The sequence below is a fragment of the Arachis hypogaea genome, chromosome 7 (genome assembly GCF_003086295.3).
Source record: "Arachis hypogaea cultivar Tifrunner chromosome 7, arahy.Tifrunner.gnm2.J5K5, whole genome shotgun sequence".
NCBI classification, from domain to species: Eukaryota; Viridiplantae; Streptophyta; class Magnoliopsida; order Fabales; family Fabaceae; genus Arachis; species Arachis hypogaea.
The window spans coordinates 71856361-71928449 of record NC_092042.1 but is presented as its reverse complement, the minus strand read 5'-3'; the positions used below and the strand labels follow the sequence as shown (position 1 = coordinate 71928449).

The following is a 72089-nucleotide window of genomic DNA, read 5'->3' as shown; positions in this document are numbered from 1 at the left end:
CCTGTTAAACAAGGTAGTAACCATTCTTCCAACACACATAGCATTCAACCTCCATCAACCAAGGTTGAGGATTATAAGGCTATGATGTCATTTCCTCAGAAACTCTATCAAGAGAAAAGGGATAAACAGTTTTCCCACTTTGCAGAGTATCTCAGAACATTGGAGATAAAGATTCCTTTTGCAGAAGCTCTTGAATAGATACCTTCTTATGCAAAGTTCATGAAGGGCACAAACAATCCTCCTCACTGAGGAATGCAGTGCAATCATTCAAACACCCTGGAAGCTTTATGATACCATGCACTCTAGGTGATGCTTGTACAAGGACAGCTCTATGTGACCTTGGAGTAAGTATCAACCTAATACATGCTTCACTAATAAAGAAGCTTAGCTTGACTAATGAAGTCAAACCAACACGCATGTGCCTTCAACTTGCTGATGGTTCTATTAAGATACCATCAAGAGTAGTTGAAGACATGATTGTCAGGGTTGTACCCTTTGCCTTTCTCACTGACTTTGTGATATTGGACATGGAGGGGTACAAGAGTGCATCCCTTATCCTAGGAAGACCTTTCCTAGTTACAGGACGGACGCTCATTGATGTTGAAAAAAGGGGAAGTAACCCTAAGAGTCAATGAGAAAAAGTTCGTAATGAATGCTGTTAAGGCTATGCAACATCTAGACATTCCAGAGGAATGGATGGGCATTGACCTCATTGATTCCCTAGTGGAAGAGGTCAACATGGCCGAAAGCCTCAAGGAAGGGCTAGATGATATCCTTAATGATACCCAGCCTGAGGAAAAGGAGAAGCCTTCAAAGCTTGATCTTAACCCATTACATTCCTCCCTAAAATATGCATTTCTGGGAGAGGGTGATACCTATCCTGTAATCATAAGCTCTACATTAGAGCCACAGGAAGAAGAAGTACTAATTCAGGTGCTTAAAACACATAGGACCACCCTTGGGTGGACTATAAGCAGGGATGGATTCATGTTGAAGGGAGTGGGGGCACCAGTGGAATTTAAAAATTTGTTAACTAATATACAGTAACAAAATTTATTTGCCCCCGCTATATAATTAAATTTGACCCCATTATAAGTGAACTTCACTTATTAACTTTAGTGATCAAAAAACAAATAGTAATTCAAAATTCAAATGAATTTGTTACAATAACCTTTAAAAAGAAAGAGTGAAATAATTATAGATTTGCTATTTTATAATTGTGACTAATAAATAAATTTAAAATTTGAAAAAATATGTTTATATACTTAGTGAATATCACTGTTGTGCCATGTATATATATTATATATATTTGATTATTTGTTCAAAATATAAGTAACTACCAATTTGATATCTAAAAGATTCAGACGCAGACAAAATAATTGTTAAATTATTTGAAAATTGTGATAAAAATAACTAATAAATATTATATTTATTAAAAATGACCAAAAATCTTTTAATATTTAACAAATGACATATCCATTTGATCTCAATATTTGATAATCAATAGAATTCAACCTAATATTTTATTAGATTTAATTATAAATATATAAAATTATTCTGTTAAATTAATTTCAAATTAAATAGACTATCTTATTAAACTAATTTTAATATTAAATTAAAAATGACTAATAAAAATATTAATCTTATATTGACTATTAAATAAAAAATGGTTAAATAATAATAATAATAATAATAATAATAATAATAATAATAATAATAATAATAATAATAATAATAAAATAAGAAATCAAAATAATACTGTTTATTCATTGGTGTTTTTTTTAAGTTAACTTTCTTTTTTTTGGATAACATCAGTTGAAAAAACTTTTTTAATATGAATAATATAAAGAATTGATTTCGTAATCGTATGAGAGATGAATTTTTAAATGATTATTTAACGACATATATAAAAAGAAAGACATTTGATTGTATTGAGAATGAAAATATTATTTAATATTTTTAAAATATAAAACCTAAAAAAATGAAATTTTAATTTATACATTATTATTTAAATTATTATTTTAGTATTTTAATTTGTTGATTAGATAATTTAAAGGCTAAATATATTTTATAATAACAAAGTATAATTATAAAAATTATTATAATATTATGTATATTTTGCCCCCACTCACAAAATTTTCTGGATCCATCACTGACTATAAGTGACCTTTAGGGCATTAACCCAGCCCGATGCATGCATAAAATCCTACTGGAGGACAATGCCAAACCAGTGGTACAACCACAGAGGCGATTGAATCCAACTATGAAGGAAGTAGTGCAGAAGGAAGTCACTAAGTTCTGGGAGGCTGGGATCATTTATCACATTTCTGACAGCCCCTGGGTGAGTCCTGTCCATGTTGTTCCTAAGAAGGGAGGAATGACAGTAGTTCACAATGACAAGAATGAGTTGATCCCAAAAAGAAAAGTTACAGGGTGGCGCATGTGCATTGATTACAAAAGACTCAATGACGCCACTAGAAAAGATTACTTTCCTCTACCCTTCATTGACCAAATGCTAGAAAGACTAGCAGGTCATGATTTTCATTGTTTCCTGAATGGATATTCCGGGTACAATCAAATAGTAGTGGATCCACAAGATCAAGAGAAGAAAACATTCACATGTCCATCTGGCGTATTCACCTATAGACGAATGCCATTTGGCCTGTGCAATGCGCCTGCCACCTTTCAGAGATGTATGTTATCCATCTTTTCTGATATAGTAAAGAAATTCCTTGAAGTATTCATAGATGACTTCTCTGTTTATGGAGACTCATTTGACTCCTGTCTTGATCATTTGACCCTGGTCCTGAAAAGATGCCAAGAAACAAACCTAGTTCTAACGTGGGAGAAATGCCACTTTGTAACTGAATGCATTGTTCTTGGGCATCGGATCTCAAATAAGGGGATAGAGGTGGATCAAGCTAAAGTGGAAGTGATAGAACGCTTGCCTCTGCCTACTAGCACCAAGGCAATCAAAAGCTTCCTAGGACATGCAGGATTTTACAAGCGGTTCATAAAGGATTTTTCTAAAATTGCTAAACCCCTGTGTAATCTCTTGGCCACTGATGTTCCATCCGTCTTTGACCGGAATTCCTGCAAGCCTTTGAAACTCTGAAAGGAAAGCTTGTCACTGCTCCTATCATCTTTGTACCCAACTGGGACTTGCCATTTGAGCTAATGTGTGATGCAAGTGATCATGCAATTGGCACAGTCCTAGGTCAGAGACATGACCAGCTTTTGCATGTCATTACATTTATTATGCTAGTCGCGTACTAAATGATGCAGAAAAACTATACTACTACAGAAAAGGAACTACTTGCAGTGGTTTATGCCATTCACAAGTTCAGATCCTACCTAGTAGGATTTAAGGTCATTATTTATACTGACCATGCTACTCTAAAGTATCTACTCACTAAGCAGGATTCTAAACCCAGACTCATAAGATGGGTATTACTCCTATAAGAGTTTGATATAGAAATTAGAGACAGAAAAGGGACAGAAAATCAGGTGGCTGATCACTTGTCCGGATTGAGCCAGTAGCAGGGACTTCTTCTCCCTCCACTGACATATCTGAATCCTTTCCAGATGAGCAACTTTATGCCATCCGGACAATACCTTGGTTTGTAAACATTACAAACTATAAGGCCATATGGTTCAATCCCAATAAGTTTACCAGGCAGCAAGCCTGGAAACTCATGCAGGATGCAAAATATTACCTATGGGATGAACCATATCTCTTTAAGAGATGCTCGGATGGAATAATCCGACGCTGTGTGTCTGAAGAAGAGGCACAGAGAATTCAATGGCATTGCCATGGTTCAGACTATGGAGGACACTTTGGAGGTGAGCGGACAGCCACTAAGGTACTCCAAAGTGGCTTTTACTGGCCTACTCTCTTTAAGGATTCTAGAGAGTTTGTTCGTAACTGTGATAGTTGCCAGAGGGCTGGCAATCTTCCTCATGGTCACAGCATGCCTCATCAAGGAATATTAGAAATTGAGTTGTTTGACGTGTGGGCATAGATTTCATGGGACCATTCCCGACTTCATACTCAAATATCTACATCCTTGTGGCAGTAGATTATGTGCCTAAATGGGTTGAAGCAATAGCAACACCCACCAATGACACCAAAGTAGTAATGAAGATCCTCCAGAAGAACATCTTCAGCAGATTTGGTGTTCCTAGAACACTAATTAATGATGGAGGAACTCATTTTTGTAACAGACAGCTGGATTCTGTCTTGAGCAGTTAGGAATTTGCCATAAAGTAGCAACACCGTATCATCCCCAAACAAATGGGCAAGCTGAAGTTTTAAATAGAGAACTAAAGCAAGTTCTAGAGAGGACAGTAAGTTCCTCTAGAAAGGATTGGGCTAGAAAGCTTGATGATGCTCTGTGGGCATACAGAACAGCTTTCAAAACCCCCATTGGAACTTCACCATATCAGTTAGTATATGGGAAGTCCTGTCATTTTCCAGTGGAACTAGAACACAAGGCCTATTGGGCTACTAGATTCCTCAACCTTGATGTTAAAGCAGCAAGGGAGAAATGGCTGCTCCAACTAAATGAGTTGGATGAATTCCACTTAGATGCATTTGAAAATGCAAAAATCTACAAGGAAAAGGCAAAAAGGTGGAATGATAGGAAGTTATCTTCTAGAGTCTTTGAACCATGACACAAAGTCCTGCTCTTCAACTCAAGACTCAAACTGTTTCCTGGAAAACTTAAAACCTGTTAGACAGGACCGTTTGTGATTACTAGTGTATCATCTTACGGGCACATAGAGCTTCAAGGTAAAGAAAGAAGGTTCACTGTCAATGGACAGAGGGTCAAACATTACCTTGAAGGAGATATAGAGCCAGGAGGCTCAACACTGCTACTAAGTTAAGTACAGTGAAGTCCAGCTAAAGACATTAATGAAACGCTTGTTGGGAGGCAACCCAACCTTACTCAACTTTATTTATTTTCTTTCATTTTGTTTTATTTCAGAGTCATGATCATATGCAATATTCAGTCAAGAGACAGAATTCATAGTAGTGAAAACAGAACACTCCAGATAGAGTGTCAAAGTTGAACGCCAGTAAGGAAGCCCTTACTAGGCATTCAACGCCCCAAGAGGGGAACATTGCTGACGTTGAACGCCAGCCAAGGAGCAACCCCTGGGCGTTCAAACAATAATGCAGAGAAGCAGGGAATCTAGATTCCCTAGCCTCTCACGATCAGTGGGTCCCACGAAAGCTCCACCTACCCCATCTTCTTCTTACCCATTGATCATATTTGCTCGAGGACGAGCAAAAATCTTAAGTTTGGTGTTGCAAAAACTTTGCTTTGTGACTTCTACCACTCTTAAGTATAGAAGAAGAGGATGGAGCAAACTAGAAAGCATGTACATGAGCCTGTGCAGCAGCCTTAACAAAGACAAGGGAGTGTCATAGAAGAGATTAAGTACTACATTAGATCCTCAAGGAGGAGCACTAGCCATCATCATTCAGGTGGATTCATTCTCTTTTACCTTTTTTCCTGTTTTATTTTTTTTGTTATGTTTATCTGTTCTCTTGTTCTAGTTGTATGATCATTTGCATTGATGTCTTAAAGTTGTAAAATGTTCCATATATCTCTCACCTTGCTTAAAAGAAAATTTTAATTGAAAATAATTGAGAGATGCATGAATTTCAAGTTTATTAATAAAAATAGTTTAATTATGTTGATGTGGTGGCATTACTTTTGTTTTCTGAATGTATGATTGAACAGTGCATATTTGAAGTTGAAATTTATGAATATTGGCTCTTGAAAGAATGATGATGAAAGTGAAGTATTATTGGTAATCTGAAAAATCTCAAAAATTAATTCTTGAAGTAAGAAAAAGCAGCAAAAAGAAAAAGAAAAAGCTTGCATGCGAAAAAAAAGGGCAAAAAAATAAATAAATAAAAGAGAAAGCAAGCAGAAAAAGCCAAAAACTCTTTAAACCAAAAGGCAAGAGAAAAAATCCAATAGCCCTTAAAACTAAAAGGCAAAGGTAAAAGGATCCAACGCTTTGAGTATCAGTGGTAAGGAGGGCCCAAAGGAATTAAATCCTGTCCTAAGCGGCTAAACCAACCTGTCCCTAACCATGTGCTTGTGGCGTGAGGCTGTCAAGTGAAAAGCTTGAGACTGAGCGGTTAAAGTCTTGGACCAAAGCAAAAAGAGTGTGCTTAAGAACTCTGGACACCTCTATTTGGGGACTCTAGCAAAGCTGAGTCACAATCTGAAAAGGTTCACCCAGTTAAAGTGTCTGTGGCATGAATATATCCGGTGGTAATACTGGAAAACAGAGTGCTTAGGATCACGGCCAAGACTCTAAAATCTGTGTTTAAGAATCAAAATAAGCTTAACTAGGAGATTCAATAATATCATCTAGATTCTATGTTCCTAAAGATGCCAACTATTCTAAGTTTCAATGGATAATGAGATGCCAAAACTATTCAGAAGCAAAAAGCTACTAAGTCCCGCTCACCTAATTGTAACTAAGCTTCATTTGAAACTCAGAAATTTATTGTATCTCAATTTATTTTCCATCCTACTGTGTTTTTATTTGCTTGGGAACAAGCAACGGTTTAAATTTGGTATTGTGATGAGCGAAAATTTTATATGCTTTTTGGCATCACTTTCATATAGTTTTTAGAGTGTTTTATTTAGTTTTTATTAAGTTTTTATAGGTTTTAGTGTTAAATTCACATTTTTGGATTCTACTATGAGTTTTTGGACAATTTCAGCTATTTTATGGCTGTAATTGAGGAGCTAGAGCAGAAGTCTGATTCAGAGACAGAGAAAGCACTGCAGATGATGTCCAAATTTGACCTACCTGCAATCGGAAGAGATTTTTTGGAGTTACAGAAGTCTAAATGGAGCGCTCTTAATGGCTATGGAAATCTGACTTTTAGAGCTTTCCAGCAATATATAATAGTCTATACTTTGCTTCGGATTAGAAGGCCCAAAACTGGAGTTCAACGCCAGCTACCTGCCCCCCTCCAAGTGTCTAGTGCCCAAAAAGCAGAGACCAATGTACAAACGCCCAGAGAGGACCCCCTAACTGGCATTCCATGCCAAGGAGCCTCATAGCACGTGGATCTCATCAAAACTCAGCCCAAACACTCACTAAGTGGGCTCCAGAAATGGATTTTAGCACTAAATAGACTGTTTTACCCTTACTAGTCATTGTTTAGTATTTAAGGGATTTTATTCATGTTATTCGGATACTTTTTACATCACTTTTACCATGATACACGTTTTACATTGTGTTTTACCTTAGTATGAGTTTCTAAACCTCCTAAGTTGAGGGGAGGAGCCCTGCTGAGTCCTATGAATTAATAAAAGTATTACTGTTTCTTCTCCAATTCGTGTTTGATCTGTTTCTAATATGTATATCCGATCTTCATTGTGGTGAATAGGATGATCTGACAAATTAGCTCTGTTCATCACATTCAGACGAACATGCCTGACAAACACCCGCATCTACTTGGGTTCGTGTGAATACGTGACTGGAAAGCACGAGCCAACAACTATGTTTATACATCTCTCAGACGGTTAATCCACGACTTCGTTAGGGACTTCTCGAGACACCAACTCAGCTGATTTCTAGGGAGATTAGGGTCCCCGTGGTATAAGCTAGAATCCAAAGAAGCAGCGTTCTCTGATCTGGAAGATTCGACCTTGTCTATGCCACTTTGAGTAGGATCACCAGGAGAATGACTTTCTAGTGCTTCACCCTTCGTCAAATTAGATGACCACGGCCATGGTGTTCATTCTGTAGCAGAGGAGATCAATGACCATGGCCCATGGTGTTGATCACATACAGCCTGCCATAGAAGAGATCACTCACAAGCAGAGAAGATAGTGCTACCAGCATTAATTCAGAAAGACTAAGCAACGCTAACCCTTAACTGTTCAATTTTCATAGTTTACACAATTTCTGAGTTCTAATTACCTTATTTATTTATTTCCTTTTCTCTTATGCAATTAAAAATAACATACCAACATCTCCTACTCTTTCATCTGCTTGACTAAGACCTGCAGGATAACATACCAACAATCCTCGTGGGATCGACTATGACTCGCTCAGATATTACTTCGAGACTCAGTGCACTTGTTGGTACAATAGTATAAAAGTGTGGGGATCCGTGCTACTAACTATACATTTCTTAGACGGCTAATCCATGACTTCGTTGGGGACTTCTCGAAACACCAGTTCAGCCGAGGTGTGTGGAGATTAGGGTCTTTGTGGTAGAGGCTAGAACTAAAGGCGCAGCATTCTCTGATCCAGAAGATTTGACCTTGTCTGTTGCTTCTTGATTAGGATCATCATGGGGATGAACTGCAGGAACTTCAACCTTGTTCAGATTGGGTGCACACTAAATCTGGCGTTCGGCCAGAAGGAGGAAGATTGGCAGCCATTGAACCAGTGTTGATCACTTACAACCTGCCATGAAAGGAATCACTCACAGTTGGAGAAGACAGTAGGAAAGGTTAATCCAGAAGAATGAAGCATCTCCGAAGCCTCAACCGTTCTCCTATCATTGGTTTTACTCAAATCAAGTAATTTCATTCCTATTCCTGTTTTATGCGTTTTTCACAATATAAATCTTTTCTAATCGCCTGACTAAGATCTACAAGGTCTCCATAGCTTGATTCAAACTAACAATCTCCGTGGGATCGACCCTGACTCACCTCAAGTATTACTTGGACGACCCAGTGCACTTGCTGGTTCAGTTGTGTGAGTTCTTATTTCGCGCACCAAGCAACTTAATTGAAACACTTTATCATTGCAATTGCTGCAGCTACACTGCTAAAGCTAAATACAAAAATACAAAAGTAACAGCATTAAGTACTAACAAATTTGTATTAAACAGCTATTTAGCCTTAATTAATTATCCCCATTTGGGATGATTTGGGATAATAATGCTCCTAACAAAAGTTTTGCATCATCTAATTTGGCAAGCTTACTTCATCAAGATCATCCAATGACAAGAAAACTTCATCTAAACAAGAGAGTCCTGTTCCATCATCATCACCATCATTTTCATCGCTTTCATAAACTATACATATCACCTATTTACTATGATCCTGAATACACCAAAACCAGGAAGGAAAAAAAATCAATAATAATAATAATAACAATAATCTAAGTGCATACATTATTAAACTTGAAATATGTTTTTTATGTGAAATTGTGGTACTAACTGTTTTTTGTTATGATTTTTTTGTTTATAATCTGCTAGAGGATGTTGTAGATTCTGGAAAACGATACTCTTGCATGATTCGATTGGTTCTGTTACCATCAGGGGCTTCTCTAACATAGAACACATAAAATTTCTTGATATCAACTCTCCTATTGCTTGAGTTTGAAACCGCTGCCTCTTTAATTCCCATTGGATTCCAATAATCATTGGCAGTGACTCTATTTTGTGTCCTTTTACTATAGTAGTACCATTGGTTCCCCTCTGCCAAAGCTCTACCTGCACGCACACACATGATAGTATTCATCATCAACTTCAGTTCTCTTGCAATGTGTCATGCAAGTATTGAAACATGGAGAAAGAATGAGACCGCCAAGTTTTCATGGATCAAAAGGGTAGAGATCAAGATCAGGAATGACATCAGGGTGGCAACGTAGAAGTGCTGCTCTTCTGTGAAGGAAATGGACTACAAGCTCTTCATTAGTGGGATAAAACCAAAACCCCAGTGGAAGATTGGCATTGCTATCCCCCATTGAAGCAAGAAAATCAAACCAGCTGCTACTATTATGAAAAGGGTATGTGAGAAAATCGAGAATGAACGTGTTGGTGTTGGTGGTCCAAGATATGTGTGTTATTTATAGTGCAAGAGAGAGAGAGAGAGAGAGAGAGAGAGAGAGAGAGAGAGAGAGAGAGAGAGAGAGAGAGAGAGAGATGACGTGAAACTGAAGCTGGAGTCTTATTTATCACGTACAAATACTACTGATAAATTTTCAATATTTCATCAAATAAAAATAGGTAAACCACAAAAAATGTACTTGAATAATTTTGTCGTCGGTAAAAATATACTCAAATTTTGTTATTGACAAAATACCTACAAATAATTAAAAATGCTATAAAAATGTCCAACAGTAAATATGTAATTTTAAAAAATACCGTAGAGATTGAATTTTGATGCTTGTAAGCATGATTAGAAAAAATGAAAAAATTTTATCTTTAAAGTTTGGTGATTTTTAGTTAAGTATATATTTTTTGTGATTTTTTTGTCAACAACCAATAATACTTTTAAAAAATCACAAAAAAATATATACTTAGCAAAAAATACTAAATTTTAAGAATAACAATATCTCATTTTTCTAACCATACTTGCAAGAAATCGCATCAAAATTCAATCTTTAAAGTATTTTTTGAGAAATACATATTTAATGTTAGATCATTTCGTCACGTTTTTAAATTATTTGAGAACATTTTGTCAATAATAAAATTTGAATACATTTTTGTTAGCAACAAAATTATGTGAGTACATTTTTAGTAGTTTACCCATTTGTTCATACTCTGACCCAATAAATAAAAGTCAGGCCCAATAAGAGATAAAAGCCCCATCAAGAGAGGTGGTCTTATCTATGTTCCCGATCTCTTTAAAGAGGCCGGACACCAATAAAAAGGGGACAAAGCTTTACCTGCTTAAAACAAGTAACTGCTAACGGGAATCTCGACTAGGATCTTTATCTTCTCTGATAAGATAAGGCCTAACAAACTCCCAAGATAAAGGGAACAGTTATTGATGACTTGCATCATCTACCTCTTTCTCTTATCTAAAAGGACCATAAAAAGATCATAATCTCATTAAATCAATGCAACTTCATGAAGTAAATGATAAGTATTATGGTACATTACTTTGAAATGAATTTGTGCTGAATTTCAGGTGAAAAGAGCAACAAAAAGGGGAAGGAAACAATAAAAAAAAGAGTTGGACATGTGAAGCTGGCCGTGCCACTTGGGACAAATGCCATCAAACAGTATGGGTGTGGCAAGCCAGCACCAAGGCGTGGCACGCCAGTTGACAACTCTAGAGAAGGATTCTTGAAGCTTTAACAAGGGCGTGGCATGCCAATTATATTTTCCAGGGAGCAAGTTTGAAGACCAAAAAGGGGCGTGGCACGCCAAGCTGGGCGTGGCACGCCAATCCCATCATACACTATGGGCATGCCACTTGAACATGAAGGTGTGGCACGCTAGTGTTATTTTCCAGAGAGGATGGATGAAGTGCACAATATGGGCGTGGCATGCTGAATGCTGGGCATGGCACGCTGAATGCTGGGCGTTCCATGCCAGTTCAAAATTCCAGGGAAGAGGAGTAAGAAGAGAGATCCTGGGCGTGCCACTTGAGCTCGAAGGAGTGGCACGCCAGGATGGTGAATGAAAGGGGCATGCCACTTGAAGAGCTTGGCCTGGCGCGCCAAGCCAAGCTGGGTGGCTAGGGGTGGCACGCCACTCAAACGCTAGTCACATGCCAGGCACATGCTTCATTTCATGAGTTTTTCTCTTTCCCTCCAGTTGTAATTTTCTTTTCTCTTTTGTATTTTCTTAATTTTAGTAATAGGAGTAGTATAAATAATCCCTAGAAGTACTAAAAAAGGAGGTTGGATTGGCAAGTCTAGTTTTAGTTTTACTTTACACTTCATCTCTTCCATCTCTTATACTTTTCTCTAAGCTATGAGTAGCTAAACTCCCTCTCATTGGGAGAGGGAGCTCTGTTGTACTTGATGGATTAATGATAGTGAATTTCTTCTTCTCTTCATCTTCTCTTTGATTTGTTAGAAGGAATTTCATTCTTCGTGCTAGTGTTCAATCATCTTGGGAAAGATGTTGAATGCAAAATGGGTTTCATGGGAACCTTGGAAAAGGAAACATGAAACCATGCTTGAAATCCCTTCTCACACTTGAGTAGATCTGGGTTTTGGGATTAGATATGGTGACATAAATCCACCCATTATTTGGATCTATGAGGATGTGTGGTATAATCAAGGACCAAGCATATCTCTCTTCATGAGCAATTAGACCAAGGAATTGGCTGATTATCAAGATTTGAGAGATTGAATCACCAAGGGATTGGGGTTCAATCAATCATGATTGTCAAGATGTCAATGAGTTGCATGATTGAAGATGAGATGAGCTGAATTTAATCCAAAGAGAGCAACATCTCCTAATCCCAATGAATTTTCACTATTCTTATCTTCCACATTTTTTATAGCTTTCTTTACATTTGTTATTCCCCATTCCCATTTACGATTCAGTCATTTATGATTCTGTACTTTACATTCTTGCTATTTACTTTTCTGTACTTTATTGCTTTCTTTTACATTTGAGTCATTTACAATTCAGTTATTTAATTTTCTGCATCCAATACTCCTTCTACATTGATTAGCTTAACTAATTCACTCATCAACAAAAATTTCTCAATCAATCAATCTCTGTGGATACGATCCCACTCCACTGTGGGTTATTACTTGACGATAATTTGGTGCGCTTGCCAAAGAACGGATTCATTTTATATGGGGAGTGAATTCCGGCCATCAGTTATCCATCAGAAAAGATGGAACTACTCCAACAAAGGTGGTTATCGAATGAATTATAAATACATTGACACTCCTTAGGTATATTCACATTCTAATCTATAAAAAATCTGCTTAAAGCACTTGCTAACTTAAATATCGAAATCTCTTGCAGCTACCATTCCCACCTCCTCACGAGAAACTCAAACAAATGGCACCTCAGCACCAAAGAGATCGAACACTGCCATATTAAGGGATCTGGACCTCACATTCAAGTTCAAATCAAAGTTTCAAGTAACCCTCGAAATACCATCAAAATATTTTTGGATAAATTTTGAGACACTTGAAGCACTGAACACCAATCATAGAAGGCGGCGGCGGAAGTGTAACCAAATCTTACTGGAGGATTGGCCTAAATATTTAATCATAATGTGTGTCTAGCAGAAGAAACCTTTTAATAGCTTTATTGATTCATTTCTTATAGAAACAGATACAATATAGCTTTTTAGAGAAAATGTGAGAAATTTTTTATAAGTGTGGTGTAAAAAACTATATTCAAAAGACAAAAATGTTTGACAGATAATAACATAAATGTATTATGTATGTACTGCTATAGTGTGGGACATTATGACACGTCATCTGTAAACCCCGTTAAATTAGTAAATAATTAGTCAATAAATTGATTTTTAATAAAAAATTAGAAAGGAAAATTTATATTAAAATAGAATAGAACTAATTAAAACGAAAATTTTGATACTAATTTTAAAGAATTTGAGCCAAAATTAGACCGAACGGACCGAACCGATCGAACCGAACCCAAAATGGGCCAAGGCCCAACCCTTCAGCCCAAGTGACTTAAAGGAAAGTCTCCCTTCTTTCTCCATTCAGCAAGTCACGTTGAAACACACAAGGAGGAGGAGGAAGGATTCCAAACTCTTGGTCAAAAATTCAAACCTCCATAACTTCTCACTCCGAGTTCCGATCGCCGCACCGTTTGCTGTCATGCGTCCACCGCGTCGAGCTCTACAAATCTACGGAAAAAATTTCATAGGTAAGCCACTCTACCACTCTCAGCCTCTCCTTCCCCCAAATTTTTGAAATTATGTAAGTTGTGTTGAATTTTTGCCACTTTGACATATTAGGATCCGATAAGCTTGAGGAAAATATTCACTCGTGTGTATACAATGCTTGGGTAAGGTGAGAATACTAAAACTCTAGCTAATCTCTTGAATTGGTGTATTGGGTATTGAATTTGGATATGTATGCGTGATATATATATGAAATTAGGTGTATATATGTATATGTTGGAGCTTGAATTGTAATCCTTGGAGCTTGGTGGAGGTTGGGTGTTTGTGCCTTGATGATTTTGGACTTGAGAGGATGTGTTTGACTCTAGTGATTTGCTTTGGACAATACGTGAAAAAGCGGCCAAGGTATGGTTTAAGTTTCACGTATTTAATATATAATGTTTTGTGAAAACTTAAGCTAGATGACCGTAGGATAAGAATGAATATATGTGCATGTTGTATGGTTTAGTGCCTTGATGATAATTGTGAACTAGGTTGAGGGTTGACTGTTATTGCATATTAGGTATGGAAAATGGAGTGCTAAATGATGCTATGATGATCATTGCCATGTTGATAATAATGAATTTGTATAGGCATTGATTTACTGGTGTTCTTATTGATATAAGTGTGAAGTTCATGTACTAGAGTTGTTGAAATTGGAGTTTAATTGGGTGGAGGAAGGATGGAAGTGATGTGCTGTGATGTTGCTTGAGTTGGTGCTGAATTTAGGCATGATAGGTTGATTTTTGAAGGATGGCTTGATAACAATTTGAGGTTTTAGGTTTTTGTGAAAATTGGGTTTTTGGACGAACTTTGCGAGCCATAACTTGGCTTCCAGACCCTCGAATAATTTCAAATTTATTTTATATGAAAATTGGGTCCGTGAAGTTTACGTCATTTGAAGAACGGAAGGAAAATGATTTAAAACGAAAAAGTTATGCGCGTCGAAAGTTTGGGTTTGAAGTTTGAAATTCTACCTTTTCGGACTTAGTAAAATTTTTGAAAAAACATACGCCCATGCGTACGCGTGCCCACGCGTACGCGTGACCTGGGATTTGCATACGTGACCACCTTCTCGCGACGCGACCAACCCTTTCGGGTTGGGATTCACGCGTACGCGAGTAGGGAGCTTGCGAACGCGATTAAGGAATTTTCACACCCACGCGTACGCATGTCCCCTGTTTCATCAAATCTGGGTTTTTGAATTTTAAACCTAATTTCAAACTTCTAAACCTCTATTTTTCATTCTTTTAATCATAAAAACATAGTAGTAACTCTAGTAGTAAGTTGAAGCTAGGAAATAGAGGTAACTTGGAGATGAAGTAAATGTTGAAAATGATGAGATTTGGGATGACTGTATGTGGCCGGAATGGTCGAGATGTGTGTGTGGCCGAAATGGTCGAGATGGCAAGGTCTGAGTGCGATCCCGCTTGCGTATTAACTTGAAAATGTGTTCAGATGGCCAGTTGAGAACGAAAGTTCCTTCTCTTGTCGTGACGAGGATGTGTGGAAAGTGGAAAGGCACTCTACTTCGTATCGTTTCCCCCGCATTCTTCTCTGGTTGCAAGGCGGAAAGGCACACTCCTTCGATGTGGAAAGACACTCTCCTTCACGGAACCTCCAGAAGAAGGTGGAAAGGCACTCTCCTTCATTTATGATCCTCCTGGAGATGCGCGAGCTAGAGACTAATGTATGGGTTAGCTATCAGATGTGTCGGGTTCTGGAAAAGTAACCGACACGTGAGCTCACGGCCAGTATGATAGACATTCATCATATACATATGTGTGCTTTGTTTGCTATGCATTAATTGGGAATGCCTAATTGATTATATTCTGCTAACTGTTGTAATTGCTACTTGAACTACTTGTTTTCTACCTGTGCTTGCTTTGTCTGTTTGTTTGTCTATGCGGATTATTGGAGATGGAGGAACGGAGGAAAGGTGAAACAATTAGTGGTTACGTTAAGTTTATGTTAGGATGAATAACCCTTAGAAGATCACCCCTCTTTAAGGTTGCTGTTTAGTACTTTAAGCTTTATAACTATATATATATATTCTCCGACCTGCCTTAGCTTCGCAGGTGAGTTAGGAGCTTGTTATTTTGTACTCTTTCTCTACTCTTATATATATATATATATATATATGTTAGTGAACCATAGCTTTTTTCGTACGCAAGTAACCTCTTTTCTAAGTGTTGCGCTTTTCATTTCGCAGATTTTGCTTTACCCGTTTTTCAAGATTCCTCGTATACTGTATTCTTTCTATTATTATATATATATATATATATATATATATATATATATATATATATATATATATATATATATTAGATGTCATAACACCTCGCCACCTCTGTTTTACATCCTAGGTGTTAAGTAATTATACATGTACCATTTGGTGATTTGGCGCTTCTCCTTGTTGCTCCATGGGTTAACAAAAACTCAGAGAAAAGTGGAAACCACCACAAATCTAAAGCATAACCATCACAAATATAAAGCATAACGTGTTATACTTCTTGCAACAATTGGGAGGAACCATTGAGCCAAAATAAATATAAATAACCATGTACTTTGTAACTCAAAAGTTGTCTATTTATGGAATCCAATTACAAATCGTTGAATGCCAGCAAAATCAGAACGTATTTCAAAATTGTGTAAGCTTCCACCTCTATTGTTTTCCATATATTCAACAAGAGTCCTACACTGCTGCTCACCATTTGTCTGCAGACACAAATTGTTGTAGAAACAGTCAGAAGCAACACAAAGTCACATAGGATCCCAAGACATTTACATAACGGCCCTTTGCCAAATACAACACAAAGTTTAGGAAAGCAAACACTATATCCCAAATGTTCTCTAAAGATAAACAAGTCCACTTGAAAATTCTAGCATTCCTATAATCCTATCCATTCAAAGATACTAAAGAAAGCTGATTGTAATATGACCCACTACACATAAACACGTGTGTGTGTGTGTGTGTGTGTTGAACCACCAGCATTCGAGTCTTATTACCAAGAACCGACTAACCGACCCAACCTAATTGGAGTCTCATGAATGAGGGTTGAGGTCTCCCAGAGAAGGTCTTTTTCCATTCACAATATTTGAACCCGAGACCACTAGTTAACCCACCAAGGGACTTGCCACATTTGTCCATTTCTGATTATATATTGATATGATGAAAGAGAATCTTTAATTTTGCAAGAGATGTGCAAACTAAACTGGTACTCATGGATAATAATCAAACTAGGAAGAACAAAACTATAAAGAACATTGGAATTAATGCTGAAATCATAAAATAAATGGGTATGGCAGTTTGAGAAGCCAAAACTCTTCCCTCCCTAAAACTTGTCAGCTAGGCAAATTCAGTTACACAACCCTTCACTCATGCCTTGCATGCCTCAGTCTCACAGAATTGCCAATTACTATTAAGACCTTGACTCTAACCGGATACTAAGAAGGCACCAGATTTACTGCAATGTATAAATTAAAATAGAATAAAAATAAAATACAAAAGGGCAGCTCAGTGTGCAAGCATCCGTGTTATGCAGGGTCTAGGGAAGGACTGCACCCAAAGGGTGTAACGTAGGCACCCAAAATGGAATAATAATACTAGGAATTTTATTAGAAAAATATTAGCAGAACTGGAAGCCCTGTGATCCATGTTATCTACTGGTACAAATTACTCTTAAGAAATTTTACTCGAGTTCTAGACCTCAAGTTTGATGATGCTATTTAGGTAAAAATAGTTTAGTAAACAATGGCGCATATTGCAGAGAATTGCATGATCAAAACCTTTAGGCATCCTGTAAAGAAGAATTCTATTGATGTATCTATGCAATGGTGAACAGTCAAACAGACGCACAAACAGGTTTACTGCTAGCCTTCACAAATTCCATCCACCAACTGCTCACCAAATTCTCATCTAATTATTGGTTATAGTTATGGTTATGGATACCTTTTTATTATTTTATTTATGCGGAAGCAAAAGCACAAGAAGAAACAAAAGAATTCGAATTTCTAGGGGGGCAAAAATGTCCACCATACCTCGAAGGCAAAAAATCCACCAGGCTTCAAGAACAAAGCAGCACCATCACAAAGATGGAAAAGAGCATCCATACCATCAATACCTCCATCCAATGCAACTCTCGGTTCATGCCTACCAACTTCAGCTTGGAGGCCAGAGATGTCTTTACTCGGAATATATGGTGGGTTGCTTACAAGACCCGCAAGCCTTCCTTCCATATCCTTCAACGGTTCAAACCAAGATCCTTCCTTTATTTCAATTTTTTCCTGTAGTGGATAACGAATTGGTTCATACGGTGACCGAAAACAATCTAAAGGGAAGCAATAAAGGTCTGCAGAGAAAACATATTCTGAAAGAAGATGGGAAACAAATGATCAATCACAATCATTTGAAAAACAATTTTGAATTATTTTGCTTTTCTGCAATCGAATGAACAACTTTTAATAATAACAGCTAGAGACAACCATTTGTATGCCACGATCCAACAGCTTAAGTTTCTTCGGAAAGTTGGTTCATAACATGGTATCAAAGGAATTATCGTCAAGCTGCTTAATGTATAATCCTTATTTCTCCCATTCTCTAAAAATTAATTGGAAGTTTCAGCATAAGTTATGATGAATTTGTGCATTGCCTGCACCACGAGCCCAAAAAAGAGCTCTTGCATAACGAGATGTACTGGATATAAAGGCATTCAAACCTATAAGGCATCTTCAGTAATCCTGAGTTTCCATGGCCTTGCATCTTATTCAATATTGAGTTTTGAGTTTTGACCATACCAAAAAAAATGCACAAAACTTAAACCTGGATGCAGAGAGCCACCAAAAGGAATTTAAGTCATCTTGAAATCTCTTACAATCTTGGCTTAAAAGCAATAAATTAAAAAAAAAAGAAAACTTAAATCATGGGTTGTCAAAGCTATAATCGCTAACCTTTAAGCAATACCTCTGCACATTGTAACCAGCAACAGAAACTGCCACAGGGCTTAAATCAGTGGCAATAACCCTCCCTGCATTTTCAAGAACCCTACCAATACCAATGGCAAGGGCGCCACTTCCTGTACCCAAATCAGCCCACATCCCTCTTTTCAAGTCCTCATTGTTTGACACCACATCACACACAAAATCAACAATTAGTTCGGTCTCCGGTCTCGGAATCAAGACCCCTTCTTGGACACTCAAAACAAGGTCCCTCCAATGCTCACATCCAACTATGTACTGAAAGGGTCTCCTCTCAGTAATCCTCTGCTTCCATAGACCATAAAGTTCCTCTAAATTAGCCCTCATTTTCACCCTCATATCATCGTCATCGCCGTTCTCCAAACCCGTTTGTGGAAACTGTGAATGGTCTTCAACAACATCCTCAATGAGCCACTTGAGCTCCCTGCAAAGAATGCTCGAGTCTGGGCCATTATCTGACTGAACAAAAGACGAACCAATTGAAGAAGCGACGCCTTCGGCCCAATCACGCCATTTTCTGAGGTCACATAACTTGGCTGAGTAAATTGGTGGCCTCAGAAAGAGTGGAACATGAAATTGGGGTTTCACATAAGTGGGAGAATATGATGATAGCTCTGAAGAACAAATTGGACTCCACAAGGCGGTGAAAACAGAAGGTCTAAACAAATTTGAGAATCTATGGGGGCAATACACAGTGCTTAAGGCTAGCTTCATTTGAAGATGGACAAGCACAGAAAAGCAGACGAACCACAAGCGGCAGTGGCAGCCGAATGAGAGTCTTCTCAACTTCAAAGTCTTCTCTTTTCCGCCGGTGAGCTTTGATTGCGGTTCGGTGCTTTCACTGACAATGTGTGTTTGTTTGGATAATCTTAATTCTTGAGCGAATACCCATCATGATCGTGACAATGTTTTCGAAGAACCTGGAGGGCCGAGGCTCCTATTAATTATTAAACAGAAAAGTTTTTCCGTCTTTTGGGTTTGGATTCGCTCTTGAAAAAAATGTTTTAAAAAAAATGTCAGAGTATAAATTAAAAATCTTTTCAAACAACCATTTTTAACAGACAAAAATTATTTGATATTTAAATAATTTTTTTAAAAAAAATTTAAATATTAAAAATATTTTTTTATTTTTTTAAAATAAGATATTATTAGTTTTAAAAAATAAATAATTTATTTTTTTAATATAAATATTTTTTTTAAAACGTGCTTAAATTAGTTTTAAATTAAATAAAAGTATTTTATTTTTTAAGAAAGTTATTTTTTTCACTCAAAATAATCAATCTCAACTAATATTTAATCATGTGGAATAAATTAATTCTTTGTCAATAATATATCTCTAACATTAACGGAATATAAATACATGGTACATTAAGATTTTGATGTATGTGTTAAGTGTTACTTTAGATTTAGAATCTGTTTGAAAAATTTTAAAAACTAATATTTTAGGCTTTTAATTTATAAAAAATTATATTAATGTTGTTTAGTATATTTTTTAAATATATTTTTAATTTTGCAAAAAGTTGATCAAGAGTTTTTTTAAAAAAAAAAATTATTTCTCTCCTACTCAAAAATTATTTTATCACTTCTATTTATTAAAACAACTTTAATAGAGGTACTTTTATCATAAAAATTCAAATAAAAAATAATTTATTTGTAAGTTGTTTTTAATATAAATTTTTATATTTTAAACTCTTTTTTTTCAAAAGAATTTAATTAAGTTGTTTATCCAAACTTAATATATTAATAGCATATCCAATCCGACCTTTGATAATTCTTTAAAAATACAACTTTGTCTCTTTAAAGGAGAAGACCATCAGCAGCCCATTGTTGAACCTTAGATGCCTCTTTCTCCTTATACTCAACCCTAACGGTATTACTATTAACACCTTGAGTCATAGAGATCATTTTTCAGAAACTACGAGTTGCACTCTGTGTAATTAAAGTGTTGGTAGAGACAATAGGAGCTGTACTATTTTTTTTTTCTGAGAATGTTAGGCAATAAAAAAAAATTATATCTTCAAGATATTATTGTGGCACTTATGTGATTCTCTTCCAATTTTATAAAAGACTTAACTCAAATAGGTTCTTTATAAGATGCCCTAATTACAATAGAAATAATTTTTGTATGAAGTTAATTTTTTTGTATATTTTTTAATTTTGAAAAATTTACATAATTTTTTGTATTTTTACAATTAAAATTTTTAATTTTCAGACACTAGTTCTATATTATAAGTACTTCAAGTGATTAAATGTATTAGTTAAAGAAAATACTAATGAAGACATTATTTTTAAGAATACTATTTTAATAGAAAAGAGATTATAGGAGTTAGAATATAAAGTGAAGGAGTTAGACATGAAATTAAATTTAAAAATTTAGAAACAAATCAAATCTCAAAGTAGTAGATGATAACAAATATTTTAGGCTTATAATTTTAGATATAATTAGTATCCTAATTACATTCGCCTTTAGGTATGCCCCCAAGTAGGTGACATAACCTTATTTTTAGTTTGTTGTGGTAATTATGCTGCAGTGTAATATTTTTGAGATATAACTAAACCCATGTAAGATTATATTCTATGATAATGAATTCACTATCACCTTAATATAAAATTATATTGTATTTAAAGAAATTGGACTATACTATAAATATATAATCACATCTTTTGATGGATGAATATGTAAAGATCTGGGTACAAAATAATTATAAGTTAAATCTAAAATATATGTTTTATTAATCTGAAAAAATTCTTACAATAGGTCTTTCATACGTGTCATAAGATAGTAGCAATGAAATTATAAGCACAATCCAATAAAGTTACATAATCTAATATAATTAACCTAGTAAAAAGTAAGAGATTGTTTGTGCAATATCAAAATACATATGACTCTAACATGCTGATTTTTTTAACTTATATATCGGCTCATAAGCTTATAACTATTAATGAAACAAAAGATAATTGAGTTCAAAAAATACATATGATTCTTCACTTATAAATCAACAAAATACATATAATTCTTCACTTGGTATTTATTGTCCGCTAATAAATCTCCTCACGTGTTAGTTAGAGATCTAAAACTAGGTGTTAATATGAAAGTAAACATGCTTATGGATGTCGCTGAGCTGGTTACTCCAAGTAACTCTGGAGAGTTTTAAGTTGGTGGTATTGGAGACCTCACAATAATGAGTTGCTTCATTTTGAGCCCACCAGGAGGTGAGAGTATTTGCTGAGTAGTCTACACAACATAGATAACTATTTCAACACTAAAAATAAGTAAATTATGGTCAATAAATATCAATCCTATATTCACAGATTCATCATTCTAAGGTGCAGATTGAGATAAATCAATATCTTTAACATGCTCTAAGTTGAGCGAGACTCTTACTTTTGGCATCTTATATATTCTTATTCTTTTTTGTCTTTGCATAAAAATAAAAATTTAAATATAACATATAGATTCAACTGAAGGAAAAAAATTTAATAATTCACAAAAGTTCACAATAAAAGCCACCTTTGCTGTACTAGTGTCATTCACTAGAATTATTTTTGTCTATAATTAACAAGGTTACACAATGGTAGAAAACATCCATCAAGGCATGGTTCACATCAAGGCCAATCAATCACCTTCAACCAGCCTTGAACCCAAGTTTACAAGTCTCAAGAGAAATGTAAAGCCTATCAAATAGTGACTGACCCTCTGGTTGAGATATGATCCACATAATTGCAGTGGAACTTGGATTGCTCCTTAATAGTTCACTCGAGTAGTCTTGTATTTTACTATATTATTCTCCCTCTTTTTCAATTACTTGTTTTCTTGTAGTCTCCAAAGTTCTTGTAATTATCTTATAATGAAATTGCACATTATAATCTTGACACATGTACACCTTAACCTCTTTTAGTGTCAAGTCAGTCCAAGTTTCTAACACCTTAACCAGCTTACTCGCAACTCAATTGCGGTCGACCAAATTAGAACAAAAATGTATGTTTGTTTACAAAAGTCTTGATCTGATAGCAACAATTTCTAGAATTATATGAGGTATAGATTAACTACATACATCTTTCTTCAACACACGTCGCCCTAATCTTTTTAGTTCCTTCCTAATATATCGGCATTTCTTTTTCTCATAGCCGATGAATGCCTATCATATTGTGTTTTTTTATGCTTTTTTATATAAGAAATCAATACATAATGCTTAATTATGGAGTGTTTTGGTGCTTAAGTTGTATATTACTTTGATCACTTTAATTTGATTAATTTTGTAGAAAATGATAGAAAAAAAAGAAGCAAAAAGCACAAAAAAAAAAAGAAAAATTTTGGACACGCTTTGAAGTTTAGGATACGCTTTAGAGTCTTAGACTACGCTTTTGAAAGCAAGGCCCCTAAAGCGTGTACTAAAGCATTACCAAGCCACAAGCAACAAATGGCAATGTGAACAAAGGAGGCATGCATGAAGGCGTTACTAATGCCAAGGGAAACATGCATGAAGGCGTTACTAACGCCAAGGGAAGGGCGTTACTAACACCAATAAACAAAGCAAGCATGCACGGATTACTGAAGCTATAATGAACAAAGCATACATGCATGAGGCCAATCAATGAAGCTATAGGAAGCATGCGCTAATCAATGAAAGCCATATGATGCATGAGGCATTAATAATGAATAAAGCATGCATCCAATAGGCGTTACTAACGGCAATCAACGAAGCAAGAGAAGCATGCATGGAGTGTGAACATATGACAACGTAAAGCAATGAAGAAAAAAGCAAGCGTTGCCTAGATGTTTCTAACACCAACATATGAAGCGCCTTCCAAGAACGGCGCCAACGTGAAGCAATGGAACAAATGAAGCATGCATGGAATACTTACCCAAGGTGTTGCTAACGCCCACTTGTTGAAGCGCCCTTCAAGATGGCGCTGGTAATGCAACATGAACCAAGGCAAGCACACACTTGGGCGTTAGTAACGCCTGGTAATGAAGTGCGAGTTCTCAAGCAACGCCCATGACACAAGAATTTCTCAAAAACAACTTGGTTAAATCTAAACCAACAATTAAACCTCAATCAACGTTTAATTAGATTGTCACAAGTACAAATCCCAATAAAAATAAAGCGAAGTATTCAAACCTCGAATCATCTCTCAAGGAATTACAGGGAAATGTGTTGATTATTGGTTATGATGTACTTCTTTTTGGGTTTTGAAATAAGAAACAAGAAATGTAAATAGCAAAAAAGTAAGGAAAACACAAATGGTAAAAAGGTCTTGGCAAGCGTTAATGGTTAAGGATCTCTATCCTTGTCACTAACCACAATATGATAGTTGTAGAGATCAATTTCATTTAGTCATTCTCTAACAATTGAAGGAAGGTCAAATGAATTTCATCAATCCCAATCCATAAGTCCTAGCCACTCACTAATCAAATTAGTGAATGCTAGTGTCAATAGACATCAACCATCAATCACTTGGGTATTAGCAACTCAAGGTCACCCAAGTTACCAACCCAAGTCAAGAATAGAAAAATTTACCAACCCAACTAAAAGAGACATTTCATCAAACACATAGAATGCAATAAAGAGAAATATCATAAAATGCAAGAATTAATAAAAGTTATAACCAACACAAGCAAGAAAGCAATAAGAGAAACCAAGGCAAACATAAAAAAGACATGGAAACATAAAATTATATTGAAAAGGAAATTAAAAGTAACACAAGAGTTCATAAACTAAATGGGCAAAATAAAGGAATCAATAAGAGAAGTAGATAACTAAAGTACTAGAACAAATAAAAATAAAAAAAAGCTAAATTAAAATAAGACTGAAATCTGAACCTACGAGTGTAAATGAATGAAATGTGAACGAATGATTCTTTCAACTCCACTCTGCAGCCTCTTGTTTTATTTTTTAATATTTAAAAAATATATATTTAAATTTTTACCTATTTAACTACTAATAAGAGAAATTAGGAGAATGAATTCTAACTTCTAATTATTACTCGAAAATTCCAATAAGTCCAACTTCGTTCCCTTTAATAAATTTTTAAATATAAATATGATAATTGATTTTTTTTTCAAACATTTGTTGACAAAAAAGGTAATTTATCTAATTCTATAGATTTTGTAGGAATACATATAAATTGGATAATATCCGCATATTTGCATTAATTATCTACATTTGATATGAATTTTGTGGATATATCCGAATCGCAGAGCCATCGAATCAGAACAGATCCGATTCACACTATGGTAGGATTAGATTACAGATTTGACAGTAATATCCGCAGATCTACATATCCGCACATCTCATATAAATAGTATAGTTTAAGAAAGTAAACCCGCAGTCGAGACCTGGATCATATGGCAACTTTGTTTGCCTCACTTGAAGTTGCACCGGATTCAAATTCTCATGGAGGAATATAGAACCATGCTAATAGAGTAATAGTAGAAGTAGGTGTGTGAGTTGGTGTGTGTTGTAGACCAAAAAAAAAGTAAATCTTAATGTGACCTAACTCTCTTACCATGCTGCTCTCTGGCTCTCCCGCTCCTCTCTTAGACTCTCACCAGACCTAATTCCACGCTCCCACTGTCTCATTACTATCAAACTCACTTCACTTCTGATCGGCTCCACCTCCATCATTGGCGCTCGTTCATCGTCGCGTCTCTTCTGTCGTCTCCTAAGTTTGTCATTTCCTCCAGCTGCACGCTCGTTGTCTCTTCCATCGACGCAGTGGACGGTGGTCTTGTTCTTCATAGGCGCGGTGGTCGTCTCCTTCATCAGCGACTCAGCGCATTTGTCGTCTCCTCCAACGATGCGGTCGTCTCCTCCAACGGCGTGGTCGTCTCTTTCATCGGTGGTGGTCGTCTCCTCTAGTGGCCCTGTCAGACCACGGCTCCTTCATCTTCATTGTTTCCATCGTCTTCAACTCATCAGGTAATTTAATTTTAATTTTTAAATAATAAAGTATCATAATAATCTAAATATTATTTGTATATAAATGCTTATAGATTAAAGTAATAAAATTATTGTATTATTGTGTAATAGACTCTATAAAATGTGTGGAAGATCACTAAAAAAAATTATCTAAGTTAAAAGATAGAATTTATATTGGTCGACGAATGGCACTGAGGGTTTGAAAATATTGCATCAATAATGTTATTAATCAACTCAATGAATCTTTGCAGTCATATGATTTATTTGTTTGAAAGTTAGAATGATTTATTTAATTGTAAACTGATATGGTACTGAGTGTTTATATAATTTATTTAATTGTAGTCATATGGCACTGCTACACTGATGATTTATGAATTAATATGGTTTATTTAATTGTAAGATTGTTCACTTGTTTAAAATTAGAATAGCTGATAATAAGCAAGTGTTTACTAACAATACAAGTGAGTCTGAAGCCGAGAGCATTCACTAATGCTTGTATTGGTATATAATAATTTACATTGCTTCTTTCAAATTATTCTACCATGTTTTACTAATTTTTTTTTCACTTGCTATTTCTTAATAGAAATGAATGGTTGCTGATATAGTGTCAATTGAAAAAGATATCTCAATTAAAACTTGTTTTAGTATGCTGAATTGCTTATTTAGTGTGTTGTTTTATAAATTTTATGATATTTTGTGTTATTATTATTTTTTTATTATTCAAGAGAATTTTTATTAATAATATTTTAGGAGTAAATAGATTTAAACAGGAAAAAAAATAGATGTTTTGGACATTTTTAAAAAAAATAGCCAAACAAGACTTTAAAACAGTTTTTTTGAATTATGCGAATATACGATATCCGATTCTATCCAATCTGTAAATATGTGGATTAGATCGGATCAGATCTGATCTCAAAAAATACGAATATCGATCTAATTTAATGAGTGTAGTACAAATCAACTAAAATTTTAAGCTATATCCAATCCAATCTAATTCGTATAAAACCCTAGATTTTGACGTAGCATGCAGCAATAGAAAGAAATTTTTTTCTTCAACTTTGCAATTGTTGGATGAAAAATTGACTACATAATTTTATATAGATAGAATTGATCAAGTTGTTAATAACTAAAATATTATGCAACACTCTTTAAAACTATAAGATGATGAAATTAAAGCAATTATAAATTATTTTTTATAGTTCTAGATTAATATACTTTTTATATGTTAATCTAATTTCAAATATTTAAAACTTCATTAATAGACCTCTGGGTTTATATGGCTAAACATATAGTTATGTAAGATACTTTTGTTATTTACCCAGCCTATCGCTTAAATTTTATTTATTTATTCAATCAATGTGTATTTAACACAATTATAATATTTAAAAGAGTTTTATAATGGTTACTCAACTTATCTAAATGGCGCTCACTAAAAACACAAAATAAAAAATTTTACTATAATTATAATATTTGTGTATTAAAATTAAATTCTAATTTTAAATGTATCATCTTTTAATTTTTTTTCCAACAAAATTTTTTTATTTATATTCTTATTATCATCAAATACCGAGATTACTAGTAGCAAAATCATAAATTTTTTAATTACCATACAAATCAAGTAGCAATATTTCACATTATTTGTACCTTGAAAATATCGAGCGACGAGGAAACACTTGGCTTCCTTCTCTATATAAAAAAATATAAAAATGTATATGGTACTGCAGCATGCCAGCAGGTCTCATAATTATCTCCACCGAAATTCCAGAAGTTTTAACTTCTTCCATATATTATTTTCCGTGAAACACTTGGCTTCCTTCTCTATAAAATCTTCTTGTCTTTATTTTTATTTTTCAACATATCGGAGAGAGAAAACAAGAAAATGGAAATAGCATGGTCCACTAATATTGTTATTGCTGCAGCCACAGTAGTTGTGTTGCTTTCATGGGGATGGAGGGTCCTCAATTGGTTATGGCTGAGGCCAAAGAAGCTTGAGAGGTTGCTAAGAGATCAAGGCCTTCGAGGCACACCGTATAAGGTTCTAGTTGGAGACTCGAAAGATTTTATGAAGATGCAAAGGGAAGCAAGAACCAAACCCATGAACACCTCTGATGACGATATTGTTCCTCGTACGCAGCCTTATGTCCTACAATGCTTCAACGAATACGGTACGATATGTCTAATTATTAGCTATGGAATTTGTAATATCTAAATTCAGTTTTATTTTATATTAAGTCATCGTATATTTTTTAGGAGTTTAATTTTTGATATACACTAATATATATTATAAAATATTTTATATATTTATCAAATTATATTGTTTTTTAAATTTGAATCTTTAAATTTTAAATTTATTTTAAAAAATAAAAGTGATTTTTTTATTATTTATTTTATGGATAAAATTAAAAAAAGTATGAAAAAAATTATTTAAGAATAAAAAATTATATTTTATTTTTTTGAATAAAAATATAAAGTTTAAAAAATTTAAATTCTTTTTTAGGATATGAATTTAAAAAACTTATTTTTTAATAATGTAATATTACGTATAAAATTATTATATATCAAAATTAATTTATCTCTTAATTTATAGCGACAACTTTAACATTATATGAATATGTGTTTTTTTGGTTTACTGAAAATAAAAAAATTCAAATTCATAATTTCTGGGATGAATATGAAAAAACTATACGAGTTATTGGTTTATATAAATATGTCTTAGATAGTCATAGAAAGGGGGATTTACTGATAACAAGGTTATTTAAGATTAGAGTTAAAAGGAGTAGTGTCCAACCCGAATTTGATGGGCTCATGATGAGATCAACTGTTAACCAATTGGACTTGAGTTGAAGCAAGGACATTTTTCCTTGATACGTAACCATCCATTCTTCTTTTGCAAAATGTCATATATATATATGATAAATATTATGTGCCTAACATACGCTGTCTAATTTATTAAAAAAGATAAAAAAATAATATTTAATAAATTTTAAATATTTTACTTTTACTTTATATATATATTCAAGTCTTGTAATCTGTGTATTTATCATGTTGTATAGTCAAATAAAAGAAGACATGTATTTGATTTTATTTTTAACCAAAAATAATATATGCATTATTTTTTATGTATATTTTTATACTTTTTTATATAATATTAAAGATAAATTTTTTATTTTTATTAATCACTTTTAATACAAAATATAAAAGTTATAAAAAATATACACAAAAATAACAAACATCACATTTTTTTATTGAAATCATCAGTGTCTCTAAGTCATATGATATGGACAAAAAAGATATAAATAATAGAGAAATAATGTCAATCGGAAACTTGTTTCTTGGACGTAACTCGTAAGCCATCTTCAATTAACTTGAAAACACAAGTAATGACAACGACATACAAACTCGTGCGTATCTTGGTTCTTTGGACTAGAAACAATGACAACGACATACAAACTCGTCATCACACGAAAACAAAGGATCAGGGGCGGAGCTTAGTTAAGACAAGAGGGGTCACGGCCCCCCAAATTTTTGTTAAAAAAATTAGTAGTATTTTTTTAAAAAATAAAAAATAATTCAGTTGACTCAAATACTTTACTATGACTTAAAATATCAAAGTTTAATTTTTATCTCTTGCTTTTATTGCACAATAATTTTTAGTTTTAAATATTCAAACCTTATTAGATTTGGACTGAACTAAGTGTATTCACATTTTACAGCTCTCTCTATTCAATAAGTAACACTCTCTCTATCTTTGAATTCAAATATAAAAAAATTAGGTTTTTTTATTTATGTAATTTAATATTATTTTATATTTTACTGTTTATTTAATTTAATTTTTTATATGCTAAAAAATATTAGAATATTCAATAAGTATTGATATTATTGTATTTGTATAAATTGATAAAAAAATTTAATAAATATTATAAATTTTAGTATTTATCCTTTTAATTTCTTTTTTACATATTTTACAAGATATATTCAAATTTTTGTATAAAATAATAATGAAAAATCAAAGAACTGATACATTTTTAAGAGGAAGGCTAATATTTAAGAAGGAGAACATATAATTTTTACAATATTAACCCTTGTAGATAGTTCTTCTACTTGAATGAATCACGAAGAAAGTGAGATACAACCTTCAAAAGTTTAAAGAGTTATATCTGATGAGTTTGACTTTAATTCTTTACAACGAAACACTGAAAAACGGCTTTAAATTTAGTAATATCACCAAAATCAAAGAGATGAGGTTAGATGAACTTATCTTAAATGAGTTCATATAAAAAACTTCTTCACAATTATTTTCTATCTGACCCCCCAAAATTTTATTTCAAACTCCGCCACTGCAAAGACCACACGCAACGCAAGCCATGACTTCAACAAGTTTCATTTCATTTATCCAGTTAATAACTAGTAATATTCTTAAGAAGCAAAAAGTAAAATATTTTTATAAAAACTAAAAAGTTTAGATTTTCAATATATATTAAATATTTCAAAGTTTTTGCATTTTTAGTTTTTAATCAATTTTCCGATCAAAACCCAAATATTTTTTACTAATATTTTTTTATGTTGAGGATAGTTATTATTCCCTCTTTTTACTAATTATATAGCATGAAGATTGTAGTGGTAATATAATGACTTATCTCGATCTTCTCGATATATATTTAATTTTCATGCTAACCTCCATTTCGTTACATATAGAAAGATTTCGTTAATTATGTGACATTAATTATTATGTCATTATGTAATATGACACTTAATATGATATGTCATATATCATTTAACATATGAAAGGACTGATTTAACTTATGATTGTATCTTTTGAAAACTAAGATAACAAAATACTTTGAGGATCAATTTAGAGATTAGGTTATTTTTCGAAAACAAATTTGAGTATTAACCCGAATTATTTTATTGTGTTCTCCACATACGTGCAAACAAATATGCTACGTATTCTGGACATACTTTGGACTCTGGAGTTCTGTGCAATGAATTTTGTCATAATTTGAAAATAAAAAGAAAATAAAAAGATATTACTATCTTTAATATATAATTAATATCTCAAATCAGTTTTTAAGAAATTCTAGTCAAATACTTTAATTTTCAATAAATGTTAATCACAAAATCAGATTGTTAGCACCTGATATATTTAATAGAGGTCACTCGGATAAAGATATTTAAAATGTTTTTTTTAAATATTTTTTTATTAATTAAAATTTAATACATATAATTGATTAAATTATATTACTTTTGTCAAAATTAGATCAGACAAATTAATTTAGCTGAAAAATTGATAAATCAAATTTTAAACCGATCTAAATTAATATTCTTTTTTATAAAAAATGACTACAATAATCTTATTATAGAAAATGACTAAAATATTCTTATTATAATATTTTTTAATTTTGAAAACCCTAAATTCTAACCCTATAACGGCACAAAGAAAAGAAAAGGGTTAAAATTTAGGATTTTTAATATATATATAAGAATATTTTAGTTATTTTTTATTATAAAGTATTGTAATTATTTTTTATAAAAAAATATTAATTTAGACCGGTTCAAGGTGTAATTTATCAATTTTTTTGCTAAATCAATTTATCTGATTTAATTTTAATAAAAATAATATAGTTTAATGAATTATATGTATTGAATTTTAATTATTTAAAAATATCTTTAAAAAAAACGTTTTAAGTGTCTTTGTCTAAGTAGCTCCTATATTTAATTGGTTAGGCAAGTTAGTCAATTGAAAATTTAGTTGAAGTTAGTTATGTTACTTAGCTTGTTAAACCAAGTAAGCAAGTTCTTCTCATTTCTTGTATATAAACCAAAAAGAACTCAATGAAATTCATTGATTTTTCCATCATTCATTTCTCCAACTCTCTGAATTAACATGGTATCAAAAGAAATTCTTTCACTTTTGCTCTAAAAAGCTTCAAAAAATTCAATCACCAGAACAATCTAAAGTTGGCAGTGTGTTAATAATGTGGTAAATGTAAACTTAATTTAGCAGAAGCATTAATTAAGATTTTAAAAATTGTGATTTTCATACCTGGATTGGTTGTCATAACAAGTATTGATTATGGTAGAATTAAACTTTAAAACTGATTTTGCAAAGTTTTAGTTACAATAGAGTTGAACTTCAACACTGGTTTCTCTCTCTTTTCTTTCTTCTAGACGTTCATCAAGATGGAAGTTTCTTAATATTTTTCAGTGAGTAAAAACTGTAAAACGTCGTGTGTAGAGGCAGAGAGAGGACCACATTTTATGTGTTATTATCTTTAAATCTAATGCGTCCATCAAACATTAGAATTAACGGATGAGATTAAATCATTAATAGTTTATAGATAATTACAATTAGGCCACAACAGAAATTTAAATTACAATAAACTTCCAACATTCTTCCACTTGGCCTAACTGTAATCATGTTTTCACACGTTACATAATTGCTTTAATATGATAAAATACTTTGTGTGAGTTATGGTAGTCATGTATTTAATATGAAACACATTTTCTTCCATATACTACAACCACTAGCATCTTACTACACAAGTTACATAAATAACACAAAATTTTATATCGGTCCCATAAAGTTTCTAGATCATTATGTTATAACTCATAAAATAATATTACTTTAATTAGAAACAACAAACTATCATTGTTCAAAAAACATATAGATAAACATAGGGAGCTCAAAGTGTTAGTATCATTTAGAAGAACCAAGACCCATTTTATGTACATGTTCCTTAAATGTCTTTGGTTGCAATCCTTTAGTCAATGGATCAGCAATCATAAGTTCTGTTCTAACATATTTTTATGGACACTCTTTGTTTTCGAACTTCTTCCTTAACGTCAAAGTACTTTATTTCCATATGTTTGGCACCTTTAGAATATCTATCATTTTTTGAAAAAAATACTGCTGCAAAATTATCACAATAAATTTTCAATGGCCTAGCAATTGAGTCAACAATGCCAAGTCCTGAAATAAAATTTCGCAGCCATAAAGCTTGATTTGTAGCTTCAAAACTTGCTACAAATTCTGCTTCCATAGTAAATGTTGCTACAATGCTTTGCTTGGAATTTTTCCATTATATGGCAGCTTCTCCAAATAAGAATAAGTAGCCAAATGTAGACTTTTTTGTGTCAGCACATCCACCAAAATCTAAATCTGAATAACCAATTACTTCTAATTGGCTACATTTTTTGTACATGAGCATATAATTCTTTGTATCTTGAAGATATCTTAAAACCTTCTTTGCAGCTTTCCAATGATCCATTCTAGGATTACTTTGATACCTTCCAAACATTCCTACTGCAAAGCTAATATCCGGTCTTGTGCAAGTTTGTATATACATAAGACTTTTCACTACAGAACTATATGGAATTCCTTCCATTCGCTTCCGTTCTATATCATTTTTTGGGCATTGCATAAGACTAAACTTGTCCTCTTTTTGAATTGGTGCAATTCCTACGAAACACTTTTTCATGTTGAACCTCTCTAGAACTTTATTTATATAGGCCTTCTGAGACAATCCTAACAATCCTATTTATCACGAAAAATTTCAATTCCTATCACATAGGATGCCTCTCCCATATCTTTCATTTAAAAGTTTCTAGAAAGATATTCTTTAGTCTCACGCAACATTCCCAAATTATTTGTTGCAAGCAACATATAAGACTAGAAAGATAAACTTACTCCCACTGACCTTTCGGTATATGCATACATCAACAACATTTTCTTCAAAACCGAAAGAAAGAATGGTATTATTAAACTTAATATACCATTGTCGTGAGGCTTGTTTTAGTCCATATATTGATTTCTTAAGTTTACACACCATACGACCTTTTCCTTCAGTTGAAAAACCTTCAAGTTGATCCATATAAACTTCTTCATCAAGATTACCATTCAGAAAGGTAGTTTTTACATCCATTTGATATAATTCTAAGTCATAATGAGCCACAAGTGCCATAATAATACGCAATGAATCTTTCTTAGAAATAGGTGAAAATGTTTCTTTATAATCAACACCATTTTTTTGAGTAAATCCTTTAGCAACAAGTCTAGCTTTATATCGTTCAACATTGCCTTTTGAGTCTCGCTTAACTTTAAAGACCCATTTACAACCAATACATTTAGCACCTTCTGGCAATGCAACAATATCCCAAACCTTGTTATCTTCCATGGATTTTAACTCTTCTTTCATGGCATCAATCCATTTTTCTGAATCATTACTATTTATGACTTGTGTAAATGAAACTGAATCTTTAGATATTCCAATATCTTCTTCTTGTAAATAAGTCTCATAATAGTTTGAAATAGCTGACTTTCTTTTTCTTTGATATCTCCTCAATGGTATTTCTTGAAATTTATTTCTTTCTGATATTTGTGAGTTAATTTCTTTATTGGGAGCATTATCATTCAAATCTTGTTCATCACTATTAATGTGTTCGACAATAGTTGGAACAACTCTTTGAATATGTGTGGATAAAGGAACACTAACATGTATAGGAACATAAACTTTAATTTCCTTTATTTCTACATTTTGATAATTTTCACTCCCACTAACTTTACCATTTTCAAAGAATTTTGCATTACTAGTTTCTACAATTCTTGGACTATGGTTTGGATAATAAAAAATATACCCTTTAGATTTCTTTGGATAGCCAATAAAATAGCCATTTAAAGACTCTTATATTTTTGTCTAACTTTTTTCTTACCAAAATTTGACCAAAATTTGATATGAGAGAGACTGAGGAAAGAGAAAGAGAGAGAACTTTGAATAATGAAGTGTTGGTGTTAAAACTAATTCAAGTAGCTATAGAATAAAAGTTCTCACATTTTTACATTGTAGATTAGCATTTTATACAAAACCCACCTAGGTGGCATAAATATCTACTAGTAACTATTTCTCTAACAAAATAATTCTTATACAGTCCTTTGTATTATACAGGGAATAATTCTTTTTTCTGGTTTGGAGGAACACCAAGAGTGATTGTCACAGATCCTGAGCTAATCAAAGATGTATTCAACAAGGTCTATGATTTTCCGAAGCCAGATACAAATCCATTGATCAAGTTATTGGTTAATGGTCTTGCTGGTCATGACGGTGAGAAGTGGAGCAAACATAGAAGAATAATCAACCCTGCATTTCATTTAGAAAAGTTGAAGGTTATTTTCACTACATATATCTGAATTGAAATGATGAGCATGGAATTTTTTCATTCCTCAATTTTGATGTGGCATAGTTTGCGATAACTTGCATATACATTATTACCAAGTAACACATTTTTCTTTTTTCTTTTTTTAAGAACCTTATTTGACTTATTTTTTCTATCTTGCTTTGCAGATTATGGTACCAATATTCTTCAAAAGTTGCAATGATATGATAAATAAATGGGAGAAAATGTTGTCATCGAATGGAAGCTGTGAAATTGACGTGTGGCCTTTTCTTCAAAATATGGCCAGTGATGTCATTTCTCGCGCAGCATTTGGAAGTAGTTACGAAGAAGGAATACGAATATTTGAACTTCAAAAAGAGCAGCTTAAACTTACAATGGAAATTATAATGACAGTTTACATTCCCGGATGGAGGTAAGATTACTTTACATATCAAACCTAGCTTATAATTAACTAATGCAAGATTACCATTAGCAAATGACATTTACTTTTAACAAACACACACAATTTGACACTATTTGAATTATATCTTCAGACAGAAATACAAAAATAAAGAGATAGAAACGAAAAAACTAGAGACAGAGATGAAAAAGTTTCTTTATATCTTGTTTGGTGCAAACATAAATATAAATACAAAATATTTAAACATATTTTTATTTATCTGTCTCTTACATATTAAACAACTCTCAACCTTCTTCCACTACTATTCCTCGTCAGAGATCATCAACCTAAATCAAAATTCAAAAATGTAATCATCATTATTTCTTTTTCATGTCTCTAAGGTTGTGTTTGTTTCTCAATACTGAAATTGAGAGATTAAGACTAAATATTATGTTTGTTAATTAGAAAGTAAAACTAAAATTTCAATTTTAAGACATACCCTTCAATACTTTTAAAATGTGAAGATATATTAGATTGAAATTTATGGAAACCAAAACTAAAATTTTAATAATATTTTTTTGAAAATACACTCTTTAAACTCTTGAAATTCAAAGTGTACCACTCTACCTTCCAGCCAGCATGGTCCCCTTTTCTTCTTGAGGAAACTCCAATTCGCTCCATTCTCCATGTTTTGATCTTTTTCCTACATACACATCACATTATTACCCAGTAACCCTTGAGCACCCAAGAATGATAACAAGAACTCCAAAGAGGAGGGAAATCAAACACACACCCCTCTTTTAATTTTTATTTTTTCCTAATTGAGAATCTCTGTGCAAATTGACATGCCCTGCTCTTTGGGAATCACCAAAAAATCGTCGAACACTAGAGACTCGTTGAAAGCATCAAGCTCCGAATTGAGCATGTAGTGGTCCAACAGCTTCTCACCGGAAGAGGGGAAGGTTAGGTATGTGACAGAAGGGGAATGAGAAAAGGTGGATGGGCTAACAAATTTTATTTGTTTTAATTTCTATATTTATTTTAAATAATACAAAATATCAAGTAATTTTATTACAAACACAATAAAGAGGTTTAATTTATTTTGTATCTTTTAGTTTTTGTCTTTAAGTTATTAGTCTTTTTTTTTTTAAATACAACCTAAAGTCACTCATTATCTTATTATATGTATGACTAACTTAGGATTGTTTTGTAATTAATTCATTAGTCTGGTAATATTAGAGATTCGAATTTTTTTGTACATGTAGTAATTTATTGGTCAATGTTAAACTTTTAAATAAAACTTTGATCTGCAACGGATTAATTTTTGTCCTGTCAAATTGAAAAATATCGACTGAAACAAAAAGATCTTAAAATAAAAAATAAATAAAAAAATTTAATAAAAAATAATAAAGGTTATAATGAATTTTATAAAATTAATTAATTAGTTAATTACTAAATTTAAGTTTAACCTTCTCAATATAAATGAAATTATTTCAAGTTTTTTAACAGTTAGTTGAAATAAGAAATTATATATATATATATATATATATATATATATATATATATTATTTAAATTTTTGTATTATTTTTTTGTTTTAATCTCTAAATATATAGTCTTATCTGTAACATTCATTTTCGAGAAATTTTTTTTATACTATTATAGCGAGTGGAGACAATTAAATAAGAGATAATGAATAGTTAAATATTTATAGAAAAAATCTATATTTAATTGTGTTAAAAATGAAAAAGAGAAGAACAATTAAAAATTCACTTATTATTTTATATTAATATATTTTTGAAAAGCTAATCAAACTATTAGGGATTTAATTTAAATATATAATTTTAATTTCAAATACCAAAATTTTAGTAGGTTTATCACTATTAGTTGCTGATGGTACTAGAAAATCGAAATAATCACAATATTAATGATGTTTATTTGCAGGTTTTTACCTACTCCTGTCAATAGGAGGATGAAGGAAATTCACAGAGAAATAAAAACTTCACTTAAGGATATAATTAATAAGAAAGAGAAAGCACTAAAAGCAGGTGAGACAACTAAAGATGACTTATTGGGTATACTGTTGGAATCAAATTATAAGGAAATTGAAGAGCATGGAAAGAATAAGAATAATGGAATGAGTCTTGAAGATGTAATCGATGAATGTAAATTGTTCTACTTTGCGGGACAAGAGACGACTTCAGTTTTACTGGTTTGGACCATGGTGTTACTCAGTAAGCATTCTCATTGGCAAGCTCGAGCAAGGGAAGAAGTCTTTCAGGTCTTTGGTAGCCAAAAACCACACCTTGATGGCTTAAATCGCCTTAAAATTGTAAGTATTCTGATATTACTTATTTGAAGTTAGATATCAATTTTACCTACCTCCGTAAATCATGTGGGTAAATAGGTAATACCTATCATAAAGCATAGCCACCTTAATTAACATTAGTCAATTTTTTTATTATAAATTTGTTTTTTTAATATTTATTTTTGGATAACATAAGGTTTAGAGTATAAAATTTAAGATTTAAAACTTTATGTTTAAAATTTAGAGTTTAAAATTTAAAATTTGTTAAAAAAATTAACTAGTATTTAGCTTGAAAAAGGTTAGCTCACTAGTTGACTCTAATAGGTGAATGGGAGACTAGGGGGTGATGGACTCATGGTATCCACAACAATCACACTTATAAAAATCATAAATTACTAGATTTATAGATTTGTGATACAAAATTATACTGAATTTAGATAAATGTATATATAGTTTTTAAATGTTTACTTATTTAAATATTAAGATAATAAATAGAACTCTCATTGTTCGATACTTATTATTAATATAAATTTCTTAAACCAGGTCACTATGATATTATATGAGGTTCTCAGGTTATATCCACCTGTACTTGGGCTTACTCGAAATACCGGCAAAGATATGAAACTTGGGGACCTAAATTTGCCTGAAGGAGTCCAAATTTACTTGCCAATTGTTTTGGTTCACCATGATGTTGGACTTTGGGGTGATAATGCAAAGGAATTCGATCCTGAAAGATTTTCAGAAGGAATTTTTAAGGCAACAAATGGCAAAGCTTCTTTTTTTCCATTTGGATGGGGTCCTAGAATCTGTATCGGACAAAACTTCTCGTTATTAGAAGCAAAGATGGCTTTATCATTGATTCTACAACATTTTTCATTTGAACTTTCTCCGGCATATACTCATGCTCCGATGGTTATGGCTACACTTCATCCACAATATGGCGCTCATATCATTTTACGTAAGGTGAAAATATAAAAATAATAATATGCTCGGGACATTTAGTTTTTATGATGAGTTAAGAATGTGCTATATCTATTTGTTGTAAAATATTAAGGAGGGTAAAGAGAGAAAAAAGAGAATAAAAGAATACTATCATTCTTAATATTTTCTGAGATGTATATCTTATATTTGATACCTTCTGTAATAATACAATCAATTCAACACACTTGTAATTTTCTTAAGAAAACAAATTGATACGTTTCTTCACCTTGTGTTGTCGTGTTTTCTGAATATTCTGGTGGCTTAGTTTTTGTTTCATAAGTCTATTTATATTGCTACAAAGCTCTTCTTCCGAGCCACTTTCATCCACCTCAGTATTTGATCTTCAATCACTTAATTATAATGTAAAACAAAAAAGGAAAAAAAAAACTATAGTGTGGTTCTGTTACTCCACAAATGCTGGCAGGTCGATAGGTGTTGTTGGTCAAGACAAATTGTCAAATTGAATTCGAAGGAGGAGGTTGTTCTAGTAACTAAGTGAGCTTTCGAAAAGAAGTTGCCATCGAAGGAGACATGTGTTTGAGAACATTAAGAGTCTGATTAACTTAACAAATTGAGGAGGTATTCAACAAAGAAGATCCAAAACTTTGAAATTGAAAATCCTTTTTAAATTGTCACATGATCAGGCAAAAGAGTAGAACGCTTATTTACGTTTTTACACGTGAGAGATTCATTTCAAATTAATCAGTTAAAAAAATGGCTATAAATACTAGAAGGCTCGAAGTCACAGAGATTGAAACTTTGTTTCAGAAATTACTCATGCATACTCACATCTCAGAGACTTTCTGAGTCTGCTTTGAGTTAATTTTTTGTAGGATTCTTTACACTTGTTTTACTTTCCATTTACATTTTCTGCAAACTTTACTTTTCTCGCAAATTTATCTTTCAAGCAACATTTAAGTTCCATGTTCAATTTTACATTTCCGTATTGTTATTTTCGAAATTCAAAGTCATTTGATCTAATCGAATGCATTTATTGCTTTATTTAAATTCAATGCAAACCATTTCAATTCCAGTCGATTTTATCTTCAAAACCTTTTATTTATTGTATTTTCAGTATTTTCTTCTAATCCCGTCTAATTCGAGGAACTTTGATACACTTCTAGAAAATTGGTACTCGCAAAAAAAGAGTTAGTTTCGCTCTCAAACTATTCGAACCACCATCGATTTGCTAAAAACCGACAAAATAATAAGTTAGGCCATCGATATATATTAAAGTTGAGGAGGGGTTCGACTAATGAATCAAGCCGGAGAAATACAAGTATATGATGTATCGACAATGAGGATGAGATTGATCTAGTGGCAGAATAGGTTCTAAGAAGTGATGAAAGTGGTCAAGAGAGCAATTATTGCGATGTGTTTTAGCGGGAATGATTATTTCATTGAACCATAGGTCGCTCGACAAGTGTCATCAGAGGATTGGATGAACATATTTATAAATAGGATAGAAAATAAGGGTTGAGAGTTGGAAATTGTTTTCAGAAACACACTCATACAAATTCTCACATTTCTAGTGACTTTTTGAGACTTTGCTTTGAGTCAAATTTCTCATACAAATTCTCACATTTCTAGTGACTTTTTGAGACTTTGCTTTGAGTCAAATTTCTGTAGGTTTTCTTCTATCATTTCTTTCATTATTCTTTAAAATTATGTACTTTATGCTTCGCAGTTAATCTTTTCAACAAGTTTAAATTCTAGTCATTTTTATGTTCAAGGTTTTTTTTAGTTTCTTTCATTGTAAGATTTTGATGCATGGTAAATTGATATCCAAAAATAGGAGAAGGCTTTGCTCCTAGATATTAGATTTCGAACCAACCTAAGAAATTTCTTGTAAAAATCATATCAATTCTGATTTGCAGAAAATCTATTAATCAGGTTCAAATCTTTGCACTCAAACCATGACATTGACAAGTGAATATCTTATTATACCTTTTTTCCTAGTATTTTCTAGTCGTTTTTAGTTAAATTTTATTAAGTTTTAGTGCAAAAATCCTCTTTGTGGTATATTACGTTGGGCGAATTTGGCAAAGTCTTGTGCAACAACAAAGAAAGAATAGTAGATGCTATCAGTCCTTACCTCCTTGCATTTCAATGAGCATAACGTGAGCTATAGAGGTTTAATTAACACAATCTCAACGGTATTAGAAAGCCAACTTTCAGAGCTTTCCAACTATATATAATAGTTTATACTTTTCTTCCAGAATCACTGCCAAAACTGGCGCTAAACTCTGAGCCTGACGTTTAGCGCCCAAAAGGGACAGAACTAGCACCCCCTCCCGGCGTTGGACACCCTTTTTGGCATTGAACGCCAGCAGGGGACCTCAGAATGCACTAATGTCGACCCCCTTTGGGCGCTTAACGTGCACCCCTGAAGTACAACGTCCCCAACAGTCCGAATCACTTCTCTTTGGGCCTATCAAGCGGATTTAGCACTTCTTAACTTATTTTATTTTCTTTTTGTAATTTTTAATTACAAACAATATCTTTTGTTTTCATTTAATTTTGAATTTGAATTTTAGATTTATTCTTAGAGATTTTTTCTATAAATTAGGGACTTCCTTCCTCCTGAGATCATGCTCTCAGGAGGGGAGACATTACTTTAGATGTTCTTTTACTTTTTTTACTCTGTTTTCTCTGTAAGTCATGAGCAACTAAATCTCTTGGTTAGGGTTAGGAGCTCTGTTTATTTCTATGGATTAATATTATTACTTTTCTATTTTAATATATGTTTGATTCCATTCTAAGATATATTTTTATTCTTCAATCTAAATGAAACTGGGTGAAACGGAAGTATGATCCCTTTTTCTACATGAGTTCTTGCGAGTCCCTGACAGGATAGTATTGAAGTATAGCTTGAGAATACATCTCTTAGACGGCTAATCCATAACTTGTTAGGGACATGAGAACATCTGTTCAGCTAGGATCTGGGGTGATTAGGGTCTTCGTGGTATAAACTAGAATGCTGAGCTTCACCCTCATTCAAATCGAATGACCACTGACCCTAACTTTTGATGAGAATTAGAGAAGATTAAATTACCAAGGAATTGGGGTTTAATCACTTACAGTTTGCCATAGAATTAATCATTCATTGTTAAAATAGTTAGTAAGAAGTATGAATCCAGAAAGATAAACATCTCCAAAACCTTAATTGCTTCCATATATTATCTCTTCTCCAATCTTTAATTGCTTTTCTTTACTTTCTTGTTTTATGCGCCTATAATGAGCCGCTATTTTATGGTTTATTTTGTATTAAATTAAGTGAATTTTATCAATTATTCTTACACGTATTCATATAAATTGCATGGTTTTATAAATCCTTTCGAATTTGTGCTATGATTGAAAACATGCTTCTTTGGCCTTAAAATTGCTAATTTTAATCTTCTCTTATTACCATTTGATGCCGTGATATATTTGTTAAGTGTTTTCAAGATTTATAGGGTAGGAATGGCTTAGAGGATGGAAAGGAAGCATGCAAAAGTGGAAGGAACACAAGAAATTGAGTATTTCAGAAGCTGGTAGTGACGAGCGTCACATGCCACAGTAAAATAAATTCGCTGCGAGTGAATTCTGGGCTGCTTTTAACCCAGTTTCAGGCTCAAAATACTGATTAGTGGCTGCAGAGTGTAGTTGGAAGGGGGAGATCCATCATTCATCATTCATTCATACACATTTTTAGGTTTTAGATGTAGGTTTTTAGAGAGAGAGAGTCTCTCTCCTTGGTGCACGAAATTGCAATCACACTTTTGTAATCCGCACAACTAATCAGCAAGTGCACTGGGTCGTCCAAGTAATACCTTACGTGAGTAAGGGTCGAATCCCACGGAGATTGTTGGCTTGAAGCAAGCTATGGTTATCTTGTTTATCTTAGTCAGGATGCCAATAGGGTTCTTTCGTTTTAATTGTAAAAAGTCAAAGGGCATACAATAAATACTTATTTGTGCAATAATGGAGAATATGTTGGAGTTTTGGAGATACTTTGTCTCTTTATTTTAGCTTTGCTCTTGTACTCCTCTTCACACACGCAAGGCTCCTTCCATGGCAAGCTGTATGTAGGGCATCACTATTGTCAATAGCTACTTCCCATCCTCTCAGTGAAAATGGTCCAAATGCTCTGTCACAGCACAGCTAATCATCTATTGGTTCTCGATCATGTCGGAATAGAATCCATTGATTCTTTTGCGTTTGTCATCACGCCCAACACTCGCGAGTTTGAAGCTTGCTACAGTCATCCAATCCCAGAATCCTACTCGGAATACCACAGACAAGATTTAGACTTTCCGGATTCTCATGAATGCCGCCATCAATTCTAGCTTATACCACGAAGATTCTGATTAAGGAATCTAAGAGATACTCATTCAATCTGATGTAGAACGGATGTGGTTGTCAGGCACACGTTCATGGATTGAGGAAGGTGATGAGTGTCACGGATCATCACCTTCTTCATAGTGAAGCGCGAATGAACATCTTAGATAGGAATAAGCGTGTTTGAATGGAAAACAGAAATAATTGCATTAATTTATCGAGACGCTACAGAGCTCCTCACCCCCAACAATGGGGTTTAGAGACTTATGCTGCCAAAAGGTACAAATTTTAGATCTAAAAATGTCATGAGATACAAAATAAGTCTCTAAAAGTTGTTTAAATACTAAACTAGTAACCTAGGTTTACAGAAGATGAGTAAACTAAGATACTTGGTGCAGAAATTCACTTCTGGGGCCCACTTGGTGTGTGCTGGGGCTAAGACTTAAGCTTCTCACGTGCCTGGGCTGTTTCTGGAGTTGAACTCCAACTTGCAACCTGTTTCTGGCGCTGAACGCCAGACTGCAACATGGAACTGGCGTTGAATGCCAGTTTACGTCATCTATTTTCGCGCAAAGTATGGACTATTATATATTGCTGGAAAGCCCTGGAGATTATTGCAAGAGTGAGAAATAGAAATAGAAACAGAGGAGAGTTGGTGGTGTATGTTTTCATTTTATAACTAAATTAAAATTACATATGCATGATTTAAATCTGGATCAAAATCAGTAAAATAAGAAATAATACGAAAAGTAGTTCTTCTTCTCCTCTATTAGACTCACCTCAAAATAGAGAATAACAAACCCAACACTAGAATTTGTTGAAACGAGAGAGATTCAAGGAGCGGAGGAGCACGACCGAGAGCGCTAGTGTGATTGAGAGTGAGAGTGCGAAGCAGAGGAGGAGCACGATCGAGAGCGCCAGTGAGATTGAGAGCGAGAGTGCGAAGCAAAGATCGAGAGCGAGAGTGTGAAGGAAAATGAAATTTGGAGCAGGTTCCCTGATCTTTCTTTTGGCAGTTAGGATAGTCTCCGATTTTGATTTTCAGGATCGGAATAGGTAATATTTTTGAAATCTTTTTAAAAAATTATGTATATTTACTAACATTTTATTATAAATGTTATTTTATATATAATTTTATAATAATCACGAACACTTTAATAAATGTTAAGCAATAAATGTTACTAAATGTTCAAAATATAGTAGTGATTTATTATTCTTTTAGATTTTTTATTATTGTTAATCATTATATTGATTATGGTTGATTTGTGTTGATTATTGTTATAAAAGTAGGTGTTTGCTATGGTGTCTAAAAAATATTGCTAATTACTAAAATAGGTAAAATAATTAATTTTAAATTTAAAAGTATAAAAGTTAAAAAATTTTAAATATTTTAAAATTATTATAAAAAAAGTAACTTAGGCAAAAGTTAGACACCAAACAAAAACACCGTAGAATTGGCATAAAAGTATTGCAAATCAGTGTACTGATTGTGGTCGTGGTAGAAGAGGTTTTGCCGGTATCCCTATATCTTCCAAATCCTCTCCCTGGCCTCTACCCCGTTGACGTTACGGGTTTATCGAACAAAATGACATATGGTAACAAAAAAGCCGAAACCAGATACTTAGGGTATGTTTGGTAAACACGTTGGGGAGGAGAGAAGCACGTTTAAGCTTCTTGAAAGTTTCACTTTTTTATTTGGCTATTTTTATCTTTCTGAACGCAGAAGTGATTCCACTTCTGCTTCTAAATGCACGTTTAGGAGAAGCTAAAATTTGTAGCTTCTGCGTTTCACTTTCATGGTTGCTTGTTGTCTTTGGAAAATTAGGTGAAATTTTATTTCTTTTTTACTAACCCTACCCTTCATTTTCTTCTATAAAAAGATACTTATAACTATTACTTTCATAATAATTTTTTGCAGTTCTTCTTACTTCTTCATAGTTATTCGTTCCAAATTTTTTTCATTAAAATAGTTCAAATTTGTTTTAATCACTAGCAAATTAAATATTTCAATTTTTTATTATTTTTAATACTTATTTTTATATTTTAATTTTTATGTTTTTTATTGTATTTTTTACTTATATTTTTTATTATATTTTTTATTTATATGATAAATATTTTTATATTATTTGTGTAGTGTTCTGATTTCTCATGTTATATTTTTATGAGTTTTTTTAATCATTTATTATACTATTTTTTATATGTATATTTTTTTATGAAATTTTTTTATTTTTATTTGGCTTTTTTATTTATTTTATTGTATTTATTTTATTCATATGACAAATGTTGTTGACTTTTTCTAGGATATTTTTTTTTTTTTACATGAATTCTTTTTTTTTCCTATCATTTACTGCATTATATTTATGTTGCGTATGAAATTTTTTATTTTTTAAATTTTATTCATACGAATTTTATTTACTTTTTATTATATTTTTTTGTTCATATGATATATGTTGTTGATTTTATGGAATTTTTATTATTTCTTATGTGTATGATTTTTTTTTATTCTTTGAAATACTCTATTTTTATTTTGTATTAATTTTTTTTATTTTTTATTCTGACTTTGTAAAATTTATAATTGTAATTATTATATACTACGTTTATTATCAAAATTTTGTATAATATAAATTATGATCCTATAAAAAAGGACAAAATAAATAAGAAATTAATTATAAGTAACAACAAAATCATAAATAATGAAAATTTATAGTAAAAAATAATACTAAATTAAAGAGTACTAACCGTACTAAAAAAATTATAGAATATTTTTGTTGACATTATAAAATTTATAGTACTCTCTTTTATATTTTTATTTTTTTATTATATTTATTTTATTTATATGATAAATATTTTTATATTATTTTTGTTAGTATTTTGATTTTGCATATATAAAAAATTATTTAAATTGATGTCTCCTTTAGTAATTTTTCATCTAAAAGTGATTTTAAGTAGTATAATCCAAACAACATTTATTTTACTACAATCAATTTTGATATAAAAATTGCCAAACAAAAATCACGTTAACCCAAACTTACTTTTTATCAAAATCAATTTTGTAAAATCACTTTTATGCAAACTCCCATTTACAAAATAAAATCCAAACACACACTTAATCAACAGCGCTGAGGTAATTACGCTCTACCAGAACAACACCTTCTTGCCAACACTGCAGTGCCTCATATCCAACAATGGACTTTACATTCTGAAGCAGTAGAGCAGGCGTGGCAAAGCATGGGAGATAGGAGCAAGGGGCAGCACGCCTGTCAGCTTTTGAGCATCGCGATGTGCATGATGACAGTGTCAGCCACACGATTCCAAGCCATAATCGCATGCATGCTTTTCATTGCTCGCTAGTTCGTGGTGTTCCATATCACCAAAAATAAATTAATATTAAAATTAATAATGTTAGAACAAAAAACTTGTATTATTTAATATTAATTAATTATTATAATAATTAATAAATATTAAATAAAATAAATTTTCACAATTTTTGACTAATTTATTTGATTATTATTAAATATTTTTCCATCAAAATTAACAAAAATATTTAATAAAAAAATTAATAAAAAATAATCAAAAGTTATTTTATTTAATATTTATTAATTATTAATAAATATTAAATAAAATAAATTTTGATTATTTTTTTGTCTTTGCAAAAAAAAATCATTTGTATAGTTATACTTTGAAAATATCGAGACGAAATTAAATGACATACACTGCATGCAGCATGCCAGCACCTCCCACACTTATTTCCGCCAAAATTTAGGAAGTTTTCAACTTTTTTCATATACTTATTTCCGTGGAACACTTGGCTTCCTTCTCTTTGAAATCTTATACGATCGTATTTTGTTTCTACCACCAATATATCGCACAGAAAAAAAAAAAAAAAGAAAATGGAAGCAGCATGGCCTACTATTGTTATTGCTGCAGCCCCAGTAGTTGTGTTGCTTTCATGGGGATGGAGGATCCTCAATTGGTTATGGCTGAGGCCAAAGAAGCTTGAGAGGTTGCTAAGAGATCAAGGCCTTCGAGGCACACCGTACAAGGTTCTAGTTGGAAACTCGAAAGATTTTATGAAGATGCAAAGGGAAGCAAGAACCAAACCCATGAACACCTCTGATGATGATATTGCTCCTCGTACGCAGCCTTTTGTCCTACAATGCTTCAACAAATACGGTACGATATGTCTAATTGTTAGTTATGGAATTGTGTTATCTAAATTAATTCGGTTTTATTTTGTATCACCTTTCATCAACATTGTTTTAGGAGGGGACAAGCAATTTTGGTATTTTACAACTATCAATTGATCATTAATAGTATTTTTAATGGTATGAGATTATATTTAATAGTAGGAGATCACTCACTTTTATTTTGATAGTTAAGTACTGGCCAAAAAATACAAAAGTTGCTCTTCCCTAAACTTTTTCTTGTTTTAGATACTCATAGAAAGTGATATTTATTGAGAAAATGACATTCGTTATATACTTATATGCCCATCCACTTTTTTTTCCTTCAAAGTGTCATATATATTTTCAAGCCATGTATATGCGTTGTACTGTGTCTATTTATCATCTTGTATAATTTAAACGAAAGAAGACGCGTATTTTATTTATATCTTAACAAAAATAATATTTAAAATCTTTTATGTATATTTCTGTTGTACATATTTTTTATGGTTTTAAAGATAAATTTTTTATTTTTTATAAGTTCATAAGTGTCATTTATACGTCATAATATGATGTGAACAAAAAAAATAGAGAAATAATATCAATCGGAAACGTTGTTTCTTGGACTTAAGCCATCTTTAATTAACATGAGCACATAATTAATTTGTCTAGCAAGTTTTAGTGTGTGTTTGGATTACAGTTTACAAAACGGGAGTTTGAATAAAATTGATTTTACAAACTTGATTATGATAAAAAGTAAGTTTGTGTTAAAGTGATTTATGTTTGACAATCTTTGCATCAAAATGAATTATAGCAAAATAAATATTGTTTGGATTATACTACTCAAAATCACTTTTACATAAAAAATTACTAGAATAGACACCAACTTAAATAATTTTTGTATATTATCTTATCATTTTAATTTAGATATTTGAATAGATCTTATTAATTAATTCTATGATAAAATTAATATTTATACATTAAAATAAAAATAATATATAAAGATTGGAAAAATATATTTTAAATTAAAACTAACAAAATATAAATTTTAGAGAGTACTAAGAATAATAAAAAAAATTAAATATTTATCTTGGTAGTAATTGAAATAAATCAAAAAAAATTTTATGTTATTTTTTATATAGTATATTTTTAGTACTCTTATTACTCTTATTTTTTAATATATTTTTAGTAACATGTATAAAGGATAAATTTGGTAAAAAGTAAATAAAGATGGAGTATTGATGGCTAAAAGCCCGTTGGTGAAACGCAGAAGCTCAAAATTGTAGCTTCTTGTAAACATGATTTTGAAAGCAAAATCAATTCTATGTTCATAAATCAAAAGTTTGCCAAACCAAAAATTAAAGCTTTCAAAAAAGATAAATATACTTCTTCTCTTGTAACGCATTTACCAAACACACTCTTAATTGTTGTGGTCATTCACCAGAATGTTATTAGTTTGTCTTATTTCACGGTTCATCACATAGATACGTAGTGAAAAAAATTATGCTACACACTATATGTACACTATGTAATAAATTTTGTCATAGCATGAAAATAGATGTAACCTGGTGAATGATTAAATACGTGAAAAACCTGGTGAATCAAAACCGTTAGCTTTTTTTGATTGGTTTATTTGAGTTAAAAAAGTATTTATTTTTTTAAAAAAGTCTATCCAAATATAAAAGAATCTTTTTTCTGTTAAAAAAATCTTTTTAAAAAAACAAATTGGACAAATTTTTTAAGATATGAAAAGAAATAGTGTGTAATTCACCAAAATGGATAATTAGTATATTTTTTTTTGATATGGGTTTAAATTAATTTTTTTAAATTTTAAGTCATAAATCGGACCCTCAAAGTTAAAGAACTAGAAAAATCTAAGGGTCAGATTTTATAATGCACAAATTGAAGGATCTAATTTGAGTTGAAATAAAAAAATTTTTCTGTCGTAAAAAAAATCGAACCAATTTGCACATTTAAATTTTTTTAATACTAAAATACGAATTTGAAGGTCAAATTTATATGTTTAAAAAATTTAAAATAAAAAATCAAAATTTAAACCTCAAATTTTTGTATTTAAAAAAAATTGAAAGTCACAATTTTAACCCTCAATTTTATGCTCTCTTCATGATAAAAAAATACACATAAATTCTTTACATTGTTTGAAACACCGTTGGAAGCCTAATAACAAAAATAAAAAGCGAACAAATTGAGAAAGAAAGAGGAAGAGAGAGAATGTTTTTCAAATAGTGAAGTGTTGTGTAAAAATTGATTCAACTATCTAGAAAATGAAAATTCTCACTTTTTTACATTGCAGGATAGTATTTTACACAACTATATGAGAGGATGTACTATTGTTGTGTAAGTTAGACATTAGTTTAGTTACAAGTAGTAATGAAGCAGCAAGTAAGTTAGTTATGAAATGAAAAGAAGCAAATAGAAGTTAGTTAGCTTTATATGTATATAAATATTTTTACTTTTCTCTGTAAAGTGTGTTTGCCATCTCTTTCTTTTCTTTTTCTCTCCCTCATCTCTTTTTTCTTGGGTCAAAACTCCCCGAACTTTCACATAGTGCGGTGAACGTTATGTGACTCAACTCTATTCTTCTGAATCTTCTCGATTCTTAACTCCTCTTTTCAATTTTTTTCTCCCTTTCTTGCTTTTTTTCTCTTCTCTTGAACTCACATAATAGGATTTGATGAGAGCTTGTCTACTTCTCTTCCTCAAATCAACTCCGAATTAAAATAGCGGTTCCAATCAATGAGACCAAGAGAAGAAGCTTCATCGATGGCACACAATCCGAAAACTGCATGCTTGGTGAATCCAGGATTTGATAATGGCAATCCAAATCAGGCTTCTCACCTTCCGATCTTCAAAATTTAGTTCGATTACTCTCTCAAATTTCCTATCTTCAAGCCCAGATTTTATGAGCATTAACAAATGTGAGTTCTGATCTTTCAAACTCCTTCTTTATTCATCCATGTGAAAATTCTGACATTAGTTCTCACTCATTAAAACTACAATTCTTGGTCACGTGCTATGACTCTGGCTTTGAAAGGAAAGAATAAATTTGGTTTCGTTGATGATAGCGTTCCAAGACCGTTAGAGTCTGATGCTACCTTTTTTGCATGGAAAAAATACAACATTTATGTGCTGTCTTGGTTAAGTGTATCGATTAGTAAAGAAATCATAACGTTATTTGGACCGAGAATGCTACGGATATTTGGCGCAATTGACGGCATCGCTACTACTAAGACGACATCTTCAGGATTGCAAAATTAGAAGAAGAACTATTCTCAGTCAAACAAGATGAGCTGAGCATCAGTGCTTATTTCACGAAATTAAAGGCAATTTGGCAAGAACTTGATAATTTTTGCCCCATTCCAACTTGCAATTGTGACGATTCTTGTACATGCGATCTTGGTGTCATTTGAAACTACAAGAAAGATACATATGTAATGTGCTTCTTGAAAGGGTTGAACGAGCAACATGCGGTAGCCAGATTGCAGATCATGCCAATGAAGGCACCACCAGACCTAAAGGTTCCAAACAACACTGTGTGTAAACTTAAGAGACCTATTTATGACCTCAAACATGCAAGCTGACAATGAAACTCTAAGCTAAACTAAGTGCTTCTTGCAGCAGGCTATACTTAGTCCAAGAGTGATCATTCTTTTTTCACCAAGTGACAAGTGTCAAAATTGAAAATTCACAGCACTTCTTGTGTACGTAAATGATTTAGTTATAGCTGGTGATGACATGAAAGAAATTAATGCCCTCAAAGCATTGTTGGATGCGAAATTCACCATCAAGAACTTAGGACAACTGAAATTTTTCTTGGAATGAAAGTAGCTCATAATAGCAAAGACATCTCTCTATATCAACGCAAATACACACTCGACCTCCTCAAAGATTTTGGCACAATAGAATTTAAACTTGCTTCAACTCCTATGAGCTATAACACTCAACTCACCAAGAATTCAGGGACAAGATTAGAAGACACATACAAGTACCGACAACTCATCGGACGACTCATCTATCTAACAAATATTAGACCTGACATCTCCTTCGCAGTTGACAAGCTTAGTCAATACCTCGATTGCCCCACCGATTCTCACTTCAAATAAGGCATATGCACCTTCTCAGATACCTCAAGTCATCTCTAACAGCTGGCCTTTTCTTCAGCTCAAATTCTGATCTTTCACTCTCTGGCTACATGGACTCGGATTGGACCACATGCTCAGACACACGATGCTCGGTCCCTAGCTAATAATGTTTCTATATTGGTACCTCCCTTATTTCGTAGAAAAGCAAAAAGTAAGCCATGATGGCTCGCTTATCTTCGAAAGCTAAATACCGGGCCATGGCTTTAGGCATAGTTGAAGAACAATGGCTCTTGTACTTGCTCAAGGACCTTAGAATTGACCATCCTAAGCCATTTACCTTGTATGTCATAATCAATCCGCCTTCAACATCACATCTAATCTAGTCTTCCGTAAATGCACCAAACACATTAAAGTTGATTGGCACATCACAAGAAAAAAGGTTCTGGCGGACATCCTCAAACTCCTACCTATCTCCCTCTAACCAAACCGCTGACATTTTCACTAAAGCTTTGGCTCCTAGACCTTTCAACCAGTGGCGGAGTTTGAAATAAAATTTTGGGGGGTCAGATAGAAAATAATTGTCAAGATGTTTTTGATATAGACCCATTTAAGATAAGTTCGTCTAACCTCATCTCTTTGATTTGGGTGATATTGCCAAATTTAAAGCCATTTTTCAGTGTTTCATTCTAAATAATTAAGGTCAAACTCATCAGATGTAACTCTTTAAACTTTTGAATGTTGTATCTCACTTTCTTCGTGATTCATTCAAGTAGAAGAACTATCTACATGGGTTGATATTGTAAAAATTATATGTTCTCCTTCTTGAATATTAGCCTTCCTCTTAAAAATGCATCAGTTCTTTGATTTTTCATGATTATTTTATACAAAAATTTGAATATATCTTGTAAAATATGTAAAAAAGAAATTAGAAGGATAAATATTAAAATTTATAATATTTATTGAATTTTTTTATCAATTTATACAAATACAATAATATCAATACTTATTGAATATTCTAATATTTTTTAGCATATAAAAAATTAAATTAAATAAACAGTAAAATATAAAATAATATTAAATTACATAAATAAAAAATACCTAATTTTTTATATTTGAACTCAAAGATAGAGAAAGTGTTACTTATTGAATAGAAAGCTGCGAAATACGAATACACTTAGTTTAGTCCAAATCTAACAAGGTTTGAATGTTTAAAACTAAAAACTATTGTGCAATAAAAGCAAAAGATGAAAATTAAACTTTGATATTTTAAGTTATAGTAAAGTATTTGAGCAAACTGAACTATTTTTTATTTTCTGAAAAAGTACTACTAATTTCTTTAACCAAAGTTTGGGAGGGCTGTGGCCCCCTTGTGTTAACTAACCTCCGCCCCTACTTTCAACCATGCATATTCCAAGTTTGTACTAGTGAACATTCACTCTCTAGTTTGTGGAGGCATGTAGGAGGATGTATTATTGTTGTGTAAGTTAAACATCAATTTAGTTACAAGTAGTAGTGAAGCAGCAACTAAGCTAGTTATGAAATGTAAAAAAATAAATAGAAGTTAATTAGCTTTATGTGTATGTAAACCTTTTTACTCTTCTATGTAAAATGTGGTTCACTATTTTTGAATTGTGCCTTTTATTTTCTCTTTTGATTCTGCCATCTCTCTCTTCTCTTTCTCTCTCCCTCATCTCTTTCTTCTTACGTCACAACTCCGCGAACTTTCACAACAACCATCTTCTCTAACTTTGTATTGCCGGTTGGCAAATTGGCATAGATATTTAGTGACTAATTCTCAAATAAAATAATTCTTATGAAGTTCTTTTTATGTGGTATACAGGAAAGAATTCTTTTTTCTGGTCTGGAGGAATACCAATAGTGATAGTCACAGATCCTGAACTAATCAAAGATGTATTCAACAAGAACTATGATTTTCAAAAGCCAAATACAAATCCATTGATCAAATTATTGGTTAATGGGCTTGGTGGCCATGAGGGTGACAAGTGGAGAAAACATAGAAGAATAATCAATCCTGCATTTCATTCAGAAAAGTTGAAGGTTATTTTCACTACGTACATATATCTAAATTTAAATGATGAGTATGAAATTTCTTCGTTCCTCAATTTCGGCATGGCATAATTTGCAATAACTTGAGCTCGTAATGTATATGTTAGGAATAAGTAACACATATTTTCTTTTCTTTTTTAGAAACTTATTTTGACTTATTTTTTCTACATTGCTTCACAGATTATGATACCAATATTCTTCAAAAGTTGCAATGACATCATATGTAAATGGGAGAAAATGATATCGTCGAATGAATCATGCGAAATAGATGTGTGGCCTTCTTTTCAAAATCTAGCCGGTGATGTTATCTCTCGAGCAGCATTCGGAAGTAGCTACGAAGAAGGAATAAGAATATTTGAACTTCAAAGAGAGCAACTTAAACTTACCATGGAAGTTGTGATGAAAGTTTATATTCCCGGATCGAGGTAAGATTACTTTACAAATCAAATGTGGCTTATAATTAATGCAAGATAATGATGTGTAAATGACATTTACGTTCAACACAATAGACACATAAAATTAAACATTGTATCTTGAGACACAAATGCATAAACGAAAAAATTACTACACTCCCCTTTGTTAAAAATCATCAATCCAAAGCAAAATTCACAAATCTAATCATCATCAAGATTTCTTTTCTTAAAATTGGAAAAAGTAGAAAAAGAAAAGAGGAAAAAGTCGAAAAAGAAAAGAAAAGATAGAGATATAGAGAGACGAGTAAATATTAAAAATTTGACATTTTTATGAGGATAAAATAAAAATAAAGATGATAAAAAAATGTCTTTATTTCAAGTTTCAACCAAATTTTGTATCTCAACTTTTGATGAGGGCAAACAAATTTCTATTTTTGGGAAATAAAATCTTTTTGTGTATTTGTTTCTGTCTTTCTTTCTATAGATTTTTCTGTGTGTCGTTTTTTTTTTTGGTATTTGTGTCTCAAGAATCCAGACACAACCTTAATGCTTGAACAAGAAGATGCAGTGTAATAATAATTGCAAATTGAATAGGAAAAACTATTTAAAAAAATGAGAAAATTAGGTGTATAAGTGATTTTAACTAAATATCGCATAAATTAGGGGTTTTACTTTTTTATTTTGTTTCTTTTTCTTCTAAGATAATAATATCTAAATAATATAAAAAACAATTTGATCATCAAGTAAAAGTTAGGGGACCAATTTTATTATAGGGTGAAAATTGAAAATCTAATTTGATTTATAAAAACAATTTTTCTACTAGCTAGCTTATGTAACATTTCATCACATCACTTTTTGGTTAATGCCGTTATGGCGTTATCCAGACCATTAACGAATAATTTACTCGATTTACTCTTTGAAATAACAAGGAGTTAATTTGATTAATTTTTAAATTGAAGAACAAATTTGATTATCAAAGGAAACAATTATTGTATATAAATGTATATATGTATACCCTATTATTATATTATATTTATCTCACAATAACATAATTATTGTTTTGATTTTTTATAGTAAAAAATATTTTATTAAACTTAATGTACATGTACTTTCGACGTGACTGCCAAATATATATATGTTATATTTGTCTTAGTATCAAAACAAGAAATAAATAAATAAATAAATTTGATAAAAAAATCAATAAAGAGTTATAATGAATTTTGTAACATTAATTAATTAATTACTAAATTAAAGTTTAATCTTCTAAAGATAAATAAAATTGTTTGTAAATTTTTATAAAAAAGTAAGTTGAAATAAGAAAATATTGTGCTTGTGTTTTAGTTTTCTCTTTGTTTTTATTTTATGGTTTTGTATTATTTCTTTATTTCAATGTTTAAATATATAGTCTAATTTGGAACAATTATTTTTATAAAAAGTTTTTATCCCATGAATATTATAACAAGTAGACTCTAAACTTGAAATACAGATAATGAATGGATAAATATATAAGAAAAAAAAAGTATAATTATCAAAATCGGATTAGACCGAAAATTCAATGAACTGGTAGTTTGGTCGGTTTAATTTAAATTTAAAATGCAGATCGTTTTTGCAATGTTCTTGTCACTAAATCAGACTTACTTTCTTGACTATTATAGACTAATAATAAAATATATAATAATCAAGTTCACATGAAAATGCTCTAACAATTTTACAATAGTTCATATATATAAGGTTAATTTTATTTATACGTAATTTTTTTTGTTTTTTATTAGATTAGACTTATTAAATTAAAGACTAATAATTTATATAATTTATATATATATATATATTATATTAAAGCAATATATATAATTTATTTAAATTTAAATAATATGAAATATTAAACATTAATTTTTATTTTCTAATAAATATTGTATTATAATTTTATATATTTATTTAATTATTATTTGATTAAACAGTTTGACCATTGGCTCATCGGTTAAACTATTAATTCAGTAGTTTTATCATGTCGATTATTGGTTCGATTTTGATAACTAAAAAAAATATATTTAAGGCGTTGAAAATAAAAAGAGAAGAACAATTAAAAAATAATTTTTATTATTTTGAATTAAGATATTTCCGATAAGCTAATCAATTTATTAGGGATTCAATTTTCGTACCCATAAAACGACTTTTTGTAAAGATATTTATGTGTCGCATTATTATTGGACATATTAATGAATTGGTTATTTTTGAATTTCTTAACAAATTAGAATAAAATCGATTTTTTATAACAATAACTATAAATCCAATTGTTATCAGATCCGGTTGAACCGACTAATTTACATAACCCACTGGATCATGATTTTTTTTGTTTTTTTTTTAAACAAAAATCAGGGATATATTTATCTTTTTATCAAAAAATTTAAACATAATTCGGTTTAGATTGTGTAAATTGATCGGATCAAATCGGGTCTAATAATTATAATGCGGATAATTGGGTTTATTATTGTTGCTATAATAAACCGATTTTGTTCTGGTTTATTAAAAAATAAATTATTAATCAATTTAATAAAGATGTTTTATAATATCATAACACATGTAAACATCTTTAAAAAAAAAAGACATTTTTAGTGTCTTTATTAAAGTGTTCTATTAATTTCAAATACCAAATTTTTTGTTTGTTCATCACTACTTTCTAGGACTAGGAGAATTGAAATAATTATAAGATTAATTATGTTTATTTGCAGGTTTTTACCTACTCGTAACAATAGGAGGATGAAGGAAATCGACAGAGACATAAAAACTTCACTTAAGAAAATAATTAATAAGAAAGAGAAAGCACTAAAAGCAGGTGAGACAGCAAAAGATGATTTACTGGGTATATTGTTGGAATCAAATCAGAAGGAAATTGAAGAGTATGGAAAAAAGAAGAATAATGGAATGAGTGTTGAAGATGTAATCGACGAATGTAAATTGTTCTACTTTGCGGGACAAGAGACGACTTCAGTTTTGCTGGTTTGGAGCATGGTGTTACTCAGTAAGCATTCTTATTGGCAAGCTCGGGCAAGGGAGGAAGTCTTGCAGGTCTTTGGTAGCCAGAAACCACACCTTGATGGCTTAAATCGCCTTAAGATTGTAAGTATTCTGATTTGTGTCCTTGTGACATTACTTGCTATGTGTAGTTAGATATCAATCATATCACGATCCGAGTGAATCCGAGTTTGACTCGATCCAACATTTTGATTAGACCACTTATTTAGACTCTTATCGGAACTTAAATCTGATTAAAAATTAATATTTTCGGGTCAAACAAAGACTAGATTGAGAGTATAATACTAGAGCATGAGTCACCATCATCACTGTCCTTCTTCTCCTCCTCCATCATCAAACAAAGACTAGGTTGACTACTGTTTGTTGAGTCTGAGTACGAAGATGGAAGAATTGTGGAAATACGAATTCCATTACAAAATACTGTGTGTGTGTATGACTCTATATCCCCTTATTTACTCTCCGAACCAGTCTGGGTCTGGCTGACCCAAACCTTGAACCTAACTCGGTTGAGTGATTAGACCGAAAAGAGTTTTTATACTTTGAATTCAATTACATCTAAATGAAACCAAGCCAAATTTGTCCAAATCGACTGGGTCCGGGTTTCTTCTTTAGACCGAATCTTGATATTTGCAATCACACGTACAAATCATAAATTTACTAAATTTATATAAATGTATATATACTTTTCATTTTTATTATTCTTGTGTTTTTGTTATGCGTAAAGCTTAATATTAATTGTTAATTTATCGTATATTTTTATAATTAAATTTTATTATGTTATTTTTTTTATTTTTTTTATAATGGTAGATGTCTAAATAAATTTGTGAGTACAAAATTATCTGTAAAAAATTATAGATGGAGTTACTTTTATTAAACCATGAAAGATTCAATATATCTCCTTTTTTTTATGACATTTTAATATAAACTTAATTTTGAGACATTGACAGTGTAAAAGCATTTTATATACGATTATTATGTAATTACATTCATTTTTTTAGATGATTATTCACGTGATTAATATGAAAGATATTGTGACATTACATTGGTTGTATGTGTAAAACTACTTTATACTGAAAGTGAATCAAATAAAATTAAATTCTTTTAATATTAGATAAATAAAATTTTGAATTATTTTATTTTTTTTAATTTTAAGTATTAAGAAGACAAATTGAAACGCCTTTTACTCAATACTTATTAATATAAATCTCTTATAACAGGTCACTATGATATTATATGAGGTTCTCAGGTTATATCCACCGGTACCTGGACTTACTCGAACTACCGCCAAAGATATAAAACTTGGAGACCTAAATTTGCCTCAAGGAGTGCAAATTTTCTTCCCAATTGTTTTGATTCACCATGATTTCAGACTTTGGGGTAATGATGCAAAGAATTTCAATCCTGAAAGATTTTCAGAAGGAGTATTTAAGGCGACAAATGGCAAAGCTTCTTTTTTGCCATTTGGATGGGGTCCTAGAATCTGTATTGGACAAAACTTCTCGTTATTAGAAGCAAAGATGGCTTTATCATTGATTCTACAACATTTTTCATTTGAACTTTCTCCAGCTTATACTCATGCTCCGATGACTATGGCTTTACTTCATCCACAACATGGCGCTCATATCATTTTACACAAGGTAAAAATATAAAAATAATAATATGCTCATCGACGTTTGATTTCATAATGTACTAATTAATAATATACTATTTTATTGTAAAATACTAATGGGAGTAAAGGCAAAGAAAAGCTGATACCATTATTAGTATTTTCTGATATGTGTGTCTTATACTTGACATTTTATAACATTTACAATCAATTTAACACACTTGTAATTTCTCCTAAGGTTGCTTCACTTTGTGTCATCGTGTTTTGTTAATATTTTGGCAGGTTTAGTTTTTATTTAGGTAGTCTATTTAGAATGCTCCCCAATCACTTTCATCCATGTAAGTATTTAAGTTGACAAGTGACTCGTGATTTGGAGGCTATTTTGGCTCATTTTAGTTTACTCTTGGAGAATTATTATGAGTCAAGGCTTGAAGAGAGATGAAAGATAACTTTTCATATACTCACTTTTGATATTTTCTTAATTTATATTTATAACGAAAAAAGCTCCAACTTTTCTCTAGATTTTGTTAAATTTCACTTTAAATTTCTACTTTTGAATTTTAATTTTGTTTAATTATAGTTTTGTTTTTATTTTCTTGTTCCTCTATACTACTTTGCTTAGAATCTCTTGTTAATTTATTATGAATTATATGAATTTTTTATTTTTATTAATGAATTTAATCTTTTATATTTTATTCGTATTTATTTGAGTTGTTAGTGTTAAATTTTTGTAGTGAATAATTATACTTTTTGTTAATTCTTATAATTTATGATGTTTTATTTTTAGGCACATATACACCGAGTGGTTGATGAAATATTCACATTAGTTATGGAATAAATTTTTTCTTTTTTACCTTACAAACTTGTGAGAAGAACTTGGGTAACCTTGAGTTACTAATATCTAATTTTGATTCATAATTTTGCATTGTTAGTTGATCTTATTTTCATTAAATTTTTCATTTAAAATTTTTTTTACTAAATTAAATTAATAAGTTGTTTAGGATTTATGAATTAGTGCTAATTATGTCTACTTGACTTTTTTCAATATGCAGAAGTTGACGAAATAGATTAACTCTTAACAATTATGTAGTTATTGACAAAAATAGTGATCCTTAAACCTCAATCATAGTTAAGACTCTTTTAGCATTTGAATTTTTTTTTATTAGTTAATTGTCCTAATCACTTTTAGTTTAATTTAGTTGCTTCTTATAGTAGTTTTCATTTTAATTGTTGTCCTCTTATCTCATACTTGTTTATTAGTTTTTTACTTGCTCATCGATTCTATTTTCTTGCAATTTAGTTATTAATTATTTTTTTTAGTTTCTAGTCAATTTAATTTTTCGTAACTGCGATCAATGCAAACCCTCCAACTTTCATAGCCAATCCTAATGCATTACATTGTGAGTTCAAGAGAAACAACACGAGTCTAAATTTCTGGTTATTAATTTAAATTATTACATTTTAATCTAAATTTTGAGAATATTAAATTCTGATTTAAAATTATATTTACAATAAATTTGAGATTTTTAATTTTAGAATTTTTTTAAATTAGTATTTAGCATTCATCAAACCTTATGATGATGATGTACGTAGAAAGAAGAATGATGGAAGGAAGAGAACAGATAATATGAAGGTGAAATCAAAGAGGACAGAATTGAGAAAGTGGAGGTTAAGATTTCATCCTTCAAAGAAAAGTGTAATCCAAAAGCTTATCTTGAGTGAAAATTAAAAATTGAGCAATTATTCTCCTGTCATATTTAATTTACACCAAAGAGAATAAAGGTGGCAGCCACAATTACAAGAGGAGCGGCTTAGATATGAAGAACTATTAATGGATACATGGGATGAAACGAAGAGGTTGGTGAAAAAGAGATTTATCCCTTCCCATGATCATAAGCACCTTTATAATAAGGAAAAGTATAGGTAATTAATAATATTTTTGAACAATGTGTGAACAATGTGAATTAATAGAGTTAGAGTAATTACCCAATTCGATCCCCAAGGATTTTAAAAGCGGACATTTTAGTCCCCAAGAAAAATTAATACACACATTAATCCCCATCGTTTACTTCTGTTAGACATATCAGTCCCCAGCCTATTTTCCGGCGTGACTCATCAACGGAAATTGCTGACTTGGCACGTTAACTCGCACACGTGGCCGTTAAGTGTCCACGTGTGCAAAGAGGACAAAACAGTCCCTGGGCTTGTTAATTAAAAACGCAGTCGTATAAAAAATGCTCTTCCTTTCTCGTTCTTCATCTTTGAAGGTCTCATGAAACCCTAGTTCTTCATCTGCAGGAATCGACACATCTAGGTTCAGTTTCAATGATGCCAAGTAGAGGAAGTTCGTCTTTTTTGAATTGCCATGGAGGGAGACACGGTTTTTCCAGTGGTAGTGGTCTCGTACACAGTTTCTCTAGTCATCCAAATTCTCCTCTGACGCTGAACCAGTTGACACCTCTGTGTTTCACCTCCTATGCATATGGGTTTCTGAAGTAGGGACTTCAACTCTTCGATTTCATGGCATTGATGTCATTCTGATGAGCGTTGGTAATAGTGATAGCCTAGAAGAATCCTGCCATGAAGTTAGCACAAGAATGATGCCGTTAGATTATTCAAAGGTGACATTTTGATGAGTTTCCCATAATGCAAAATGCTAATAATACTTTTATTATTTTAAACATATGCATTATTTATTTTTTAACTAATCTTCCTAAATAGTTTTTGTTTAGAAAACTTTCAATTTTGTTGAATAGAAAGTGCTGGCTATAAAATGATGAATATATATTCATCTCATATGAGAAAGAGGTCATACTTCAGCATTATAGGCACTGTCATCTATAATGCAATTACTCTGCTGGTGTTTTGAGCTTCCACCTCCAGCTTCCACCTCCACTGTCTAATGTACCACCTATTTGTGAGATTGAAGATGCTGATTTGAGACAGAAACTAATAGAGTTGCAGAGTAGAATTGATATGTTAGAGGTTTATCAAAATGTAATCTCAAAGATTCACTCGAAGAGTAGAGGTTTCAATGTAGTGTTTGTTTTCATGCCAATTGCTAGGACTTGCTGCTGAGCATGGTTACTTTTTAAGGTCGATCATTTTAATCTTACAGATATTGGGAACCTTTTGAACCCTATTTCAGAAAAATTGAAATGCAAAATAAATAAAGCTAAACCACCAATATGTTCTTCTTAATGGATGCAGGTGGAGTAGAGATTCTGAATGGGAATGCACTCACTTGTCTGCAGACCTTGACTGGAAAAACATAGCAGAACCTGTCATGCAGTTGTATACAGAGGCAACTGATGGTTCCAGCATTGAAATTAAGGAAAGTGCTTTGGTGTGGCATCATCAAGATGCAGACCCGGATTTTGGTTCCTGCCAAGCCAAGGAATTGTTGGATCACTTGGAAAGTGTACTTGCAAATGAACCAGCAGTTGGAAAGTATTTTCTTGATGACACTTTGGATGTAGTGAAGTTACTTCAAAATGTAATCTCAAAGATTCACTCGAAGAGTAGAGGTTTCAATGTAGTGTTTGTTTTCATGGTTGTAGCATTGTTAGCTCTGGCCATGGCAATGGTTATTGTTGCTTTGTAAGAGATTTAGATTGAACATATATTATGTAAGTTTGCTTTTAATTCAATATTTAAATGCTATTTTGGTGAAATTGCAAGAACATTTGTAATGATTTTTTGGATTGAATGGTAGTAAGTTGCAAGTTTTTCCAATATGTATGTTTGTTAAGAAATTCTTCATTGCATTATTAAGCAAAGCGTAAGCACCTACTGACTAATTATAAAGATAGTTACTAATAAATGGAACAACATCATAGACCATTACTTCCAATACTAAGTAAATCATTGTAGAGTATATATTTTAGAAAATAGCATTCAAAACTTCAAAAAAACTATTCATGTCATAATAGCAAACTAACAATATACTAGAAAGTGTTAAAATACGGACTCTTCATGCATACAATAGCATGAAAACATAATAACAACAAAAAATCGAGAGTTTTTTCTACACAAGAATCTCTCATCCAAAACTAACATCATGATAGCAAAATAGAGTATTAAGAATATTTCAAGTCTTCATCTTTGATCATCAAAACACAGTTCAAACTAAGACACTAAAAGCCTAATATTATTTATTCAGCATGCATCACTGATCACTTTTTTCTTGGATGCTTGAAATCTGGATTTGGAATAAATTGGAACATCCTTGATTGTTTCAGCTGAGATCCCTCCAGTTGTTGTTGGTGGTGGAATCGGTGGTGGAGTGCTTGACTGAATGGGGGGTGGTTTATATGGCCTGATGATAGGTTGCTTGGCTCTAGCACTAGGTGGAATTGGCACTTGAAAATTTGCCTGACCTTGCAACGATGGTGATGTAATGGTTACCTGCATATAACGAGTAACAACTTGTTAGATTGTTAGATTATAAACCTCTGTATTAGAAGCAGCACATATTCCCTATTTTTTAACTTACCACATTAGGCATTAAACCCGAATTTGGTGTTTCTGACAGAACCTGATGCGCATTAACATTTACACTCTATAAGAGACCAAATAGCAAATCAAATTGCAGTCGAATAAAAAAGAAAAAAATACCACCACATTGATCTCAAAATAACTTAGTTGGGTTTGGTTTTACTTGTGCTTGTGGGGCTGATTGAGAGACGTTGACCTCTTCGGCATTTTGGTTTAAGGTTCTAGAACTAGAACCAGCTCTCGATGTTGTTCTCCTATTTGGATTGGTTGGTCTTCTAGTTGTTGTTGCTGGTGGGCCTTTGCAGGTCTTGTAGTTGTGGCCAGTTTCTCCACACTTGCTACAAGTGACCCTAAATGTTTTCTTCACTTTGGTGCCATTAGTTCTGCTAGCTTCAATCTCAAATGGTTCTTTTCTCCTTCTCTTCACTGGTCTGCCTACTGGCCTCTTCAACTTTGGTGGAATCGGATTCATATATATTGTCTTCTCCCAATATTCCTCTGAATTAACTGGTTGAATGCAGTGTTGATATGTAGCTAGTACTGCCCCAATCTTCAGCAGTGGGTGCACATATGTTTCAGGTCTATCCCCTCTTCTAGCAATGGCAGCAAGTGCATGAACACACGGGAGACCTATAAAGCAGAAGTCATTCAATAGCGGCAAATAACAATTCCATGAATGAAATTTAATAGTTCTCAAGGCAGGTAACTATACCAGTTAGTTGCCAGGCGTTGCAAGTACACTTGTTCTGAGACAGATTCACAGAAACCTTTGTAGATCCTTGTTGCACCTCAAAGATTCGCCTCTCATCATCACCAACCCAAACTGGGTGCCAATATCTCACACCTTTCATTATGTCATCAAGCCTCTTTTGTTGAGTAGGAGCCACTTGAGTGCCTATGTGTGTCTCTAACACTTGCTTGTATTTGGTCATTCTCCTCATGATATAGCACCGAAGTTCCTCACACATCGTTAGAATCGGTTTAGAACGATAATTCAGTATTTTTGCGTTCCAAACCTCGCACATGTTGTTGGTGAGGTTGTCACATTTTGGCCCGTGACTGAAATGAGCCTTGGTCCAGCATGTCGGCTCGAATTTCGCAAGGTAGCTCCATGCTTCTTCATTAACCCTTTTCAACTTCTGCATGCTTGCTTGAAATTCTGCATCAGTAGTGCATTTAGCACATTCCCATACAATATTCTTTACATGTTTATCCTTGTATCGGTTCGTAAAATTTTTCCAGATATGCCTCACACAATTCCGGTGATGAGCATGAGGCATAACTTCTTTTAATGCAGGCAACAGACCCTAAGCCAAATAATATAATTAAACAATGAAATTATAAAATCAGCATAACATCTATTTTATTTTTATATCAGAACAATCTTGTTAATTAATAGAGTAATAAGATTTTGAAACTTAGACATAGCTATGTATTATCAGGATCTTAAAGAAACTTTTGTGAAAGTCTTTGAAGTTACAGCACATATAACAATAAGCACTTAGAAATTCATAAAAATTATTTCAATAAGCACTAAGCCATGGGGCAAACCTCAGGTTTAATTAGATGGAAATAATCATTTTGAAAGGCAAATAAAATAAAAGAAACAATATAATAGAAGATCTGACAGTAGATTATTCATTGAAAACAGAAAATACTTAGTGGAGAAAGGTCACATACTATCTAACCTAAATTTTTGACTCGTGTAATAAGGATGCTAGGTTCAAGGAAAAGGATCACACAAGTTATATAATATTAAAATATCAATTAGAATACAACATTGAAATAAAATTAAATTAAACGTACAGAAATTGTGAATCCCAACCAACAAATTGTTTCACACCATATATGTGTAAAAATCAGGTCACTTCAACATGCTTTCCTTTTGCAAATAAAACTTTAACATGAAAAAATTACCTCCATTTTTAATCTTGTACCAAATGTAGTTACATCATGATATATACTACTCATTAGTTGTAACTAATTTTACTCTGCTAAGTTGCTAACAATAAAATCTAAAAGTTATAAACCAATGGGAAATAAAAAAGAAAACAAACCTAGGAGGATCTATTCCTACTGAAAAGACTATTTTAGTTTTCCCCCAAATTCGAGGTCTATTGAAAAACAAAAAATTACAACTTAGAGAAACTATATCCTTCTGTCCCAAACTCCCAATAATTATAAACTAATAAGATTAAAAAATATTTAATTTCATTAATCATGTTAATTAATAGAGTAATAAAATTTTGAAACTTAGACATAGTTATATATTATCAGGATCTTAAAGAAACTTTTGTGAAAGCCTTTGAAGTTACAGCACATATCGATCAGTTATTGTTGTGCTTAAAATAATGCAAATAACAAATATAAGTCAGCCATGGAAAACTTAAAATAACTCAATAATTCTCAATCAGTCATAGATTGACTTAAGATTAAGATTTAATTTGGAACATAAGAAAAATTTTAACAACTTCGAGCAAATTTAAACAATATTACCTTTTGTTGGTCTGAGATAAAATTCCACCCATGGATATATTGATCTCCAAGATCCTCTTGCAGCAAAGTAAGGAACCACTTCCAACTTTCTTTAGTTTCACTATCCACAATAGCATACGCAATCACATAGAAGTGATTGTTTGCATCTTGACCCACAGCCGATAACAATTGACCTCCAAAGTAACCCTTCAAAAAACATCCATCAAGTCCGATTAGTTTTCTACACCCAGCTTTAAATCCCCTTTTACATGCCTCTAAACAAATGTATAACTTGCTAAATAGTGGAGGTGATTGGGGAATTGGTGTCACATCCAAAATCGTATGGCTCCCTGGATTACTCCTCAACAACTCAGCCAGGTATTCTCTCAACCTACTATATTGTGCCCTCTCATTGCCAATCAAACGCTCTCTAGCCTCTTTAAGAGCCCTATATACCATCTTCCCATTTATTATGACATTGTAGTCGATTTTGATGTGCTCATATGCCTCACTAAGGGTCATGTGAGGTTGAGTTCGGAGCCTTTTTTCGAGCTTCTTTGCCACCCATTTCTGACTTGCCATGTTACTGCCGAATTCTCTAGCACAAGTGTGTTCAGGGGTATAGGTCTTTATCTGGTAACTCTTTAATTGAGTATTCCATGCACAATATATAAGCCATGGGCAAGGTGAACCATTGGCAGTTCCACTATTGAGCACTCCAGCATCACTTTCTTTATTAGTTTGGGCATCTTCATTAACATTTTCACAAGCATCACCTCCTTCAGCAGTCTTATTCTCCACATTCACATTCTCCTCAGTTTCATTTTGCTCATTTTTATCCTTTCCACTTGCATCCTCCACATTTTCTTCTTTTTGATTCTTTGATTTTCTGGGTTTCTTAATCCTCACAACACCATACTCACAGTCACACCTAACTCTCCTTTGGTCATTCTTTATGTATCTTATCTTTCTCCCTTCATATATCACATGGTCCTTTAAAGCATTCTTGAACGTTTCGATGGTTGAAAATTCCATCCCCAATTCAAAATAAACTTCACCAAATCCAGCCCTTTCATTGAACTGTGGAAATTCATATCTCTCCCGCTCATCCTCAGAACTCTCAGGAGTTAATAATGTCTCTGACTCGTAGTCAAATGCAGGTTTTTCTATCTCCTCCTCACACTCTTCATCCTCTTCACCCTCTTCATTAACATTAATGCCATGAACTCCAACACCAGGCTTAGCAGATCTTGTTGTAGTACTACTAGGCCTACCAGCCTCACTTGTCCCACCAGCAACACTAGGCCTTGCAGAACCACTTGGCCCAACACCAATTGGCCCAGAACCAATTGGCCTAGCAGTAGCACTAAGCCTAGCAGCACCACTTGGGCCAGCAACAATAGATCCATCTTTATTTCTCCCATATGTTGGGACACTAGCCTTCTTGTTACTCAATTGATTCTTCTTTGTAGTTAGGGTCCTACTTTTAATATCCTTGTTTGTCTTCTTCTTCCACATATCTCCTTTATGGTCTGTTTTTTCTTCACACCTAACAATCTTCTTCCTTATTACCACACACCCATTTTCACTACTATTAGATTCATCACACTCAAAATTAAGGTCTTCATTCTCAAGTGGAGCTAACATTATTGGATGATCAAAGTATAACTCAAATTCTAGACTCTCTTTATTCTTCTCTTTGTACATACGTAACTCATTAATTTGAGCATCTCCTTCAATTGGATGTAATCCAGACTCAAGTTCAGAGGCAGAAGAATCAAACCAATACATAGCTTTGTAATCATGATACCCCAACTCTTTGAATAGAGTTTTCAAATCAAAGAAACACAACAAGTCGATGTCCATTTCAGGAAATTTGTCCACTTTTCCATCAATATATAGCAACACACCCTTATTATCTCGCACAAAGTGACCTCCATGGTGAAAAATAGGAACCACAAAATATTCCATCTAACAACAGAATTAAAATAGACTAGCATTAACAAAATTAAAACTACAAACTCAAATATACCATTATTGAACATGATGTATTATTCTAACAAAAATAAACCCATACAAACTAAACATTATTACAATTGACAAGTTTTTACCATTACTAAACCCTAATCATCCAACAAAATTAATGGATTAATCAAGTAAAGTATCATTGTATCCTATAAATTATCCTAACGAAGATTATGTACTCACCTGCTGCAATGTGATGAGTATTCAGTGAAAACCTCGTTGCTATCGTGGCATCCACCGTAACGCTTTGTGAGATTCGAATACAATGGAAGTAATAGACGGTTGTGATGATGATGAATGGAGTTCTAATGTTGACGGTGATGAGTTGATGTGAGAGATGAAGTTACAGGAGTATAGAGTTTCTATGTAAATTGAAGAGTGAATTATGGGGTTTCATGTCTTTTTGAGAGGATAAAGACATATTGAGTAATGGAGGGAAAGAAGAGGTGAGAATTGGGCGTAACAAGCCCAGAGACTGTGTTTTGCGTTTTTAATTAACAAGCCCAGGGACTGTTTTGTCCTCTTTGCACACGTGGACACTTAACGGCCACGTGTGCGAGTTAACGTGCCAAGTCAGCAATTTCCGTTGATGAGTCACGCCGGAAAATAGGCTGGGACTGATATGTCTAACAGAAGTAAACGATGGGGATTAATGTGTGTATTAATTTTTCTTGGGGACTAAAATGTCCGCTTTTAAAATCCTTGGGGACCGAATTGGGTAATTACTCATAGAGTTAAAAGAGTAAATTTAATGAGTAGCATTAAATTAGAATGTAGTGTACTTATATTTGATTGGTGGTTGTTCATGTTGTTCAAGATAATCATTGTTCTCCTAGCACTCCCCTAATAATAAACTCCAAAGACTTTCACAAGGCAGTACGAGTGTGAATGAATATTTTAAGGAGATGAAAGTATCTTTGATTAGAACCAATGTGAATGTAGATAAGGAGGGTATTATTGCATATTTTCTAAATGGGCTTAATAGTGACATTAGAGACGTGGTTGGGTCACAAAATTATGTGGAGTTGTAAGATTTGGTATGTAAGGCCAGAATTTTTGAAAAGTTATTATGAATTAATTTTAAATTATATACTTATTTATTTACAGTTTTAATGTCATATATTATTTTATTGAAAATAATTAAAGGTAGTTTCGATTAAGTAGATTTAAAATAAATTAATGTTTTTATTCAAATTCTATAATTTTAGATTATTTTTTATTTATTATTTAAAGTCTATTTTAGAAATTTAAAAATAATAATGTTTAGATACTTAAATTAGAATTTTATCTAATTTTTTAATTATTAAATTAATTTCTATATTTAAATTATAAAATTAGTAGTTGTAGAATAATAATATTTTTATATGATAATATCTTTATATTTAAATACTTTAAGTTTTGTTAATAAAAAACATTAATTATATTGTATTATATTTTCAATTAGAGTATTTGAGTAAAAATCAAATAGCAATTTAATACAACAAATAATATTTTTTTAAAGTAATTTTAATGATTCAATTAGTTTTCAAATTAAACCCCAAAATCCCAATTCTCACATACAAACCCTTATCCTAATTAATACACATTTTTTGCTTTCATCCAAATGAATCCTAACTACTACCCTTTCCTCCTTTAGCCGCCAAAATCCCTTTTCATCCCAAACCATGCAGCAACTTCATGGAACAGAGAATGAGAAAGGAAATAGAGTGGGGTCGCAAGAGAAGAGGGAGATCTGAAAATGAGGGAGCGTCAGGGGAGGAGATGCTCGCTGCCGTTAACCTCGCCGCCGTCGTCGTCCAGGGAACTGCCATTTCTGTTCGTCGCTGCTGTTCACCCTCACCAAGTTGTCGTCGCCCTTGAGTTCACGAAGAGAGAGATTGAGGGAAGAGGGAGACGCGCATGGGAGAGGAAGAAACTGCCTCTGCACCGCCGTCGTTCATGAGCTCAGCCGCCGAGGGTCTTGCTGTTGGTGAGGAGATGTCGTCCCGTTGGTTGCTGGCGTCGAGCCTCAAATTTAGTAAAAGGAAGGGTGATACCCATTTGACCGAAGAAAAAGTCATAAATATAGAAGAAAGGGCGATCGTCAACAACCCGAGTAGAGAAGCAGACTCTCTCTTCAGAGGAGGGGGACAAGTTCATAGTTCTTCTCATCATCAGGATTACTACAGACCCTATGAAACTGCCTAAGCTGCGCGCAAAACTCGGAATCAACCAAAGAGACACACATAAGAACCATTGAGTCCACCCAATCAACCATGCCCTCAGGAACCGGGAAGGCATCTCTACGACGTTATTGCGAGAAGACATGAGGCCAACTAAATCCTACAATAAGAAAAGAAGAGTGGATTACTAAAAAAGCATCTCGGACGAGGGGCAAAATAACTCGACGGACGAACAAAAAGGAAAGCCCCAAGATTCAAACCAAAGTCCTGGGGCATCCTTTGGAGGCAATAACAAAGCAAGGATTCAAGAAATTTCTACAGCTGGCGTCCCGACACTCATCAGAAAGAAAATAAAGTCTCAAAGGAAATAAAGGAAGTAAAAACACAAAGTCACCACCTTTCTACAGTCTATCAGCAAAAAGCATTGTCAAACATCAAAAATACCAAGCAGAAAATCATCAAAGACGCAAACTTTTTCAGAATCAAGCAAAAACCATCATCGAAAGCGCAACCAGAAGCGGCGACAACATGCAAAAGCCCTAAAAAAGATTCAAGCAACAAAAAGACTCACACCAAAAACGAAAAAATTTCAGAACACGCAACAATCAAGCACGGTAAAAACAGAAAGATCCAAACTTTCTCTGAGCAAAATTCAAACTTTCTACAGACATATAAAGAAACAGAGGAAGAAAAATCGAACCTGGAAAAACAGAAGAAACCCTCGAAAGAAAGCCGAAGAGCAGAAGCAACAAAGCCACCCCTCGAAGCGGAAAACTGCGAAGATAGAAGAAGAAAATCTAGAAATCACCCCTCTTCCACAAAGAGCAGTGACAGAACAGACGTTGCGGGAAGAAATTACAAAAGAAACAAAAAATGAGAGAGTAAAGGGAGAAGTTACGAAGAAGAGCGAAGAAGAGAAACCGTTTTTTGAAGAAAATTCAAAATAAAAACCAGGAGAAAACAGGGCAATTAATACCAATTAATGAAGGTATTAAACCCTCTCACGTTCCCAAAAGCAAAGCGCTGATATAAAAGCGTGTGCTTTTAGAGGAAAAACGTTCTACATTCAAAAGATTCTACAAAAGGAAGAAACCGACAAAATGCTTGAGTTCGGCTTCGTCATAGAATGACTGAAGTCAAAAAACTCGACCTCAACAAAAAGATCGAGCTCAAGCAGGGGCACTGTTCATACCCTGGGTCGAGCTATCCGACCCGGGATGTTCTACAGACAAAGCGACCGACCTCTTTAGGTCAGATCAATCCGACCTCTTCTCAAAGAGCTCGGTCAAGTCACGAGAAAGCCCAAACAAAGGGCCCAAATAGAAGAACACGCCCCAGATCCTAAGGCAGCCCAAGCCTACAAGAGAAGGGCGGTTTCCTTGAAGATAAGATGACCTCACTCAAAAGATAAGATAAGATAAGATAACTAACTTATCTTATGCAAAAAGGTCACTCCACACCATTATAAATACACTGGAGCACCCAGGTATAACTCATACTCTGATTCTACTCAATACCTGCTTAATACCCTTGCTAACTTAAGTATCGGAGTCCTTTGCAGGTACCCGCCACCCTCCGGGGACGAAGGATCAGCAGCACTTTCAGTCCCACGAGTCGGACACACCAGCTCCGGCCGCTATACACCTACCGGACACGTCGGTTCCGACCAACACAAAAGATCTCGACCGAGATCGACCTACAGTTTCAGGTAACCCCCGGAACAGATCCAAAATGGGGCTACCTTTGTCCTTGTAGATAAAAATTCAAATTCAAAGGATGGAAGTCCAGCATTGCTGATTCAAGGTATAATGGTTCTGGAACATATCAATTTTAGAAATTTAGTTATTGAAAATCCTAGCCTTGAGTATTGTTAGGAACATGTTTACCTTGAGCATCATGATTTGGTAAGATATTCAAAATTAAAAAATTTACATTTGACATTTTTTATTGATTTTGTACTGACATTGGATAATCAGATGATGGTGGTGGAATGGATCCAGAAACAACGAGGCATTGCATGAGTTTTGGATTTTCAAATAAGAAGTCAAAGCTGGCTATTGGGCAGAGTATGGGTCTTAGCATGCTTTCTTCAACTATTTTCGTATTCGTGCTTTGTTCTTTTTTTGAGCTTTTGATTTTTCGTTGCAGATGGTAATGGCTTTGAGACCAGTACTATGAGGCTTGGGGCTGATGTCATAGTCTTCAGTCGGCATATGAGTAATGGGTATGTGATAAAAACTTAAAGCATCTATCCATGCTGAAGTTAGTTAGTCGGCAAGGTTATTTTGGGACAAACATTGAGGTTACAGTGGAAAAGAAAAGTGAAAACTATTCTTAATTTTTCTTACTATTTTTAACCTGCATCAGGATATTGACGCAAAGTATTGGACTTCTGTCATATACATTTTTGGTGCAAGAAAAGCTTGACAGAATAGTAGTACCCATGGTGAGTGGTATTCCACATTTTTCTTTTATTACATAGAGGGTTTGGTTTATATTGTGCATAGGCTTCAAATGCTACTTCTCTTCAACTTATTGCTTGAATTAAGGGGTGCCAAAATAGTAATTATGGTATTTTCTTAACAACCAAACACGCATTCTCTTTGTTTCGTTAATTAAAAATAATTTAAATATACAATTATTTAGTAGCAACTAAATTTTTATATAGATGTTAGGAGTTGCTACATATCTTCAAGTCAGTATAATTAGTCAAGCCTTAATTTTTGTGACTCACTCAAGGGGATGGTCCTATACAGAAAGGCCCGGTGTTTTGCTTATGATCGCTTTTGTTATAACTGAACTGGTACTTTTCATATTTTATCCCACTCAGTACAAAGTCTAAGAGTTAATTCGGTTTTTACTTTCATCTCTTATTTTT

At 32.5% G+C, this 72089-nt stretch overlaps 3 protein-coding genes, 1 long non-coding RNA gene and 1 pseudogene across 4 annotated transcripts; 2 read left to right on the top strand and 3 right to left on the bottom strand.

Annotated features, from left to right (window-relative positions):
• Window positions 1-8960: 8960 nt before the first annotated feature.
• On the bottom strand, window positions 8961-9744 carry LOC112704130 (NAC domain-containing protein 104-like; annotated as a pseudogene).
• A 6388-nt stretch (window positions 9745-16132) lies between these two features.
• LOC112703387 (uncharacterized) lies at window positions 16133-19601 on the bottom strand. The gene is made up of 3 exons (XM_025754808.3): window positions 18561-19601; window positions 17652-17897; window positions 16133-16328 (listed from the first exon to the last, which is right to left on the bottom strand). Exons 1-3 carry the CDS (start codon window positions 19299-19301, stop codon window positions 16197-16199), a joined length of 1119 nt encoding a protein of 372 aa, XP_025610593.1. The 5' UTR covers window positions 19302-19601; the 3' UTR covers window positions 16133-16196.
• Window positions 19602-27175: 7574 nt separating this feature from the next.
• On the top strand, window positions 27176-38572 carry LOC112703386 (cytochrome P450 72A68). Its single transcript, XM_025754807.3, has 5 exons — window positions 27176-27675; window positions 34453-34670; window positions 34849-35093; window positions 37003-37390; window positions 37910-38572. The coding sequence occupies exons 1-5, from the start codon at window positions 27390-27392 to the stop codon at window positions 38339-38341; spliced, it is 1569 nt and encodes a 522-aa protein (XP_025610592.1). The 5' UTR covers window positions 27176-27389; the 3' UTR covers window positions 38342-38572.
• On the bottom strand, window positions 35261-35812 carry LOC140174511 (uncharacterized). The gene is made up of 2 exons (XR_011864120.1): window positions 35688-35812; window positions 35261-35407 (listed from the first exon to the last, which is right to left on the bottom strand). It is a non-coding gene; the product is annotated as an uncharacterized lncRNA (long non-coding RNA).
• A 7860-nt stretch (window positions 38573-46432) lies between the features above and the next one.
• LOC112703385 (cytochrome P450 72A68) lies at window positions 46433-58490 on the top strand. Its single transcript, XM_025754806.3, has 5 exons — window positions 46433-46840; window positions 52774-52991; window positions 53181-53425; window positions 56143-56530; window positions 57664-58490. The coding sequence occupies exons 1-5, from the start codon at window positions 46558-46560 to the stop codon at window positions 58093-58095; spliced, it is 1566 nt and encodes a 521-aa protein (XP_025610591.1). The 5' UTR covers window positions 46433-46557; the 3' UTR covers window positions 58096-58490.
• Window positions 58491-72089: the final 13599 nt, after the last annotated feature.

Coding starts and splice junctions, on each gene's coding strand:
- LOC112703385 (XM_025754806.3), top strand. CDS start 46,558: ATGGAAGCAGCATGGCCTACTATTGTTATTGCTGCAGCCCCAGTAGTT. Junction 46,841..52,773: donor ACAATGCTTCAACAAATACG/GTACGATATGTC, acceptor TGTGGTATACAG/GAAAGAATTCTTTTTTCTGG. Junction 56,531..57,663: donor GCTTAAATCGCCTTAAGATT/GTAAGTATTCTG, acceptor CTCTTATAACAG/GTCACTATGATATTATATGA.
- LOC112703386 (XM_025754807.3), top strand. CDS start 27,390: ATGGAAATAGCATGGTCCACTAATATTGTTATTGCTGCAGCCACAGTA. Junction 35,094..37,002: donor GTTTACATTCCCGGATGGAG/GTAAGATTACTT, acceptor GTTTATTTGCAG/GTTTTTACCTACTCCTGTCA. Junction 37,391..37,909: donor GCTTAAATCGCCTTAAAATT/GTAAGTATTCTG, acceptor TTCTTAAACCAG/GTCACTATGATATTATATGA.
- LOC112703387 (XM_025754808.3), bottom strand. CDS start 19,301: ATGAAGCTAGCCTTAAGCACTGTGTATTGCCCCCATAGATTCTCAAAT. Junction 17,898..18,560: donor TGCAGAGGTATTGCTTAAAG/GTTAGCGATTAT, acceptor TATCCACTACAG/GAAAAAATTGAAATAAAGGA. Junction 16,329..17,651: donor GTGGATTTTTTGCCTTCGAG/GTATGGTGGACA, acceptor TTGTGTCTGCAG/ACAAATGGTGAGCAGCAGTG.